Source organism: Anabrus simplex, chromosome 11 (genome assembly GCF_040414725.1).
Source record: "Anabrus simplex isolate iqAnaSimp1 chromosome 11, ASM4041472v1, whole genome shotgun sequence".
NCBI classification, from domain to species: Eukaryota; Metazoa; Arthropoda; class Insecta; order Orthoptera; family Tettigoniidae; genus Anabrus; species Anabrus simplex.
In genome coordinates this window covers 66,015,752-66,076,617 of record NC_090275.1, presented here as the reverse complement: position 1 = coordinate 66,076,617, position 60,866 = coordinate 66,015,752, and the positions used below count along the sequence as shown (strand labels likewise).

The following is a 60,866-nucleotide window of genomic DNA, read 5'->3' as shown; positions in this document are numbered from 1 at the left end:
TTTCTTTTGATATTCTAAGTAAACTTCTTTTAGCACTACGTTGAAAGTGAGCCCATTTGATGTTTTTGGTCTTATTTTATGGTTAAATAATGAGAGGCGTTCACTACAGGTGAACTGGCCATATACTTCATACTTATTATAATTAGAGAATGGTCGGAGAAAGTTGGCAAGTAACTTACTTTCCAGTCGCATATAAAAGGAATGAGTGAGAAGTTACACACACTAATTTCTAAAAATCTCTGAGAATTTCTGCGCATATATGTAGGCATATCGCCTGTATTTAACAAAATTAAGTAGCCGGCACAGCAGAAATCATGAAATAGTTTGCCTCGTGCGACGTCGAAAAAGCTGCCCCAGGACCCGTGTTTCGCATTAATAAATCCTGTTATAAGTAATGGCTTCCCTTTTAGATCGTCGAATATTCGTTGGAGAGCATTTATATCCTCAGAAATATCGCGTTTAGAGTCAAAGTATACATTAGATATGTAAAGCTCCAGTTGGCCAATGGTTGTACATACAACCACTCTATCAGCTGAGCAGAACTATGACAACACCAAGACATTCTGAGATTTTGTAACAATTGCCGCCCGGATTTTTTCCGAAGATGTAGAGTTTCTTGATATAAGAATAAGAAAGCCTTGTCCAAATCCCGTAACTTTATTGTGCCTGACGTTTGTTTCTTGTATGCATAAGATTGTTCTGTCATTTAGCTCGAAATTGGATGTAAGTTCCTGCGTTGGAACGAGAGACTTGTGCAGATTTTGTTGGTATATTATAAGTTCAGCTATAATTCGATTTGATTATATTAAATACCTTCTAGTAGATAGGACACTCTACAGATGTTGCTGGGTGTTGAATGTTAAGGCATTCATATTGACGTCTTGTGCGGTTTCTCTCGTTTTGAGACTTGCAATTTATGCATTCGGTATTCATTTTTGAACATTCGTGGACATTATGTGCCTCAGAACAGTGCGAACAGATGGCGGTGAATATGAATAACGGTGAATTATATCGCTCGGCTGAAAGTCAAGTGAAATTAATCAATGATATTTTTAAAAGCGACAAACGTACAAATAAAAACTGCCGTGATGAAGTATTAGGTTCTGTTAATGTGATCAAGCAGACTCTTGACGTCTTCAAGTTAATGATCTTGACGAACGTATCTCTTAATCCAGGTAAGCAACCTGTTCTTTATTCGGATGCAGTACAGTCTAAGAAGCTTCCAATTATATACCTCAACCGTTGCTTACGAGATACACACGGCCGGGAAATACAGCACACTAGACTCGTCCTCGGGATACTTCCGACAAGTGCCGCTAGAGATCTCTTTACTGTTCTGTCTCGCCCGCTCATTGCAACACGTTCGAATATGAAAAACTATAAAAATTAATTAAAACTAGTAATTTCAGAAGGCAGCAAACAGATATGAGATTAAAGATAGACCAAAGGCAGCAAACAGATATGAGATTAAAGATAGACCAAGAGCAATTTACAAACCACAACAAATACCAGGTCCATGAAAGTTGGAGCAAATAGAGTTAAGAAAGTACGCAATAAAAGTGTGATCGTTGAACTACGGAGTGAAGATGAATGCAAGACTATGGTAACTACAATAGAAGCCAGCCCTTATCTAAAAGCTACAATTCCACACAAGAAAAATCCTAGAATAATAATTCATGGAATAGAGGTTAGCTTTCCCGAGAACGAGTTAGTAGAATCAATCATAGAGCAAAATCCAGCTGTGAAACTAGCTTTGACAGATGCGAGTACTGAAATGCAAAAATGTTTCGCGAAGATATCTCGAGATCGCAGCACAAAGTTCGCAGTTATAGAAGTTAGCCCCGCCATTTTTCGGGCTTTATACAATTGTGACAAGTTGTATGTAGGATACACTAGGTGTAGCTTTAATGAATACATCTCCGTCATTCGTTGCTATAAGTGCTTAGAATTTGGTCATTTCTCCTCGAATTGTGATAAACTGTCACACTTATAAGTTTGGTTATGCTCCAAGATCCAGCCAAACATGTCCGCAGGCAAAGCACAGATTATTGTAAAATAAACTTGCATCTAAATCACTCGACACTTTGAAGCACATAGACACTGACGGAATGACACAATATCAATTATATTCTATCTAAATTAATATTTTTCGAGGAACACGAAAAGTTTGGAAGTAGAGACATAACTTCCCTAACCTCAGACTTATTCTCAAAATGATATATACACGCTACAGTTTTGTCATGGACTTCAAAATCATCACGATGTATATTCCTAATCCATTTCTATCTCGATGTTCTATTCCGTAGGAACCATGTACTAGAACCTCTCCTACCCTGCCGGCCAACATTCTGAAAATTATTTTGTCCAAAGGAAAGGGACAATGAACCAGCTAACTACGGTGTCAGACTTGAGCCCTTAATGATTGTGGCCACCAGGCAGGCTTATTATTTCCCATACTAACATTAGATTGTCACTCACTACTAATTTTCTTGTGCCTGACCCCTCTTGTTCTTGACACAATATTAAGCTACCGAGTTTAACAGAAGATGGCATGCTTCACCTTTGTATATTATGTCTCATTTTCTGAAATTCCATCTAACTGTAAATCTACTATCTTTACTGGGATTATTGGACCTTAGGGATCAGTACCCACAAGTGAATTTAAATGATTATATATTCACAAAAATAAACTGCCAAGTTATACACACATTATAGGTACAGGCTATAGATATTGCGCCGTTTCCGCGTCCAGGTCGAGACACCAAAAGCTCCAGACTAGCTCAATATTATTTTACCGGGTGGTACACCTCTACGCCGCACATTTAAATTTTCCGCCTTAAAGTACTCCTCTACAGGAGAAACAGTGAACTTAACCTACCTTTCTGTAATGTAAATTTCTGCCTGCTTATGTAAATATCTTTAATTGTAAATCGGGGATAGAGAGTGCTTTACCCTTTCGAGCTCCTCTTCAGTTTGGTTTGAGGTGACTACGTTTTGGTAACTGATTTTCTTCTTTTCCGTAATGTTTTAAGTTTCTTTCTTATACGGGTCACCTCCATAGTTTCATCGGCCTAGTGCCTTTTAGGTTTTAAGAAGTTACATGTAGGAGTGAAAATTCTCGCCTCCATCCCTTTGTGTTTCGGGCCATTTACTTAATAAGTTCTTTTCTGCTAAGGCCCAATAGGTTGAGTACAAGATACCCCCGTTTCATTTTTTAAGTTGTGCCTTGATGGCAATTAATTGTAAAGTCGGGTATTGTCTTTAATAGGCTTGAAAAATTGAGAGCGGGTCACCTCTTTTATGCATTGTAAAAGGGCCTCTAGGAGGCTGGACATTTGTTAATTACGGAGCTGGTGCTCCTGGTACTAGGGGATTTCTGCCCCTTCGTAAATTTATGCTTCTCTGTAAATTTTGCTCTGGAAACGCATAAATGGTAAAAATGATGACTTATAGCCGATGTGTGTTACAGAATTTGAAATCTTGGATCTCTTTCTAAGTCTTGATTTTAAATTGCGTGGTCATTGTTATCTCAGTCAGTGAGAAATTGTTGTTGTTTGAAAATATAACCTTCCATTTCAATTTAATTTTTTTCTTGGCATTTGTAGTTTGACCCATTCACCCCAGCACCTTCTTTCACCTCTGCTAATCCACCAAACCACGGTAACAATTATCATAAACCATCAATTTAATATCGATTTGGGCTCGTAAGTTCTGAGAGAAAAGTCATCGGATGAGACAAACGGATAATTTGTATCATGTCAGCGCGATGGACGTCTCCATCTCGCGAATTATTTCATATCATCATAAATTTCCATCATTCTTAACCTATGGATACTTATAAGTACCTACGTATCTAACCTAAGATACTATTAGAAAGAATAAATGCATTCATTTAACATCTCTTTATTACATTAAAAGATCTTGAAAATAGTGTGAAAATTGAATATCTTAAAGAAAATCTACTTATCTTATCACGTATTAACCTAATTAATATTTGTATAGAATATTTAAAGTCCTTTGATATCAAAGAAAAATATAAATCTTTGCTATATACATTATTTCTGTTGAGTATAGGAAATGATTCATATATGCTCATCATTTATGATAAAATATTAAATTAAAATCACATTATTACTCTTTCTTTGCTTATACACACCATAATTCCTTACTTCTTCCCCCCAAATTTCTATACAGTACATTGCAAATCTTTCCACAAGTTTTCAGTTTGTTTTGCCTGCATCTATCCGTCAACATTTCATAATTGCAATCATATCACGTTTATTAACCTTTCGTATAAGGAAAGCAATCGTTTTCTCATTCATTGTTTTATCGAGTATTTTAAATTATATATTTTCTTTTTTTATATTCATGTACACAAGGAAGAAAATATAAAGATAAGTCATTGAAACATTACTTCACTCTCAAATAATCAAAAATTATCATTACTGATCATTATTTTATTCGTCAAAAATAAAATATAGGTTTCCAAAATTAATTTAAGTGCCAATTATATTTACCATATGTGATCTGGCATCATGTCATCAATAAAACCTGATATCTTATTTAATGTTATTTCTGGAAATTCTGTGGTCTGCCATCTAAGAAGACTGTAATAACCAATGTCATTATCATGCAATTACGGAGAACCTCTTCAATTGAAAGAAGCATTATTCTCAACAAGCCTCCTAACTCTTTTCAAGACATCGGTGGTTAAGAATTCAGGATAATATGGGCTAATTTCACTTTCATTTCCTTATATCGATTCGTTTGTTGATGATCTACAGGTATCTAATCGACATATGCAAGTTACATGGATAATATTTAGTGCTATATATGGAATGCTGAAGTATTAACATACGTTATGGAATCTTAACCTTAAATCGCATCAACTAAATATCATCAATAAAATATATCCACCTCTTCCATCTCGACGAAAAATAATCATCACCATCAATATTCTTCCTATTACACGACTTCACGTATATATCATCTGCTTCACATTTCTCATATCATATCTCACCCTTCATTACAATAACCGCAATAATCTATCTTGACTTGACGCATATGACTTCATAATTATTATTCATCCACTTATATATTCCATTTCCTTCTCAATTTTTTCAGATTCCTCTCATATTCTTCATATGTCTTCCTATGATCTCGACATAACCTGTATATGGCATTACATTATCTCTATTTCGTGCTATAACATCCTAATATAATCATAACACTAACCGCAATGTCGTATCATATTAGCAACTGAAGTAAGTTAACCTCTCTACTCAATATAGACAGCATTACGAACGCATAACCTGGTTATCACTGATTAAATACATCCTAACCCAAAGAATATGTCATCCTGCTTAGATGACTACCTATCATCCTCCTATGTTGTTAAATCAATTGCCTTTCCACATGTAACACCACTTCTCTTGAATATAAATTCATGACAGCACTGCTCATACATATTACATACAAATAGAAAATGGCACTTTTCAAAAACATGTTATTTAAATTACTTACGGTAATGCTATTTCAATAAACTTATCTTTTCTTCCCTGTATTCCCTAGCTTGTGTGCGTCCAAGTACTTAGGACATCTCGTCAATACGACTGTAACATCGTGCTAGTCTTTGGGAAACATCTGGGTAGGTCTCTCCTCTTCTCCGTCATCTGGGGATAGGTTTGCCGGCTTCAGGTCCCCATCTCAAGACAGCTTTGCCTCGGTCTTCTTAGTGCATGTTGCTGGCCATTTCTTGCGCAGTTAGAACAGAAATATAGATTAACACGGTCAGTTTCGTCATCTTAGTATTCAGAACCTTTTTTGTATAGGTATATTGAGAATAATGCTTCTTTCAATTGAATTGTGCTTATGTCTTGCAGACAGGAATTCGTAAAACTGTCAAACGAATCTACAAAACTGCAAACTTGTAAGCTTTTATAAAACACAATGTTGTCAATACTATGTAAACTTATCTGACAATTTCTTGTCACTAGTACAACTGTCACTTTTATGAAAATAGTGCCCTGAAGGTCATTCATTGATGCTCAACTCCCACCCTTAAGGCTCCCACACACCAGAGCGATTGCGGTGGCGGTCACAGTGGCAATACGGTCTTTTTCACACCAAACTATTGTACCGGGAAATGATTGTGAGGTTTGAGCATGGGAAGGATCTCAGGTAGTGTCCGGTGTTTTTTGGAGCAGGTACAGAGACGGATAATATCGCAGGGCGAATAATAGATGGCAGTTCTTTTTTCTATACAATTTATCAATAATAGCCACAGATATATTGAACCATTGACTTACCATTCCATCGTTGGTCGGCCACGGCTGCTACAGTAGAGCAATATTGTACTCTTAAATCTTGGGGTTGTTGCGGGAAGATTTTGGTCACGATCTTAACCAAACGATGGGGTTCATAAGAGAGCCTAACTACTTGAAATGAGGAGCAAATATGTGTTTACTAACTTTTATTGAATCATTAATTGCACAAAAAATTATTTATATAAATCCTTGACCAAAAATTAATGATTAATTATTAAATGTTTCAAACGCAGTCACATTGCATAGCGTTAATTTATTTATTACAATATCGAAGAGTTTTCTTCGGAGAAAATAGGAATCTCATAAATTAGTGGACAGCGAAACCGACAAAGTGAAAAGAAAGCCTGAAAAATCGGGCACCTATTAATCCAAACGATAACTGAGAATTAATCCACACAATCCGTGGAAAATCTGACCTTCAACAAGTAGAACGCCTGATTTACTCTTAATTAAGGTTATCCACCAGTCGAATACCCTTTCGGATACGGAACACCTGCCGAATGGACCCTTAATCGAACCAAATTGACTATCAGTTGCTTTGGATATGTTGCAAAATATTATTGGAAAGCATGGTGTTCACTGCAAGTTAACAGCAGCATTCACAATTGAAAACGAAATTCCACCATGTATTGTCATTTCATGACACCCTTAAGTTATAAAATAATCCCGATGCTAAACGTGCATCACCCCAAACAGCTGTTCAGAAGGAACCAACAACAACACGATCCGCTAGGATCTTACGTTGCGTCGTTCCGAAGGAACAAAACTGCGAAATGCAGGAAACACTTATTCATCACGCATTTAGAGGAAATGCCAAACACTGAAGTTAAATAAAAAGTGGTAAATCACTTGAAAAATATTATTATAAAACCGAATTTCAGGTTATGAATGGTTACATTACACTTAATAAAATTACAAGTCCACATGGTAAAATAAAACAAAATACAGAATTCTTTCCTATTTAACAATGACTATCATCACAGATTCATCTACTTATTGTTTGCCCCAACACACTACCTAGAAAGTTATCAATTGACCAAACTCAAATAGGTATAAAAATGAAAGAACGACAAGAATTGAAAATAAAATATATTACCGGCTGACGAATGGAACTCGCATTCGTAACTCAAATCTCACACTAATACGCTGAGTGTCAGCACGCACACTGCCAGAGCAAAAACGGACGTCAGAACGACAGAACAATTAAGTCCGTACAATAAAATAAAATACTGAAGTTGATTGAACTCAAACACGCATGGCGAATTGCAGTAAATATTCAATCACCGCTAGCTCAGTACCCAATATTGGACAACCCTCATGTTCCGTTAGTGGTTCCACAATCGTAGGTAAACACCTTCCAGCTGTTGAGGGCTGCACGCAACTTGGCCTCATTTTTACTGAGCTAACCCTCTTCGCATTGCATACACTACTGCAGACACTACCATCGCTCAAGTCACTTCGCAAAAGCATCTAATCTAAGACTTGAGTATGAGAAGCTGACATCCTAGACCTATCGTCGGGCCAACCTAATGTCTACACACCCTAACACTAACCTCTATGTACACATACCTTCCTAACCCTATCGTTGAGGGTGAACTAGGACGTCTCTTCATCAGCATACTCCTAGGATACCATGTGACGTCCCAAATCTATTGTCGAGCGGAAATTGGGTCGTATACGCTTCCTTTAGCATATCAGGCGAAATCGTAACTTCATACACACTCTTAGATATTTCGGCTGTAAACCTGGTCGAAACTAATAACACGCAACGAAACAAATCTTGCCACAGAATGAACGCAAGTCGGGAAATGCAACTAAGTCCCTATCTTGTTACTAAACAAATTGAAAATAAATATCGCGTGGCGAACAATCCACAACTCAAACACGATCCAGCATGCTCAATGAAGTTTAGAAAAATAATAGTGACTTCCAACAAGTCTAACATTAAGTGGATGTCGTCAAAAACAATAATCATCACCACCGCAAAAATCCACACTGTAATTTTAGGGTGAAGCCCTCAAATCACCTACCGTCATTTTCTAAATATTCATATCCATGACTATCCAGTGAAACGAAACCTAATGAATTTACACAGCCAAACATATCGCTTTAATAACGTTCAATATCTCATCCCACAAGGTTTCCGATTTAACGATCAATTACCGCCTCGTAATTTATGAACTTTACTGATTGGAAACTCGTCATTACAGTCAAACCACACCAACCGTGTATTCAGAATGCTCTCCTATCCTTGAGGTCATATTATTGTAATATTCATTATACTGACTTACCGTACCTAGTCACTTGATTTTTACTGCCAAGATTTACAATCTTCACCTGAAATCGTTTTTCACTTGGGATCTTAACTTGAATTTTTTTTACTGTGCCTCACACAATAATCATCTCGAACCAACCTTCTCCAGGTCTCAGTTTTCGGATTGTTAGCGGAATATACTACAGCCTGCCACATAAATCTCACATTTAATATACAGCCTATCTCAAACATTCTTTTCCATCAGCAAATATAGCCTGTCTCAAAAATTCATTCTCATCGCCTTCTCATGGCGGTATTATATAAAATATACAGGCTTCCTCAGCCTTCAACATCTCTACAACTCTTATCTCCACATATATAAATTCTTCGCCCTCAATCCATTTTCTTATATTTCAAGACTTTTCAAACCTCAATCCTCTCGTGACAAACAACTTTAATAAAAATATACCTTTTTTATTTTATTGTTACTACAACTTTCGGACCTCAAGAATACAACAACACACCGTGATTTTCCATATCATCGAAATACACGATGTCACAAAATTTTACTTCCCATGAACAAAACATAACTTTATCAGATTTCACTGGAATTTTCTAGAGACCCGCAAACCTTGTAGAACATACCTGTTAAATCCACTTTTAACATAAAAAACTTTATCCCGCGATAAACATTATTATTATTATTATTATTATTATTATTATTATTTTGACAAAAAATTTCTGAATTCAAACTATATTCGAAATTTAAGACATTCACCACGACTACGTTATCGTTATCACCTTCCTAATTTTTCTCAATTCGGACCATATCTCAAAGAATATTAACACAATATTTAAACTTCGCATTTTAGAGTTTCTTAACGTAAATTTTACAGCACTGAAGAGTTTCACACGGTGACCAGGAATATAATACCTTCGCCTGATCATTACTAAATATCAACTCGACATACGCAATGACAATTGGTTGGGACAAACAATAATCTAACTACAACATTAATACAAAATATTCACAGACCTGAAATGGTAGCCACCATCCTAGATTCTGGCTGCATCTAGCCAGCAGACCTCGCGTGTAGCCTTCCATGGCTACATTTACCATCATCTTCTCATACATATAACTTAAATTACACAACACTTTACAACGCACTTTCAAAACGTTTAACAGGCGACGAGCACTCTGCTCAAATGACCACTGCGTTCGCAAAGACCTCTGCTTCCTCTCACCCTACTAAAGGTCCAGGTGTTCCAACAGATAAGAAACCAGACCCTGCAGCTAAGTTCCAGACTCTTCTTCAACAAACACACACTGAATACCGAGAGAAATTCAATTACTTTTCACCCACATATCTAAACCTTCAAAGTTCCCCATTAGCGGCAGCTCAGAAAATTTCTATCATCTTCCACTTTAACAGTATATTTGAACCATAGACACGAACGTGTAATAAGTTATTAGGAGACCAAATTTTCGCACTTTCTTGCTGACGAGTGACGCGGGCTTCGCTGCTCCAACAACCAGACAGAGAATGTGAAATATTCGGAGGGAGATTTCTTTTATACCCTATGGGGTGACGCTACTCACACCATGAAGCTTGATTGCACAATCTGCTAATTCCGCATCCAATAGACCAATTTTCCCGAAATTTGTTCCATAACTCCGGACAGACTTACGATTTATTACGGCGTTAATTTCATATTTTTCCCATACTCGCAACAGGCGAAATAAATTATTTCTGCCCGGGCGTTTCGCGGGTTTTCTTCATCCATCGGCCTTGGCACGTGTCGCTAGTTCGGGAGCCGGGCGCAAATTCTTCTCTAGGCTTAACTGCATTTATTTTCGCCCTGGGAGTTCTGTCTTCACATAGGGTTTAAGAATAATTTAGAATCATTTTTTCTGGATTTACTATGTCGCTAAAATCTCTCGTTACGAAGAATTCCTTGAATTTGGCAAATTGTTCAATATTCGAAGTCCACCTAAGTGTCCCGGTATTTCACGAGCTTGCGGCTGGCTCGACACGGGGAGCTCGTTCCCACGAGACAGCCAGACCCTTGAAATAGAAACATGGCTGCTCTCAAAATGTAGTTTGTAGCTGAAATAAATATTTGAAATTAAAATATAATTTTCTCATCGTAGAATTATGGGTTCAATATCACCCTGCACTTGCAACTCAACTTGGTATTTAATATTTGCCGAAATGAAAAAGAAAAGATTTATGTTATGATTTTCTTGACGTCTGTTCGCTTGAGAATTTCAAAAATAATTATTGTTCTTCTATAGATCATGAATAGCCTGCAGTCTTTCTAATTTTAAATGCAAACTCACACAAATATTGCTTAGCACCTTGGAAATTGTCAGTTCATCATTTATGGTGCTAACCTACAGTCTTTCTAAATTTTGAAACACAAAATAAACACACACTTGTCATGGAAAGTTTGATAAATTAAATATTTGAACTCTTGCAGTATGTCTTTCAGTTTGTTTAAATTGAAAAAATGAAACGAATAAAGCACTTCAATTAATTAATGACTTAGAAAAGAATTTACAGCAAAATATGAATTTTAACTGACGATGAAATTATGAATTAATATCCACCCGCAGCACTTGTAAGAACACTGTACTGAACAAAGTGCTTAGTAAAAAGTCAGTCAGTTGTGATTACTCACTCAGATTACTAGAAGATCTGCTTACTAATGTTGGAGTTGAGCTGTACGGTGTCTGGAACATTCCGCGGAGTGCGGACGAAGACTCGAACTCAGCGCCGGCGATGTTCAGTGAAGATACCACGTCAATCTCCCTCGTCGACGTCCCTCGATTGGTACCATAACTGAAGAAACCATGTAAATCCCTCGTTGAAAGCGACTTTTAATGTAGCAGGATCTCGTAGCACTTTTGCTAAGATTTGCGTCGTTCTTGGAAGTAATGTGGGAGCACGGAAATTTCAATTGGCACTATTGAAAATATTACGGATGTTAATATCACACACCGTCGTAATGCACAGTTCTATATTTACACTGATTTTACGGCGTTAAATTAACATTCACAGTCCATGCTGTAGAAAACACAGTTTTTATATACACAGTTCATCAGCACTTGAAAACGTGATCTATCACAGTCTCTGAACAAATATTATTAACAGATTAAGGCGGTTTTATGGTTGTATTAACACCACACTAGCCCGTACTATTTAATATTATTAAAAATGTCCATATGTTCACTGGATTTCTCACCGTAGTGATCGAAAGATCGAGACAGCGCACAATGAAAATAGTTAATTTTTACCCTGTTATGGGACGAATGTTGAGTAAATACAGTCTCGCACAGTTCACTGTAAGGGAAATATGTCTTAGAAGTCGTTTTAAATTACGATTTCAGTATACCACACGCACTTATTTATTATATTAGCACAGTTTAGAATTATGTGGAACTAGTACAGTTCATGGGGTCGTATTTTTAGTCAGTGAATTATTAGACACTTCAATTATCACTTCCTATTATAGCTTCAACTTTATAATAAATTTGCAAGTATTATATCACGCTAATTCACCTTGAAAAACGTCTAGAATCTTACAGTCGTCGCGGCGCGGCGGAAACTTCACGTACGGTACGACGTCCTTTTACTATTACAACAGCGTTTGAGTACGGCCACTATTATGTCCTCGCGAATCGCGACGGAGCATACTTTCTACACACACTGTGCACACATGACTCTGTATACGGGACTGCACTGGCTATGGCCTTGGCCCAGTGGCCTATATATACACATCAGGCGGGCAGTGTTTGGAATCAGGTGATAAGGGGCGAGTATTTCTCCCAAATTTTAAATTGTCATATTTCGGAAACCACTGGATGGATTGATTTCAAATTTGCAGGGTTTTGTTTCCAGACCATTAGCTATAATTCAGCGTTGGTCTCGTGTTAATCGGCTCAGGCATTAAAAAGTTCATGAAAATAGCCGTAAACTTCTGTAGGGGAAGTAAGCTGCATGCGGCGGTGACGTCACTTGACCTTGCTTGACTTGCGTTCTCGCTCGTGTCGTGCAGTAGGTACGAGATCATTCTCTCACACAGCTGTTCACGTATCGGAACTGAATTGTATGCTAGAAAATAAAATGTGTAATTTATATGTGCCAGGGCCTATGCCTTCCTGGTACACTATGCAGTTACATAGATACCGGTAATTAAGAGAGTTTAACAGTTCTACCTTTTCAATACAAAATTTTTGCAATGCAGTTTACATCTAGTGAACAGTATGAAAAATTATGTAAGGACAACATTTGGAAGAAGCATTACTTTTGGCAGTAGTTAAAGATGAGGAGGATTTTTCTTAGGCCAATCCTGGTAAAAGTGGATTAAAAAAATATTAGTTCCTAATTAGTGTCGACTTTTAAGATCTTTTGCTACCAAAAGTGGATATAACTACATTTATTGCAAAAGTCGCATGCATTCTACATAATTATTTGAGTTCAACAAGGCTTGAGTATTTACTAGAACCTGAAGAAGCAGCACTAAAGGCTCTTGGAAACCTACAACTAGAAGGAAGGAGGGCAACGAGTTTATTTGCTCAGATACATGATAGATTTGTTACATATTTCAGTATTATTATAATTACAATATTCTATCTTACTTTCATAGTATATTCAGCTATTACCTATTTAATGAGAGTTATAATATGATACAAGTAGGTTTTCAATATTTTCTGGCCAAAGGCTGCATCTTCTGCCGGTAAATAGGATTTGTACAATAAAAAAAAGATCGATTCACATCACATGATGTAATGGGAGCATACTTGTATCGTGCTATATTTGGTAGCTTAATATTTGCCGGTATTTCACTGCTCTTACTTTCAAGCACCTTACTAATTTGAAGGATAACACTGTATAATGGACTATTTTCCTGCAGTAAAGAAAATTTTGTAGAAACTGATTTTCCAGGTGCTACTGAAACTTGAGCCAATTCTTCCGTCAGGCCTTGTACATACGGGATTAATGTCAGCAGTGGCAACTTCTTTGTTTCCAACTTTTCCATCACAGAAAGATCTCTGGCAAAATGTGCCTATACAGTAGGTCTCCTTACATACTTTTTACTACAAAATTTATCCTGTGCAAGTTGCACCCAATTACTTGATAGAGAGTTAAAACAAACAATAATAAAAATTTCACAACAAATATAACAAAATATTCCATGTTTCCATAATTTAGTTCTCTATCAATGTAGGAAAAGTGCCAATAAAGACAATTTCAATTGTTAATGGAAGTATTAGCAGAGGGAAATTTTGTACATACAAAATATGAACAATTTTGTAAAATATGAACTTTTCTGGCATGCATTGCCATCTAAACTTCACAATTCATAAATATCCTACTTTCCAGAATGCTAGCAGTCATGGTTTGTGCCTGTCCCTACTCATTACCCTGCCTTGAATTGTTCTCTTCTTTTACGTGATATCATCGTTCAAGGAGAATGAGATCATGTTTTTCTTCCATAATAAAACTGATCCCTTAAAAATATCTGCCAATGTGAAATACTAAGTGCAATTTTCTACACTTGGTCATCCAGGGGTAAATTACAGGCAAATGGAGTCTAGGACGGAGGACATCTTGGCTAGGGAATCTCCAGCACTGGTTCCAGCTCAATACAGTTTTCCTGTTCCAGATGACTATTGATAAAGTGCGTTATGCTATTGATTGCCAACAGTCTTGGAGGACACAGCAGTTGAAAGAGACGAGTATAATGGTCTACTTACTTTATCAGACTTTTTGGGCCAATATAGAAGGCAGGCTTGAAGTTTATTAATTAATGTTATTTGCTTTACATTCCACTAACTACTTTTACAGTTTTTGGATGCCAAGGTGTCAGAATTTAGTCCTGCAGGAGTTCTTTAATGTGCCAGTGAATCTACTGACACGAAGCTGATGTATTTGAGCACCTTCAAATACCTCCAGACTGAGCCAAGATTGAATCTGCTAAGTTGGGATCAGAAGACCAGCACCTCAACCGTCTGAGCCACTCATCCCGGTTTGAAGTTCATTAATGACAATTCTGGATGTCAGAGGTAAACTATCGTAAGAGAAATTTCACTATCTAGCAGAGAGAAGCTGCTCAGGTGCACATTTTGCTACATTTAAGGCAGCTTGAATCAACAGTTTTGACCATAGTAAACATATTTGAAAAAATGAGTAGGTAGAATGACGTTTAAATTCATATTGTTCGATCTTCACCATTTTTTGTTCTTCTTTAGGAACATACAGCTGGAGTGAAGGTTCATTTTGTCGTTCTGTCTGCAAATATAATCTTTATCTCCAGGTATGTTATTCACCACGTATCTCCTCCATGTCTTGGTTGGTCTTCCAAGTTACCAAGTTCCTGTGGATCCTAATCTAATGCTGCTTTATCAGTAAAATCCTTTAGATCGTCCACTTCCTAAATTTTTTATAATTTCAACTGCAATTGGTTTGCAGCCCCCTTGCCCCCCAAATTAAGACCTCTTTCTACCTCCTCTGCTTTTCCAAAACCACAGTGGGGTTGTAGGTGCAGTCTGTGTTGCAAATGTGGTCTTAGCCCAGTTTTATGCCCAGAGCCAAGGCCACACTAGATATACAGAACGTGCTGTAGTGATGGGCAACGCTCTCGCTCGAGAATCTCGAGACTGACGTCGCAGGTCTAGAGACCGATCCTCCTGTAGTGCAAGCTGTGCGACGTACCAATAACTGCGACTGTAAACTTGATAGTATATCATTGGCAGTTATTGCGTGAAATAACGTTCTCATATGAAAACGTGTAAGCCAATTCATTTTGTCAAAATCCTGGAAAAGTACTGCATGTTCAACTATGAACCTCTTAATACCATTAACGAAAGTGAAAACAGAATGTCAGTCTTAAACTGTTCACGACTAATTTGTGGTGGACATCTTAGCTGAATAACCTTGCATAATTTGTGAATAACTGTAGATAGGATGTACGCCTACTTGGATACTAGAAGCGTGCATTATTCGAACTTGAGACGGGGAAGATGTGCCTTGCTGCATATGCAACCACCATTACACATGAGTGGAACGTGTAATCTAAAATGCTCGACTTTGCTGCAATTCTTTCAGCAGGGGTGATGGGCAACGATCTCGAGACCGATTCTCGTGTGCTGCGAGCTGTGCGACGTCCCAGTAACTATGAGTGTAAGCTTGGTAGTTATCATCAGCAGTTCTCATATGGAAACGCGTGTGACGATAATTTTTGTCAACTGCATGTTGAACTATGAGCTTCTTAATACCATTAACGGAAGTGAAGACAGAATGCCAGCATCTTAAACTGTTCACGAGTTATTTCAGGTGGACTTCTTAGCTGAATAACCAGTATAAATTGTTAATAACTGTTATTAGGACGTAAACCTATCTGGATGCCTCACAATCGTTGTCAGCAGGGTAGCTTATTGTGATTCAGACCGGGCCGGAGGTCTTCTGTGACGATTCCTCTTCATTGATATTGTGCGTTTGTAAGTGCCGGATCATCCCAGAAGTATTTCTGCCGACGTATTTTACTTCTTTTGAACAAGCAACACAGTGGGCTCTGCTATGTGACATCTCTTCAAAATAACCGACATCCACGACTTACGTTGCGTTTCGGACATCGTCTTCACGTTGTCGCGTACAACTAGACACAATTTCACATTGCACCGTCATATATCGAAGTACCTAATTATGTCGTGAACACTCTAGAACATTGTAATGAATGATTTCCTTCGTCACCAAAATATCGGTAAACACAAGCAGTGGTCATATTATTGAATGTGGGGTCTGGTAATGATGTAGGCTACATCTACCTGTCTAAAGAACGGGAACAAACTGAAATATTTTAGATTACACATTCCACTAATGCGTAATGGTGGTTGCATATGCAGCAAGGCGCATCTTACCTCTTCTCGAGTTCGAATAATGCACGCCTCTAGTATCCAGGTACGTGTACCTACAGTAGCCGTGAATTTCTGTACTTAAACCACTCACTCGTGTACCTACCAGTGAATACAGTGCCAGAATGCGTATCCTTTAAAATTACGTTATACTGCATCAAAATAGACCTCGGTAGAAATGAACGCCCTAGTCGCTTGTTGAAGCGTATTCACGAAATGGAGAAGGCTCGTGGTTGGCTATTCGCATACTCGGCACAAACAACATTAAGCTCAGGCTACCTGTAGGCCTACGACACGCTGCTCGCCGCACAATGCGGGGACAACGCTCTCGAGATCTCCCGAAATTTCTCGCGAGAAATAGTGCCTGCGCTAGTCTCGAGAAATCCCGAGAAATCTCGAGACCTCGTCTCAGACTGCTCATCACTACCGTGCTGCTCTACCACCTCAGATGCCACGTCACCATAGAAGACGGTGTGAACGAGCGTCTTCTTCTTAGCCCTGCCATTTCCAGTTATTATAAAGTTACTAATTCATCAAAGGTATGCAACAAACATTTCAATGAAAGCTGTATAGTGTGGAAAGTCTCTACAAAGAACAAATTAGCTCATCCATGTCAAAAACTACTGTTCTACACCTTGGATTTGATTTGAAACAATATTTTTCCCCCTTCCCTACTGCATAATTAGACCAAAATTGCTAACTATGCCACATCCTTAATATTTGAAAACATTTACTTCTGTGGATGCTCTGAAATATACTTATTTCACGTAAATCATTTAAAGAAGAAAGTATCTGCAGTAAATGAACATGAAGACATTGATTTTGCTTTTGGACGAAATTTATATTAGGCCTGAAGTAACATATAAAGAGGCCAAGCTTGAAGGTTTAGTTTACAACCCTCCAACGAACATTCACTAAATCTAACTACAACTGTACACACTTTCATGGTATCCTCTTTACTGAAAATGAAAACCTACAACCTGTTTTCCAGTCAATGACCGGGTCAGGGATGTAATGAACGAAGCATACATAGGCTATTAGTATGATGGGGTTGCCACTCCCAAAGTGATTTATTAATGACTGACAGATGCTATGAAATGAGAATGGAGAGTTTTGCTGGAATGAAAGATGACAGGGAAAACTGGAGTACCCGGAGAAAAACCTGTCCTGCCTCCGCATTGTCCAGCACAAATCTCACATGGAGTAACCAGGATTTGAACCACGGTATCCAGCGGTGAGAGGCCGCCTGAGCCACGGAGGCTCTATCCTCTTTACTATCAAACAATAACGATGTTGTAGGCTTATTTCCTTGCCAAGTTTTAACAGATCATTTATGTGAACAAGTCATGAATGGTTTTGACCGAACTGGGATATAAGGTATTTAGCATTACTTCAGATAACAACCACATTAATATGTTTAATGTTTATGAATTTATATGGCAGAAATTTATCTTCTAAGTTTGATAATTCCTTACAACAATACAATATTTTTTATCCTGTTTTACTCAGTACACATTTTTAAATGTATTAGAAATAAAAGATTAAATCAGACTGATAGTAAATTGACAATTTGTTTCTCATATTTTACAAATCAGTATGCCACTCTGACTGCCAGTGTCTGATTTTAAAATGCCGAAGAAAGTGAACAACATAGTGTAATTAAATTAGCATCTGCTCTTGATAAGAAAGTCCTGTTCCCAACTTCCTTGAGGAAAAAAAAAAGTGGCTGTTCTCAAACATTATCAGCTAGAGAGTAGATTACAATGTTCAGGGTACTAATTATTTTTAGAAGTTATAATTAAATGGTGGAAAATAATATGAATCATGAACTTAAAGGGGATGGATTTAATGGTAATTACTGTTGGCTGGTGACAACTGTGGATTATGAGAATTTTTTTTTTGAGAAACTTTTTGTTATGACTAGAGAAATGGACTGATGACGTACTTCCAAGAGAAGGTGAAAAGTTGAGGAAAAGAAACTAAACTCACATCAGATACTCAGTTAGCTTTGATCCTTACTATTAGTACTGTACTCAATATAGTTGAGTATTTATTAACTGCATTAAATTTCAAACGTTCAGACATATAATTTGGGGGACCAGATTCGGGCAGTATAGTGAGATGAGGGGAGCTTGTTATAATGTTTCAGCTGCGCAAGTGGTACCGGTAAGTCAGGGAAAAAGCTCAAAACAATTATTAGTATTATTAAGGTATATTCTGCTAAACATTCTGGCATAGAAATGAGAGATTTTGGAGTAAATGAAGATATTGACTGTGATGAAAATGTTGACATTTGTGATATGTCAGAGTCTGGAGTTAGTTATGACCTTGGTAACATATAAGTAATTAATTTCGTGTGGCTATTTCTAGCCGGGTGCAGCCCTTGTAAGGCAGACCCTCCGATAAGGGTGGGTGGCATCTGCTATGTGTAGGTAACTGCGTGTTATTGTGGTGGAGCATAGTGTTATGTGTGAATTGCAGGGATGTTGGGGACAGCACAAACACCCAACCCCTGAGCCGCTGGAATTAACCAATGAAGGTTAAAATCCCCAACCCAGCCAGGAATCAAACCCGGGATCCTCTGAACCGAAGGCCAGTACACTGATCATTCAGGCAACGAGTCAGACAACATATAAGTGAAAATGATATTGTCGGCATTACATACATAGTTGGCTATGCGTCAAATTAAGTTCTATTTCATTTCTTATATTACTTGACAATACACAGTTCTTAGCTCTGAGGCTCTTCCCTGTTAATTTAAGAAAGAAAGAGCCTGAAATATCCATCAGATGATGTGATAAATACTTAAGTTTCTGGTTTAAAGGTGTTAAAAGTCATGATGAGCGGTTTGAATATTTATTCTCAAATTGTAAATGGCCGATACAGATGGGAACTGAACCTAGGACCCTCTCTGAAGATTATATGCTAACTATTCAGCCAAGGAGTTGGATACAAATTTTTATTTACCACCTCTTTAAATTAAAGCATAAACTGCAGTTCACAATGATTTTTATTTATTTGCAGATTAGCTTTATTAGTATTAGACTATTTTACAATACAATAATACCTATTCAATACACACAAATGAAAACAAGATTGCAGTTTGTTTTTTATATTTTATTTTCTTTAGAAGACAGTATTATGTATCCCACAGAAACATTCACACTTCACAGTACACATTTATTATACGGATACCATGCCAAAATCAATAAAGATATCCACAATACTGTAGGCAAAACTTCCAAAAACATTTCAAAGAATAGTAGCAGAATTTCCTAATTGTACTAAATAAAATATAATTATGATGATTCAAGAATTTAAACAAATTCAGTGTTGCAACTCAACCAGAAGACAGTTCCATCAACTGTACAGAATACATTAATTTATTATTTTACCAATATGTACAGTAAGTGCCCCTGACTGAGATGGAGAACAATATCTTCAACATCCCCTTTACAATTAATGATTTCTTAAAAGACCAATGAATTTGAAACTTTGTTCTGAAAATGCTCATTTCCCTGGAAGTAATCTATAGATTTACAAGAAATAAGTAGGAGAATACTATGGGATAGCAGACTGAAAGGAAGTTCGAGAAATGAGATAAGGACTGGACCGAAGAGATGACTAGGAAGTGGTAGGGAAGACAGTGAGATGGACAGGCTAACATTCCAAATAAACCTGGCCAGTGGCTGCATGGAAATGACATACTTTCATAACAAAATATTTTCCTTCTGTATGTTTTTACATATATCCATATACATCTATTTTCTTTCAATTTTAAACAAGATGTTGACATTCATTCAGAAAATATATTTTAAAAAGGTAAAAAAAGGAAGATATTGATTAAAAGATAATAAATTCAATCTATACTAAATCTTTAGTAATGTTAGAGGTATATGAGAATAAAAGGTAGATACAATACCACACAGAAAAAAACATCATAAACTGAGTCTACAACAGAAGGATTTAAAAATAATAACACTAAATGTGATGTGGAGTCTACCCCAGCATTAATTCTACCTTTTGCATTTGATTAGCTGATCTGATAAAATAAACGGTATAAGCTAAAACAAAATATAAGCTATTATTAGTGGAAATGGATATGAATTATCAAAAGAATAGGTCAGCGACAGTGGTGTTGGGTGCTTAAAATCTTTGGGTGTTCACATCACACAGAGCTGACAGTAGATAAAAAATCCAATCTATAGGCCGAAGTTGCTCCCCAGTCTGTCAAAACGTTAACAGGAGCTCAGCCTCTTTGGTTCATTGAGCAATATTATGTTACACGTCCGACCGTCAACAGCATCATGCGGTTAGTCAATTAAACACTCCGGGGTAACAGCCCTGTGCATTAACCACTGCCACAGACTATGTGAAATGTGCTGCAATCTTTGGGACTTGAAAATAATTTTTAAAGAAGGCACTGGAAGCGGGTCAGCGGTCCGTAATCCACTGCCTGCTTGATATGCATCTCATGGCTGCTTCATATCGAGCAGGCGGTGCTGTCATCACGAGTTCAAAACGGTGTTGTGATCAGCTAACATTGCGTGTGAATCAAATGGAAACAGAAAGTGAATTAGCACTTACAACTTCGTAAATATGTTCTCAACAAATAGAAATCCTGTTATAATATCGTGTAAATTTCAAGGGTTATGGGATTACTAGGATGTTCACCGTGCTCTTGTTAACCATAAGAAGAGATGCCCCTGGTCAGTGACAACCATGATAATCATGATGATTACTGGTATTGAAAGAAACTGTATTGCAATGAGCTGGACTTTTTAAAACCTATGTAATATACTATTGTGTTTAGTAACTTGTTATATACTCTTTAAGGTCTGGTTGTTAACTATACTTTATGTGAGAACTTGCAAGCATGTGAGTTGTGGGCATATCAACAGATGCTGAAGAGACCTTGCACAGCCAAGGTCAAAATTTTGTATTGTATGAACAAATAGCACTATCAAGAGAGAGAGAGAGAAAAAAAAGAATATTTTGATATGATGTATACAAGAAATACCACCTGCTTCAAGAAATATTCTAAGGAAAAGTTGATTGAAATAGGCTATCCAAGATCACATCATGAAGAGAATTTCAGAATTTATTTATGAACAAAATAAAATAAATACTGGCAACCCTCTCACAAATTTCCTGCAATACGCGTATCTTCAGTTCAGCCCATGGGTAACATGTTACTGAAAGTTCAAAATTCATGAATAAAGGAAGTTTTGTGAATTCAATAATGAGGTACTAACGGTCAGTGTCCTGCAAGGATAAGGCACCTAAAGAAGATAACAAGAGTATAAACGCAATGCAGCAACAATAAAATACTAACCCTCCTTTTCAATAATATAACAATGTCATGTAGTAACTGACAATGTCTCCTATGCAAAGACTGAAACTGAATTGTTCTCATGATGGGCAGCTTGCTTTCCATACTGAACATTAATTTTCTAATGATTCCACAGGAAAACTCATGAGATTTCATGGTTACTAATAGAATAATTCTTCTTAGAACATCATTTCCCTACGAAGGTTGGCGATCCAATTGATTATGAATACTCTCAAAACAGCGGCTCAAAAGTCTTCAATACCAGCAGAGCAAGTTTTTATGCCAGGAATTTCTCTGTCTCTTCACGGATTGTTGTCCACCAATTTTCCCCTCAATGACGAGCTGGAGAAGTTCATATTGTTCACCTCTCATGATGTGTCCGATGTACCCAAGCTTTCGCTCCTTAATGGTCGTTACGAGCTAATTTTTTCTTATTTAACAAGTTGAAGACTTCCTCACAGGTCTTCCTTTGTACCCAGGGTATTTGAAGCATTCTTCTGTACAAGTATATTTCAAAAGCTTTAATCCACCTCTGAGCGTTCAGCCTTCAAAATCATACAGAAGAGCAGGGAAAACATAGGGTAAACAATACGGGTTTAAAAAAAGCATTTACATTTTTCATCAGTTCCTGAAGAGAATGACAGGGAAGACACGGAGAGACAAAGTAAGGCTTCGGCCACAGTACAGGCGGCGAGCGGAGCGTTGCCGCTATCGAAAAGTTGAAGAGTGGGGAGGAGAGAGCACCTGTGTGGACATCTAGCGAGAGTCAGTAAGCGGCGCGGCATCTCCCCTGAACGAGGTAATTAGATAATGGCAGTTTCAACGGTTTCTCGTTTTTCTCTGCTTGTAGATTTAAAAAAATCTAAACTGAAGAATTCGACGCAGGACTATGAGAGAATTTCGTAATCATCCAGTAAATAAATAACGTGAAATGCATGGGGAGTTTCACAATTTATATGGAGAACTGAATTGATTTCCTGGTAAGATTTTTCAAATATACTTTTATGTCCATTCAAACTTTTGACTTTTTTCTGAAACTTAAGGCGCGACTGGAGAAGCAAGTCACGAACTTCCAGAGACCATAAAAGTCAGATGTAATGACGAACACAAGTTTTCATATCGCCAATATATTATAAAGGACAATAATACTAATTAAACAATAATAATAGGGCGTACAATAATAATAATAATAATAATAATATGATGCACTAAAGACAATCATGTTTATGTCCATAACCGTGATTGATTTTTAACTGTATTTATCGGGTATATGTACGATCCTTCCAATCTCTTTCCAGGCTTCCCTGTTCACTATTAGGTTTTCGACGTTCTTATCTCTGTCGTTCCATAGGAAAGTTCAGGTTTGAACTTCAGAAATTAGCACTTTCATCTCCTCTCTTGTTAACTCACGAACAGTCATTGCGAGCGGCGCAGCTGAAATCTCAAACAGGAGTGAGCGGCTAGCGGCAGGCAGCGTTGTCCTTGAGCCAACTTCCCCTCCAAAACGACGCGCCGCTGGCACTATGGCCACATACATTTGCTAACGCAGGTTTGAGTCTCATCTTTGCTGCCACACAACGCAACGCTCCGCTCGCCGCCTGCACTGTGGCCAAAGCCTAAGAAATGTTGAGGTTGAAAAAGAAACAGGGAAAGAAAAACTGAGTGATATGGAGATGGTTTGGACATTTTATTAGGATGGAGGAGGGAAGATACCAAAACAAGTGTTGGAGACTAAGATAGCGGGAAAGAGGGCAGGAGGGAGAACCAGAGCAAGATGGATAGACTGTCGAGAACAATATAAGAAAAAGAAGACCGGAATTTAATAAAATTACTAAAGAGGAGTGGTGGAAGGTGAGGCAATGTTGTAGAAGTACCATCAAAACCCTGACCTGGCAGGAGCTGGACAAGGGGAGATGAAAATAATTTACATTTTTCATCATTACTTACTAGCAAATTAAGGACAAAAATGGCTCAATTTTTGTAGTTAGCCGATGAAAATTCAAACTCTGTGCACATTACCCACACTTCGAAAGTAATTTAAATAGGAATTAAATAACAAACATGTTACAAATATAATGCCATTAAAGGGTTATTGATATTACCAATTCTTTTTCCGTGTATTAATATTACGAACATATATAATGCATTAAAGGGGTACTGTTTGTAATTTATTTTTCGTACCTCAACAGGCCTCATGATGGAATTAAAAATAGATTGTTTACTATTCCTTCAGTACTATTTCCTGTGGCTTTGAGCAACATGAAATCAAAAGTATTATCATATGAATTACAAATAAAAAGATCATGAGCAGGATCACAGCATCATTCACAAATGCTTATGAAACTCCAGAAACTCTTAAAATAACTTTTCTAAAAAATAAGGACCAAGCAGACATATGTTTTTTTTTTCATTTTGTAAACAGTATACTATAACCCTCCACCAACTTTAACTCCAAGACTCAAGAATAGCAGCTCCCACAAACAATGAGTTCCTGTGGCTATTTGATTTTCTGAGGGCTTGTTTTTCATGAAGCAAAATTTACATTATTTTTGTAAGCATATTCATGCAGGTAATTCATAACTTCCCTTTGCAGTTCATTTCTCCACATCAGTAATCAAATTAATTACACAGAAACCAAAAGGAGAGAATTTTCATATGTAAGTTTACTATTCACATGATACACTAAATTTCCAGAGTCTTTCTTTGTAAGACATCTCTACTGAAAAAGGGGGCTGAAATTCTCAGGGAATATAACAGTTATTTACACACTAACTACAACTCAAAAAATACTTCCACAGAAATGGAATAGAAGACTTCTGAAACATGCTATCACTTTCTTATAATGTGACTGTTAGTATATTTGTTTTCTCTTTGCTTTATTACTAATTGGAATAACTACACCATTTAAATGATTTAAAATCAGTTATTTGGACTTTGACAATACATAATATAGCCAGTACCAAAGCGTGAGCATAAACAGGGTAAACAAGTTTTTCCAAATATATTCTAAGAAAAACGAGAAAAACCTAACATCTCATTTAAATTTAATATACAGTACTACAGAATGGCACAGGCAGTGAAACTGTGTAGCAAGCGAACAGTGTTTTGTTCCTGCCAAAGCCAAGGGAAAACTGAGTGCACTCTGCCTTTTGTGGTCACCTAACCATGGTAAGCGAGGAGTGGGATTGCTCTTTGACACATGAATCTATACCTTCTCAGTGCATGCCCAGCTACAGCACTTTTTTAGGCTAGCTTTTCCTAGTGAGTTATCGTTCACCAGTGTGAAGAACAGAATCTTATGGCTATTTCACAAAAGGTACATCTGCTCAATGTTAGGCAAAACTTCAAATTGGTATCTAACATTTTAAATATTCCTTCTATAGACATAAATATGACCATTTATTTTCTACAACAAAAAAACAATGGGAGATAATTTATACATCAACAGCAAACTATTCGACGCAGTGAGTGAAATTCTGTTGAGTGTTTGTCTTTCACACAACAAGTTTATTTAAAAGCAAGAATGGCTGCTCCTAAGCTAAACAATGCTCAGAAAAATGGAAAATATTCTCAGACATTTCAAAAAATGCAGTACAAGAAATACTGGTGGTTGGCAGGGAATAAAACAACATATCATCGTTACTATTTTTTATTAATAATATTTTATGAAAGTTTGGGTTCCGTTCAGCAAACCCAAAGAAAATTCCCATGCTTTGCCACCGGATATAGTCATTAACAAACATTAACTAGAAAATTATTTAATACAGTATTGCATGTTTTCATTATTGTTAGCACATCTTTTTTTTATGATGATGATGATAATAATAATAATAATAATAATAATAACAGTAATGGCATTGTTTTTTCCGTCCCACTACCTACTTTTGAAGGTTTTTGGAGACACCGAGGTGCCAGAATTTTGTTCCGCAGGAGTTCTTTTACGTGCCAGTAAATCCACTTACACAAGGCTGATGTATTTGAGCACCTTCAAATACCACCGGACTGAGCCAGGATCAAACCTACCAAGTTGGAGTCAGAAGGTGAGGGCCTCAACCGTCTGAGCCATTCAGCCTGGCACCAGTGTTTCTACCATCTAACCTGCTCAGCCTAGCTCTTAAGTTACTACATTCAATAGTTTAATTTACTAAACAATTCACAAATAATATCAATAGACTTATATGGCTAATTTTGAAATATGCTGTTAACATATTAGGCTGTTAAATATTTGAATCAATATCTGGCATCACATTACTTAAACAATGATCTAGATATAAGGTAATTCTTGAATGAATGAAATCCGAAGATATAACACCTGTGTTCTGTACATCTTTTGTCTCCAACGAGATTCATCCTCACATGATCACTAAGATAACCTTCTGCCATTTTTCCTCTCCAAAAACGCATGTATCATAGTGTTTGTTACATTGAACCAGTCCACACTGTGTATTCTAGACATGATACCTTTCGATTTTTGTTGCGTAAAAGAAGCAGTCGTAGTCATTGGTCAAGTTTCTCTTCTGAGGACACAGAGCAAAGTCTTTGCAAAACGTAAAGATTTCCTACAATTCACCTCTGTTTTGCCACTTTTATCAGTGGAATCAATAAATTTGCATGGCACGTAACTTCTGTGCCTTTGGAATATGTGTTTCTTATTTCACTTCAGCATTTCTATAAGTTCTCTTTGTTTGGTCTCATAATATCTGTGATAAGCTAGCATTAACCTTGAGGTATTAGTACTAAACTAAAATAAACAACAATGTTTATACAGCTCAGGTGCTAGGAAATTAACAGGATGTTTACAAAAATAAGCTACATTTGCAATAGAGGCCTTATAAAAGAAGCCAGAAATATTTAGAGTATTCATTTAACCTAAATTCATTAACAAATAAATAAAAAGCTCATCAGTTTAACAGAAATACAACATCTAGTATCAAATATGAGAGGTAATTTACAGAACATATCTCTTTGTTCATGTGCATTTAGCACTTCAGTTCGATATGATGTTACACAAACGGCTCGGTGCAATGAGAACCAAAACCATTCATATTTAATTCCAGTGATCTTCTACTCTTCCAAACTTGTACACCAATGATCCAACAAAGATGAACACATTCTGGAGGAAAAGTCCTACACCTGGCCAACTAGGCAGGGTTGCTGCAAAAAACATACATACATTTGAAAATGACTAGGTAACATTCAGAAGATTTTATGCACAAGCTCACACTTATTGTGTGCTATGGTATCTCTTATACAAGGCAATTCTACAAATCATGCTTCCTCTCATTATTTCTACATGGTTAAAATGTGTGTATGCAAAGATACGTGGAAACATTTTTGTACTTATTTACTTCTGAGCTATGGCACTTAACAACATATAAGGGGCAGTCAAATGAAAACCGAACACCTGCCATAACACACATTCCTCGCGAAAGGTGGCAAAACTGTTGTTACGTATTGATACTGCCACTGCTGTGGTAGGAGAACTGCATAGTGACAACTCACAGGTGATGCAGTTGTTGGGTTATGAATTTGTTGGTACGCGGACTGGTCTAGTGTGGTTCGTTTTCTGGTGGCACATCGCTCTGAAGATACTTTGGAGAAACCGCGATGTGCCATACAAACAAAATGCCCTGGAATGCTGTCAGATGGAGTCATCCTGTTGCATGATAATATTCGCCCCAGCACTTCAAATCTGGTGAAGGCTAAGCTTCAGCGATTTGGTTGGGAAAAACTTCAACATCCTCTGTACAGCCTGGATCTTTCAACTTGTGATTTACACATTTTTGGCAATCTGAAGAAAGACATTTGTGGAAATAGGTTTCATTCAGATGAGGGAATGCAAAATGTGGCTGTGTGTGGATCCATCAGCGATCTACCTCTGTCTACAAAACTGGAATTAATAGTCTCGTCTCCCAGTGTGATAAAAGTATTAACACTTTTGGTAATTTTGAATAAAACCATTCCATGGTCACGTTGTAGCAAATGTTTGGTTTTCATTTGACTGCTCCTTATATTTTATACGGAATGCGAAGATACTTTGAACATTTTTGTATTTATGGCATCCAACAACGTTATTTTATAAGAAACATACAGCTTAATTTGTCGTCATCATCTTCATTTCCCGTTTCCAGCTTCCCGGGTCAGGTTGTGAATCAAGAACCTCCATCGCTGCCTGTCTCTTCACCACTCTTCTCCTTTTTAAAGTACATACTCATTTTTTAGGCTGTTTGTATGATGGGTTCGCCACTCCCACAGGCATTTTATTACCTTCTGCCAGGTTCAAATTAGGCCGCCCCTAACATGGAGTCAGACGCTACGGGTTTGCCCCTTCTGCCATCTCCACTGTACCGAAGTCCACCTTCTCCGCCGTAGATGCCGTTGAGGTCTTCACTCGTAAACCTGAGCTGGGACCCATACCAGATGTTATACACGGGGTCAGTATTAAATTTACTCATCATGTAATATACAATTCAATATGAGTCACTCATTTACCATTATTTTTATGGTTGCCATGAGGTACTGAAGCTTTAGGAGCAGATACAACTGGTTTTGCACAAGAGCTGTATACCCATATGTAAATATAAAAGTGAGCAACTTAGTCTCGCTCTTCTAAGGTATGCAATGAAGTACTGAAATTCTGAAGTTGAGACGGAAGGGTGTAACATTAAGGCAGGACTCTTACACTTAATGGTAGTGATAGTGGTAGCATATGAGAAATTTCACACTTGTCTATTTCATAAACTAACAAGGATAGAAGTCTCATTTCAAAGAGCAATGTATTTCTTTAGAAAATATATTTCTAATTAAGTATAGAAAAATTGCAGTATACAAAGTGTCATAACACTGAGGTAAATAAATACAAAAATGATCCAAGTACCTTTGCTTAAAGACACTTTAACCCTTTACACATATGCACAATCCAGTTCATGCTAACTTCCATAATTTACATTCAATGAGCCAAAAAATAATCCATGAAGCATTCTGTATGTAAAAACTCAAGAACACATGCATATTTTGTATTGAATCCTATATGCTAGTTAACTCACACCTGCCCATTATCGATCTTGTATCAGTAAATAGGACGAACATTTCGAGAGTCGTACAGGAGAGTGACATAAACCCATATTTGGCCAAATTCAGATTATTTTCTGTTTCAATAATTGAACCAATTATTGGTTTAGGTCATATCTTGCTGTGAGAATAGTGATAAGTGAAATATTCATGGGAGATTATGAGTAATTTTGTTGTCACTTTTTCCTGGAGCTCACGATTTTTGAGGTGCACTGTCCATTGTTTGACATTTATCGCACAATATGAAAACATGAAACGCTCCGTTTCAGGCGTTATTGAGTGACTGGGTGTGAAATACTGTTCTGTATACAGCCAAGAGGATGATGCTTCTGTCATGGTGAGTTATTTTGTTATATTATTACTGTTATTTGTAAAATCAAACTGTTGTGTTAAATGTAATAACCAAACGTGCATACAACAGATTTTAAATTAACTTATGGTATATTTTTCTCTATCAGAGCACGAAAGTTACACATTGACACATGTCGACAGTGGATACAAATAGCATTTCATCAGTACCCAGAGTTCTCCCTCGGACCGCCCTGCCGTTTTTACAAACCGCCCGGCTAACATAACCTTAGATATGTGCTAGTTACATAATATTAATACTGTACCAGGAAGGCCTAGGTCCTGGTCCATATTAATTGAAAGAAATGTTATTTCCAGCATTAAAGATCCGACCGACGTACGAACATCCATGTAAAGAATGTTCCAGTATGTGCCAGACCCTACGAGTACGCTAGGCGGAGTCAAGTGACGTCACCTGTCGCTCGAAGCTCACCTCCCCTAGAGATATTTCTCGAAAGAATTTTTCTTTTAACAGCTTTTTAACACCTTAACCAATTTCAACGGGACAAACGCTGAATTATAGCAAACATCATAAAAGTTAATCCCTGTAAATTTCAAATTAATTCATCAAACGGTTGTTGAGTTATAACAATTTAAAGTCTCAACGAAATTACGTAATTACGGTCACATGGCCGAGAGAGAGCTGCCACCCCTCCCTGCGCTGGTATCTATATATGTCAAGGCCAGATAGCCCGCAAACGAGTGCAGTACAGTACAGTACCGTACAAGGACAAGCAGACAACTGTGTGAGTGAGATAGTGAAGAGACCGACCTGCGTACAGTATGTTCGCGCAGTCACGGTAGAAGTACTTTCGTCGTATCCCCAGAACGCGAAATTCTATCGCCGATAAAGGACGTCGCACTGCAGTTAGTATGTCGCGTCGCGATTACAATATAATCCTAAAAAGACATTTAAGACTGTAACACGAGTGAACTTATTGGAGTACAAATATTCACTATTTCATTACGTGTGGACTTAGGCAACGTCAAGTAACATTAAACTTCTACAGAGCCTAATACTTAAGAATCACCAGAACTTTTTTTTTTTTTCTCGAGTATTGCATTATATTTCTTTATTCACGTCACATCAATATTTTGAATGAAAAAGTAAGAACTTTTCTGAGTTAATATAACAGGATTAGCAGAAAATCTAACTTAATGACTGTGTTCACAGACTGTGCTTATCGACTTGCTTTCTTTTTTTTTCTTTCTTCAAGTGTGAACTGTGTGATTAAGAACGTTTCAATAACGACTGTAAATAGTATTTAGTACAGAAAGGACTGTGATTCTTCATACGCCATAAATAGTGTTCAACAGTGTAAGTGATAACCAGTCGCACTAAATGAATTTTCGTGTGCGAAACTCAACAGTTCCAGCTGTCATCACCTCATCGGGAACGTCAACATCGCCGATCCTGATTCTACATGGAACATTCCAGATGTCCATCTTTCGACATTTGGTAACAACAGTTCTTGTCATAAGTGAGTAACAAACTGACTAAACTTTTTCATTTATTTTGAACAGTGAAACTTCAGTGTCGCGTATGCACAATTTCCATAATTTCTCAAAAGTGATAAATTTAATTTCAATTTCATTTCTCGTAGAAAGACTGTAGGATTTCAAGTGTGTTGTATAACGAGATTGACGAACTGAGAACTGAAAACTTTTAATAATTTCTCATTTACCATTATAAAAGTGTGCTTAGGTTTAAAAAGACTTTAGGTGGAAATTCACACATATGAAAGACTTTGAAACCTATTATATTTATGCCATTTTTTTTCAAGAAGATTATTTTCAACATTTAATTTCAATATAAATTTTGAGTCAACAATCATACCGCAGGGTGAGAAATTAATAAATTGTTTTGAAAAAAAATTATTTACCATCTATTATTCGCTCTGCGAGACTATCCTTCTCTGTATCGGCTACAAAACCCAGTTCCACTCCCTGAGGTCCTACTCATGCCCTTTGCCCACAATTTTTCCTGGTACAGAGAGGATAGTATAATAATAGATGGCGCCGCAACTTCAAGGGCTCGATTTTGGAGCCGTACTATAATAATAGATGACATCGCAATTTCAAGGACTCGATTTTGAAGCCGTGCTATAATAATAAATGATGCACTTGTAATAATCGTAACATTCAGGGTTCGATTCAAGTCATTATATCTCGAGCACAGGATTTGACTGCAAAGAATTTGTTGTATTTGACTTATTCGAAGATTCCGGAAACATGGATAACTTACTTGCAGCAATCGAAGCTCTTAGGCTTAGCATTAACGATCAGAATGCCAAGATTGATCGAATTAATACGCAAATGGTAGAGTCTAATAACCAATTGCAGACTCAAATGATCGAATCTAATTCCCAACTACAGGCTCAAAATACTCAACTTCAACAACAAATGCAGACTCAAATAATCGAGTCTAATTCCCAATTACAGGCTCAACTTCAACAACAAATACAGGCACAAAATACTCAACTTCAAGCGCAGTTAACTGAGTCAAATAGTAAGGTTGACAAGACCTTGGATACTAAGTTTGCTGAAGCGGATAAAGTCATTAACAAAAGACTCACTGAATCTAGTGCCCTTATCGAGCAACGATTCCGTGAAGCTGGAACTCGCCTCGAAAAGAAACTTACTGATTCTAGTGCACAAGTCGAAGCTACATTGAAAAACATGCGGGATCAGTTTGTTGAAAACTTAGAGTCTATTAAGGAAGAAATAAAGACAGAGGTCGTCAAGTCTTTAGACAAAGATCTTAGAAATGTTCTTCCTTCCGTTCAAGCATTTTCTACTGAACTCAAAGATTTACGAACTGAATTTCAAGAATCCCATGGTAACATCTCACAAACTCAAGCAAAGTTAGCTCAGGTGCAGGAAACCTTGCGAGATGCATTAAAGAGCGACGTGGGTAAATTACGAAGCGAGATAGGACTAATTAAGAGCACGCAAGGAGAACTCGACAAGCGTATTACAGGACAGCTAGATAGCACGCATACCCAGATAGCTGCTTTCTGTAAAGACGTACAAGTCATTAAAACTGACTTGAGAAATGAAATAAAAAGTTTAGACACCTCAATTAATTCTAAAATTAAAAATTTGTCCGAAGAAATGAATCAAATTAAACTTAAAGAACATACAACTGACGTCACAATTCCTGGTTCGTCGAGGGAAATACACAATACAACAACCCTTATTAAAGTACCAGATGACAAACCAGTCAAATTTTCAGGACGTGATGAATACACTGCTCGAGAATTTTTGTTAAATGTCGACGATTACCTGGAGGAAAATAGGGTAGAGGACGATAGGAAACTTCGAGTAGTATCCAAACTTCTAGAAGGACGAGCCTTATCATGGTTCATAGCTTTTAAGAGCAACTTTAAAAACTATGACGACTTTAAACAGGCACTTCTTAAACGCTTTTGGGATTCAGAAAGACAGCACCTTGTAAAGATGCAACTCTATTCTAGCAAATACAATACTTCAGTCAATACTTCCCGATATTCAGACTACTGCCTAATGCAATTAAAGAAGCTCCAGTTTTTAGATCCACCTTTGCCAGATATTGAACTTATTCAGATCCTGACACTTCAATATCCGCCTCATGTGCAAGAAATACTAGTCGCTGCCAACATTAGAACATTGGAGCATTTTGACGCTACTTTGCGTAGGTTAGATACGGCTAACACCCAATCTAGTCCGAAAACTAACAGGAGTCGAGAAGTAAATACGAATTCTGCGGAAATAAAACCGCCGGAGAGAGAGGAACCCAGGACACGTGAAGAAGGCAGATTAAGCCCTACTAACCCAACCAGATTCCGGAATTTTAGACGTCAGAGGAATCAGGATAGACACCCTTACCAACCTAGGAATACATGGAGACAGCGCGAAAGCACTCCTGAAGGAAACCGTGAGGCCAGACGACGAGAACTCGAAAGTAGATGGAAGGACACACGGGAATACATCAGGGAGAGAAACCGTAATCCTGATGAGCCTGGAGCTACATCCCTGGAATATCAACGTCAATTCGGACCAAGAGAACAAAGATCACCTGATCCTGACCCAACAGGCGCTATAAAAAAAAAAAAACGCCGATCTCGCAATAGGGAGATTGACTACCGAACACGGTGAGGTCGAAACGTCAAATTATTGTACTGCTGTTATCAATTACTGGCATATTGACGATTCCGAATTACTATTCGAAGACGCACGAACACTAAGGCCAATCATTACACGTTCATTACCTGTCATAACAGTACGCACAGGCAACCTACAGGTGATTACGCTCATCGATTCTGGAGCGCAAGCTTCTTTAATTTCTGATAAGCTTGTAGACTCGCTTAAAGATCACAACAATGTTTTGTTATTACCTGCAGCTCAAATTAAAGTAAGAGGGATAGTTCCTGATAAGATTGTTAAATGTAAATCCCAGGCATTTTTAGAGTTTGAAATTAACAGTCAGATGTTCGAACACATATTTTTGGTAGTATCACGTCTTAACTTCAACTTAATACTTGGATCAGATTTTATGATCAAATACAAAGGAACCATTGACTATGATGGCAACCTCGTAAGATTACAGAATAATTCCGTAGAACTACAGCTGGTAGGACGAGGTGACCTGGAAGTTCAAGAGAAGGGAGCCCGTTTTGAAGCAGCCGGTGGTGACATTATTAAGCCCGCTGTGAGCGAGGTTGCGCCAGCCGTAGCAGAAAGTAGAAAGGGTGACCAAAGTGAGGACGATGCAGAGTCCATATTCAATGAGAACTCCATTATAGGTCCGGATTATATAATGTCAATAGCCAGTGTGGTTGAAGACCCGGAAATTAAATTAAAATTGGAGGAGGCTAAAAATGACGTTCTACAGAAATTTGCATGTGTATTCGATGATAAGCCTGGAGAGATAGCTGACTATGAATATCATCTTGATGTAAATGACTTGTCTCCTTATCAGAAGAAACCATATCCCGTACCCGAGAAGTATCGAGAAGAAGTTCGTAACTTAATTCATAAAATGACAGATGATGGGATAATTTCGCCTTGCGTAACTAAGTACTTGAATCCATTGGCCATAGTACGTAAGCCTAACGGCAATATTAGAATTGGACGACACTTTCGAGGGTATTTATAACTCAGCCAATTTAAAACAATATGTACCACAGGAAGAGTAAAGCCTGGAAAAGAAAATCCTGCGTATTTTCTTTTCGTCCAACCAAGGGGAAGATGTACCAGGAAGGCCTAGGTCCTGGTCCATATTAATTGAAAGAAATGTTATTTCCAGCATTAAAGATCCGACCGACGTACGAACATCCATGTAAAGAATGTTCCAGTATGTGCCAGACCCTACGAGTACGCTAGGCGGAGTCAAGTGACGTCACCTGTCGCTCGAAGCTCACCTCCCCTAGAGATATTTCTCGAAAGAATTTTTCTTTTAACAGCTTTTTAACACCTTAACCAATTTCAACGGGACAAACGCTGAATTATAGCAAACATCATAAAAGTTAATCCCTGTAAATTTCAAATTAATTCATCAAACGGTTGTTGAGTTATAACAATTTAAAGTCTCAACGAAATTACGTAATTACGGTCACATGGCCGAGAGAGAGCTGCCACCCCTCCCTGCGCTGGTATCTATATATGTCAAGGCCAGATAGCCCGCAAACGAGTGCAGTACAGTACAGTACCGTACAAGGACAAGCAGACAACTGTGTGAGTGAGATAGTGAAGAGACCGACCCGCGTACAGTATGTTCGCGCAGTCACGGTAGAAGTACTTTCGTCGTATCCCCAGAACGCGAAATTCTATCGCCGATAAAGGACGTCGCACTGCAGTTAGTATGTCGCGTCGCGATTACAATATAATCCTAAAAAGACATTTAAGACTGTAACACGAGTGAACTTATTGGAGTACAAATATTCACTATTTCATTACGTGTGGACTTAGGCAACGTCAAGTAACATTAAACTTCTACAGAGCCTAATACTTAAGAATCACCAGAACTTTTTTTTTTTTTCTCGAGTATTGCATTATATTTCTTTATTCACGTCACATCAATATTTTGAATGAAAAAGTAAGAACTTTTCTGAGTTAATATAACAGGATTAGCAGAAAATCTAACTTAATGACTGTGTTCACAGACTGTGCTTATCGACTTGCTTTCTTTTTTTTTTTCTTTCTTCAAGTGTGAACTGTGTGATTAAGAACGTTTCAATAACGACTGTAAATAGTATTTAGTACAGAAAGGACTGTGATTCTTCATACGCCATAAATAGTGTTCAACAGTGTAAGTGATAACCAGTCGCACTAAATGAATTTTCGTGTGCGAAACTCAACAGTTCCAGCTGTCATCACCTCATCGGGAACGTCAACATCGCCGATCCTGATTCTACATGGAACATTCCAGATGTCCATCTTTCGACATTTGGTAACAACAGTTCTTGTCATAAGTGAGTAACAAACTGACTAAACTTTTTCATTTATTTTGAACAGTGAAACTTCAGTGTCGTGTGTGCACAATTTCCATAATTTCTCAAAAGTGATAAATTTAATTTCAATTTCATTTCTCGTAGAAAGACTGTAGGATTTCAAGTGTGTTGTATAACGAGATTGACGAACTGAGAACTGAAAACTTTTAATAATTTCTCATTTACCATTATAAAAGTGTGCTTAGGTTTAAAAAGACTTTAGGTGGAAATTCACACATATGAAAGACTTTGAAACCTATTATATTTATGCCATTTTTTTTCAAGAAGATTATTTTCAACATTTAATTTCAATATAAATTTTGAGTCAACAATCATACCGCAGGGTGAGAAATTAATAAATTGTTTTGAAAAAAAATTATTTACCATCTATTATTCGCTCTGCGAGACTATCCTTCTCTGTATCGGCTCCAAAACCCAGTTCCACTCCCTGAGGTCCTACTCATGCCCTTTGCCCACAATTTTTCCTGGTACAATACATATGCAAGTCATTTGGTGCTCTAAATTAAAATGTAAATACTGTAAAGCTGTTTATTTAAATTATAAATCTTCATTACTGTCAGCATAATTGTGTCTAATACATCGGAGTTTAAATATTTAGCTTGACTATCATGTAGTGTCGTGCACGAGCATTCGATTCCGCATGACATCACAAACCCCTATAAAACTCCTCAGCAACTGAATGTTTCTTGGTGTTACATGATTACGAATGAGCAGTGGAACGCTAGAAGTTCAAATTACTCTTATGTCTTGTTCGTGATAACATTAAAATAGTTCAATTTTGCGGTTAATGTATACTTGTCTGATACTGTTAATTGTCAATTTATCATATTCCATTTTTACGTAGTATTCTCCGCCCGCCTACTTATTCCTGCCACCCAGCTGACGAAACTTTCTGGGGAGAACACTTGAGTACTAATATAGAGTATTCATTTATTCTTCTCAGACTGACTGTCGAGCAGATCGTTAGTATCCAGGACGAATCAGAAGACATCCTAGATGATAATCCATACATAGAACCTCGTGAAAACGCTTTCCATAGTGAGGGGGTTAGCAATAGTGATAAGTCCTGTGGAAATGTGGAACTAACTCCAAATGGCACAATCCGTGTGCAATATGGTGTACTGAGTGAAAACGAAGTCAATAACATTAATAGAGAAGCAGCTAGTCCAACATCATGTACATCTTCCAGTTATTCCGATGATGGGCAACCCAAATGAATGAATTAAAATGTATTTTGTTATCGTGTCAGCATCAAAACTAAGAAATGGCACTGGCCTCTAACTGCGTTCCTTCTGAACGCCTTCATGAATGATGCATAGCAATTTTACCATTTGACCCTAAAGGGCAAAGAAGAGAATATGCCAAAAGAGAAACTAACTAAATGAATCTCCAGCAAGAAAATAGAAGGAAAGAGACCCAGAGGCATGCCCAGAAAGCTATGGGAAACTTCAATTGTGGAAGAATATTGCAGACTGGTGCAGAGATGCAGACAGAGCCTTCAGAGAAGAATGGTGAAGAGAGAAACAGAAAGGGAGAACCTGAAACATCAACCCACGGGAAAACAGGGAAGAAGAAGAAAACGAGGAAGTGTATAATATAAATGCAAAGAGAATGTAATTGCAACTGTCATTTCAGTAAACCAGAAAAGAGCAAGGGATGGCAGTAAAGTGACTGACAATTATTTTTAATACACTAGCATGCACTCTGGCAACTAACCAGTCTCCTAGAGTATTTTATATATTCTTAACTACACGATACAAAGCTGAAAAATAATTTTAACTATAAACGATTAGAAATTCAGGAGGCTCGGAGCGACGAAGTGGAGCAGCACAGTAGGCGTAATTGTCTCCTTCTGCATGGAGTGAGCGAAATGCCTAATGAGGACATCTATGGAAAGGTTATTGAAACTTTCTGTGATAAGCTGAAAGTCGAACTGTCCATGGACTGCATCGATCGTTGTCATTGACTGGGATGCCAACGCAGATCGACTGCGGACGTAGTGACAGAGTAATCGGCCTATCATAATAAAATTCCTCTGCTACCACCAGCGGGATCAAGTTTGGCGTGCTAAGCGACAGCTGAAAGACTCCAAACTACTCCGAATCCCTCACAGGGATGTTTTGAACACGGCACGAGACACTTTTGGACTGCGCAACACATACAGCCAAGATGGAAGGATAATCATTCACGTATCCGGCAAGAAATTCCAAGTGAACTCACTCGTGGAATTACAATCATTAATTAGGCAATATGGTGAAAGCAACATATGAACAATGTGCATTATATGTAGTTTATTTATTTTTAATTTAGTGTATACTTGTGAATGTGTATGTTTGTGTGAATCAGCTGGTCACTGTATGTACGAGGAAATTAAGGTAAGCTGCATGTTTTGCATTCCTTTAGCATGCTTGAGTTGAGAAGTGCTATTGAAAGTCTGCCTCCTTGCTACCTCCCTCACCCTTCAGCACTCCTCTGTAGGACGACCGCCCTCACTCTCCCTTCTCAACCCTTTCACCGGAACATACCTCTGGAAGGACATGGATTGCCTCTGACCGTTCCTCAGCACTTTCTCCCTCCTATTCTACCCATACCACTTTAGAGAAGGAACTAATGTCATTTAATCGTGCCCTGTTGTGTGCGATGTCAACAGCCAAGCCAATCCATCATTGCTCACCTCGACGAACTGAAGGCTATATTTGAAGACAGTCCAATTCATATCGCTGCTGTAAACGAGAGTTGGCTCTGTAGTTCGATCCCCTGAAGCATGGTTGACATATCGGGCTATGATATTCACAGGCATGATCGGACGAATAGACGAGGTGGTGGGGTTGCCCTATATTGTAAATCAATGCTCAAGAGTAGACTTGTTCACACGTCTACTCCTACTGTAAAAAAAAGCCCCTGAATATATGTTTGTAGAGGTGCTTGTCAATTCTGTAAAAGTACTTGTAGGTGTAGTATATAGGCCTCCTGACGCAGTGCGAGACTTCCGGGACTTAGAAGACAGCTTACTGAGACTGCTACCATCATACGAGCACGTGATACTTTTTGGAGACTTTAACACAAATTTATTAACCCAGAACAACGACGCCTTACGACTACAAAATATTTTTAAATCCTGTGACATGACTATATTGCCCCTTAAACCCACCCACCACGTCCATACTTCCACTATTTCCGCTGATACATTCATAGACCTAGTAATAACAAATAACCCCAAAAAATCCTTCACCACGGTCAAGAATCTGTTCCTGACATATCTAAACATGATCTCATATACTTTGCATACTCTCTTCGTGTGCATAAGTACCGACCAAAATATGTGATGTTTCGGGACTTTAAAAGGATGAATTTAATACAACTGAGACAAGATGCACAACTCTGCCCCTGGCATGACATAATGATGAAGAGTGACATTGACGAGAAAGTGGAAATATTTAATTCCCATTTACATGAATTGTACAACAAACACGCCCCAAAGCGTAATGTGAGAGTAACACATCCACCCTGCCCTTGGCTGACTACTGATGTTAAGACTATGATAAAAGAACGAGACGCACTACACCGACACTATAAGCAGACTCAACTAGCTGACGTACATGAGCAGTACCGTGCTCTTCGAAACCGAATTAAGCTTGTAATTCGTAATAAGAAATTTAATTATTTCCAGCATTTAAACAAAAACATTAACACTGGTTCTACATGGCGACAACTTCAGTCACTGGGTATTGGCAAAACACTTGCGAAGTATACTGATCCCGAGGTGTCCCTTGATGAATTAAATACATATTTCTCCATGGAACGCCTCACTCCTGACACAACGACAGTACAAAACACCATTGACAATATACTAAGGCAACAATCCGCAGTCCGTCCTTTATTTGAATTTGATACCGTTACAGAGCATGAAGTAAGAAGGGAAGTTATTTCAATTAAATCTCACGCAACAGGAGCTGATGAAATTCCCATTTAATTTGCGATTTACATAATCGACATAATATTGCCCATTATTACGCATTTACTTAATACCTGCCTTACTTCAGGCAATATCCCAATTAAATGGAAAGAAGCACTCATTGTGCCTGTCCCAAAAAACTCTCCTGCAAGCAATACATCTGACTACCGACCTGTTTACATCCTCACAGCATTTTCTAAGGTTCTGGAGAAGATAATGCATAAACAAATAGTTAAATACTTAGAAGAAAAACATTCTGTACTTGATCCCTTACAGTCTGGTTTTAAGAAAGGACACAGTACTGCAACAACACTAATCAAAATCATGGATGACATTAGAAGGGCTATGGACGAACGAAAACTGACTATACTTATCCTTCTGGACTTCAGCAGTGCATTTGACACTGTAAATATAGACATATTGTTAGCTAAGTTACAAAAACTTCACATGGCTCATTCTGCTATTCAGCTCTTGGGCTCATACCTCAAAAATAGACGACAACAAGTTGTATCAAGACATGAAGACTACACAATGGAGGACTAAGCTATCTGGCGTTCCCCAAGGGTCCATTCTTGGACCTCTTTTATTCTTAATCTATATTAACGACATTTCTTCTGATCTGAATGACTGCAATTATCATCTTTATGCTGACGATCTTCAGATATACTCACACTTTAAAGTCCCTGACATTGACAAAGCAATCCACCATATGAACTCTATTTTAAATTCAATTAGCTCGTATGCTAAAGAGAACTGCCTATTAATTAACCCGAAGAAAACGCAAGCAATCATAATAGGACAATCTAGGCTTTTAAATATGCTAAACATCACACAACAGCCTAATCTCATGCTCTGTGGTGAAGCTATACCTTTTCAGAAGTCTGTAAAAAACGTAGGCACTGTCATGAATAACACAAACTGGAATGACCATATAACAAGTGTCTGCAGAAAGGTATATGCATCTCTTCACCCCCTAAAAATGAAACAATCCATTCTTCCACGCAGCATGAAAATAAAACTTATTCAAACTCTCATTTTTCCAATAATTTATTACTGTGATGTCGTATTAACCGATGCAACTGCAGAACAAACTATGAAACTTCAAAGGGCAGTGAACTCTTGCATACGATTTATGTATTCTTTGAACTTTAGGACACACATTTCCCCGTATTATGAGAAGCTATCCTGGCTGAAAATCGATCAACTAAGAAATTTACATACTGCTACACTAATTTTTTGACTTCTGAACGAATCTACACTTGAATACCTATCCTCACATTTTAACTTCCTCTCATCTATCCATGGACATATTACCAGATCGACTTCTACCCTTATGATACCGGTTAATCACTCAACTGTATACAGCCACTCTTTCCTAGTGTCTGGGGCAAGGCTATGGAACACACTCCCTGTCAATACAGTAATAGCACTTCAATAGTCTCATTTAAACGGTCTTGTCGAAATTTCCTCTTAAATACGCGATCATCTTGTATGAATGTTAGTGTGTATGAGTGCACGTATGATTTAGAGCTATTGTTAGGTGATGTAGATAGGCTAGGTAATATTTATAATTAAAAATAACAATTATAATCTGTTATAATCTCCATTAATTTAGGTAGTTCCTAGAGACTGTTAATGTTACTTTTCCAAGTTATGTGACTATGTACTGTATGTTGTGGTTAAGTGTAAGAGAGGGCTGTGTGCCCGAACTTCCCCACATACATACATACATACATACATACATACAAAGAAAGAAAGAAAGAAAGAAAGAAAGAAAGAAAGAAAGAAAGAAAGAAAGAAAGAAAGAAAAAATAAATAAATAAAATTAGCATGTGAACTATTTCTATAAAGAGCTGAAGCTTAAATCAGTTACCAATGTTACTCAGATAAGTGCATCAGATAACTCCTTAACATGTAGGCCTGGTTACCGGCAAAAGGACTACTTACAGTGACTGGCAACATACTCTGCGAACAAAATCCAACACGAGGCAATAACAGCTCCAAAGCCCATCACAAATCCTAAGAAAAGCCACGCCCTTGCTCCGCGAGGACCAAAGCAACCTCCAGTGTATCCATCACCTCGTACCAGAGCATTTGATACAGAGTTGATCCTGAGTGAAAAGAACAGAACATAAGATTTTCATCATATAACCAAGACATCCACTACTAGTTTAACTAAACATCATGCAGAAGAACTATTGATTCAAGAGTTTGGTATATCTAGAGTAATAATTGCTAGTGGTTCAATGTCACACATGGTCGATGATGGGAAAAGAAAGGGCTGGGACTGGGAAGGAAGTATCCATGGGTTTATTAAAGTGAAAATGGAAAACTGCATAAAACCATCTTCGGGGCTGTCACGGGTGGGATTCTAGCTTACAGTTACATGGTTCGTTCCACACAGCTAAATTACTCAGTGGTGTAAAAACTCTATTAACTGATGTAATTATGGTGTCAGAGGTAGTAATTGTTTGGAGTATTGTGATAGGTGCCCCATGGACTGAAAGAAGATACTAACCATCTAGTATTTATCTAAGTCTGAAAATCCACAAATGAGGAAACACAGTCAGGATAACCACTGTCAGTGTTGGGATTCAACCTTCTTATCATCAAATGGTTCACTTTTTCATCGTAGCACTGAGTAGAGTGAGACGGCCCCTCAGTGCGTGTTGATGCCCGCCCTCGTGATGAAGCTGGGAAGCAGAAATGAGCTTGTTGGGGGCTGAGAAGAGATGGATGTGGAAGAACTGGGATTGATGAGCAGAGAGCCTATTTGAAGACGGCAATGTATGAAGATGTGGAGTTTGTCCTTGTCTCCTATTTCTGTTGCTCCCTCTTTCCACAAAGACCTGCCATTATGTTTGTCCTATTATGTGTATCCCTTTCTTATTTTCTCAGACTTGAATGTGGAATTTGTTTCCATTCTTCCTGAAGCATAGTAAATAGATGTTGCTGGGTTGTTGGGAAAATTTATCGGGCATGCAACTGATGTCTCATGGGGAACAATGTTAGTCCGTAGGTGTTAATATAAGAAAGGATCTTCATTGGGGTTACCATATTAACAAGGTAGTTAAGAAAGGTTACAGATCTCTTCATATGGTTATGGAGTATTTAAGGTTGTAGTAAGGATGTAAAGGAGAGGGGGCATATAAGTCTCTGGTAAGACCGCAGTTAGAGTACGGATCCAGTGTACGGGACCCTCACCAGGACTACTTGATACAAGACAAAAAAAAAAATTCAAAGGAAAGCAGCACGACTTGTTTTGGGTGATTTCCGACAAAGGAGTAGTGTTACTAAAATGTTGCAAACTTTGGGCTGGGAAGACTTGGGAGTAAGGAGACGAGATGCTCGACTTTGCGGTATGTCTCAGTTTACAAAAGGAGTATATTTATTACCCCACCTATTCAATACAATTAGTGCCACGTTATGTGGTTAAATAAACATAGAAAATCTAAATTTTATGGGGACATGTTTTGACCTCCTTTTATTGGGCATTATCAGCCATATTAATTTAATCTTAAACTAAACACTGTTTAGAGGACATTGACATTAATAATTTGTAAAAATTTAACTGTGATTTCTTATGATATTAACACTACGGAATAGTAGTTATAAAATATGATGTTGGGACATGGCATATACAACACATGTTAAAATCATTGTACATATAGCCTAATGTCCCAACATCATATTTTATAACAATCAATCACTACTGATCTGTATTTAGGGCAGTCGCCCAGGTGGCAGATTTCCTATCTGTTGTTTTCCTAGCCTTTTCTTAAATGATTGCAAAGAAATTGGAAATTTATTGAACATCTCCTTTGGTAAGTTATTCCAATCCCTAACTCCCCTTCCTATAAACGAATATTTGCCCCAATTTGTCCTCTTGAATTCCAACTTTCTTTCCTACTTGTAGAGACACCATCCAAACTTATTCGTCTACTGATGTCCTCCCACGCCATCTCTCCACTGACAGCTTGGAACATACCACTTAGTCGAGCAGCTCGTCTCCTTTCTTCCAAGCCCAAACTTTGCAACATTATTGTAATGCTACTCTTTTGTCGGAAATTGCCCAGAACAAATCAAGCTGCTTTTCTTTGGATTTTTTCCAGTTCCTGAATCAAGTAATCCTGGTGGGGGTCCCATACACTGGAACCATACTCTAGTTGGGGTCTCATCAGAGACAAATATGCTCTCTTCTTTACATCCTTACTACAACCGCTAAATACTCTCATAACCATGTGCAGAGATCTGTACCCTTTATTTACAATCATATTTATGTGATTACCCCAATGAAGATCTTTCCTTATATTAATACCTAGGTATTTACAATGATCCCCAAAGGGAACTTTCAACCCATCAACGCAGTAATTAAAACTGAGAGGACTTTTCCTATTTGTGAAACTCACAACCTGACTTTTATGCCAGTTTATTATCATACCATTGCCTACTGTACATCTCACAACATTATCAAGGTCATTTTGCAGTTGCTCACTATTCCGTAGTGTTAATATCATAAGAAATCTCAGTTCAATTTTTACAAATTATAAATGTCGATGTCCTCTAAACAATGTTTGTTTTAAGATTAAATTAATATAGCTGATGATGCCCAATAAAAGTAGGGCGAAACATATCCCCATATGGCTGATGATGCCCAATAAAAGTAGGGCGAAACATATCCCCATAAAATTTAAATTTTCTATGTTTATTTAACCACATAACGTGGTACTATTTGTATTGAATAGGTGGGGTAATAAATATAATCCTTTTGTAAACTAAGTGAGATCGCTGTTTTCAATACGGAACAAAAATGAGAGTGATGGTTTGTAATGCGGTATGTTTCGAGTTGTCAGTGGCGAGTTGGCTTGGGATGACGTAAGTATAAGAATAAGCTTGAGTGGAGATTTTATAAGTAGGAAATCATAATATGAAGATAAAGTTGGAATGCAAGAGGATGGATTGAGGCAAATATTTATTTATAGGATGAGGAGTAAGGGACTGGAATAATTTATCAAGAAAATGTTCGATTCATTTCAAAGTTCATTGAAAATATTTTTAAAAAAGCTAGGTAAACAATTATAAATAAATGTAAATATGAAGTAAACAAATGATAGGGAATCTGCCACCTGGACAACCACTCTAAATGCAGATCACTGACTGATTGATGTTCCAGTTCAACCCAAAGGTGTGTGATGGAGTTCAGGTTGAGTGTTTGAGTAGGCCAGTCCAGCACATCGATCCAATTTTCTTTGAACCACAATACAATGATCCATGCTTTGTTGTTGGGAGAATTATCATGGTGATACAGAAAAGATCAGATTTTAAACTGCTGCCTCAATGTGGGGAGCCAGTTTTCAATCAATCAGCATTTACGTTACACCAACATGTCCCATGGCGATGATGGAATACGAAAGGGCTAGGAGTGGGAAGGAAGTGGTCATGGCCTTAATTAAGGTACAGTCCCAGCATTTGCCTGGTGTAAAAAATGGGAAACCATGGAAAACCATCTTCAGACTACTGACACAGTGAGGTTTGAACCCACGATATCCCGAATGCAAGCTCACAGCTGCGCGACCCTAACAGCACAGCCAAGCATAGTTTCACAAACACCTATGTTCATTGTGCCATGGATCAGAACTAAGGGTCTGAGTCCAAACCTCCAGGCATCTGCCAGGTCCACACATGCCCACCTGAGTGCCACAATATATACAGTGACTCATGAATTCCATGAAACCTTTTTCCACTGCTCCACAAACCAATGACAATGTCTGTACCATTCTGAACAATGTTGTGTATATGTTGGTGTGATTTGTGGCTTTCGGGCTGCAGCATGATGCTGAACAATGAGTTATACCATCTCTCAAAAGATCGTCCTTCTGTCCCTTACCTGCAAAGGAAGGCCTCAGCGATAGTTGAAAAGTATGCCTGACGACTGGTTCATACAGCACGCTTTAGAGTTTGGCAGTCCGTATCAGTTAATTTGGTAGGCCTACCAAAATGACGACTGGATTCAGTGCTTTCCTGAAGTTTCCACTTCATAATAATATCACTAAGAGTGGACCTGGGCACAAGTAACTAACGTGAACTGACAAAATGCCCATACTTGCGAGCTCCTAAAATCACACCGTTTGAACTCGTTCAATTCTCTACGTTGACTCATTCCGATAGAAAACATTCATGATGTTGACGCATTGTGCCTCTACTTATATAACCTTGGATGAGTAGCTGGATGTCAGTCACACAGAGCCAGTTCAGTGGGTTGTCCACAAATGTATGGTTACATAAAATTTCAATGAGTAAAGAACTCAAATCACAGATAAGGCTTTTCACAGATGGTGTTATACTGTATAGAGTAATAAACAAGTAACACGATTGTGAACGAGTGCAAAAAGACATTGAAAAAATTGCGAGATGGACAGCAGACAATGATATGATAAAGGGGGTAAAAAGTTATAAGTTTCACCAAGAGGAAAAGTCCCATTTCAATTACTGTGTTGAAGGAATGAAAATATGTCATAAGGACCACTGTAAATATATAGGTGCTAATATAAGGAAAGAACTTCATTGGGATTATTACATTAATAAGGATGTAAATAAAGGTTCATAAAACCTGCAGGAGATACTGTGGATTTATTCTACAATCGCCACTCACAGGGGAAGAATATAAAATTTACAAACCTGATCCCTCCATTCTCGCCTGTTCTTTGTCTTGCAAGAGTCTTTCAGTCCATAGTGTGTGTGTGTACCATGAAACCAATCATCACTTTTCTGTGATTAAATCTCAACCATGCAACCCAGCAAAGAAAGCATGGACAGGTTATTTGCAATAATATAGTAGAGATGATTGATGACTAGATTCTTGTTTTAAAGGGCTCAACCCCATGGAGGTCGTCTTGGAGAGGATTGCTGTTTTAAGGGACAGGATTATCAGCTCCTCTTTACACTAATTATAAGAGAAAGAGGAAGTGTTTTGATACTTGAAAAACTGGAAGTATCAGCTAAAGAAAGGGACAGGAGGGGTGATACGAGAGGAACAGAAATTAAGCTTCCCTAGTTCTCACTAACCCAATAACTTAGGAGTTGGCACAGAACATAAGTGAAGATGGTTAAAAAAAAGAAAGGAAAGGAGAATGGTTCAAATACATGGAAGCAATACAGTATCGGCTGGACCCGATAGTTACCTACCATTATTCATCAGGTGCAAGGCCATGGAGGAATGTATCTGAGGATCAGATACAGAAAAGAGGAAAACCAAGGCATATATTAAGTATCTGCAGCCTTTTTTCAGCGCTGATATCTAGGCACAATTGCACTGTCCTTTATTTTTTTCTTGTGGACTTCTTGCGGTTGATATTGTGCGGTGCACACGGCCACCAACGTTTGAACTTAAGAACTAGTGGTACATTGTTAGGTGCAGCAGCACAACTTTTGAACTTATGAACCAGTTGTACAAGGGGGGCGGGGGTGTCTGAGGGTGTAAGCACCCAGATTAGGCAAAAGAGGATTGGTTAAGTCCAGTTAGTGACAAAATCATTCAATTGTGATCAAGCAAAGGGGGTTAGGACTACGAAGTGTCTGTTAGGCCTCTAGAATTCCTTAGGGTAATAGCAGCGCATTGAATGTTGGACAGTGGTGAAAAGCTGAATTAATTTGTCATGCCGGCTAGTGACAAAGCCATTGGTCTCAATTGGTTAGGTCTGATTAGTGAAAAATTATTGGACTGTGATCAAGCGAAGAGGGTCTGGGGTGCACATATTTTTCAATGCTGCATGTGTGCTATGTCCTCCGCTTCATTAAGGTAAGAATGGAATCTTAAGGAAGAACAAGGTGTAGTATGGCTTACTGACTTCTTCAATGAGATTATTAGGGAGGACACAGTACCCGAGGCCTGGAAGACCAGTATCACAATACCAATTTGGAAAGGAAAAGGAGATATACGGACTGATCAAATTATACGCCAATCCGCATCTTGTGACATACTATGAAATTTTTTGAACGTGTTCTCAATGCGAGATTACGAAACATCACCGTCTCATCTTACTGGTATGGCTTTGTTAAAAACAGCGGAACAACAGACACCCTTCATGCACTTCGTCTACTGAAGGAAAGGCACATGAGAAAAGAAAGACGGTTCACTTGGCCTTTCCTGTTTAGAAAAAGATGTTCAACGAGGTACATTTGGCTGGCAATGAGACAGCACAGAGTACCTGAAGCCTATGTCAACTGGATGAAACTTATATCCATCAAGGATCAGCCTTGTCCCCACTGCTCTTCATACTCTGCATGAACACCATCACAAATGGCATCCAGACCAGGCATCCGAGGACGTTATAATATGCGGACGATGTCATGCTAGTTAACGAGACATATGAGGGCCTCAAACAGCAAGTACAAGAGTGGAAGATGCGTCTTCAAGAATTTGGGATGAAATTAAATCTTAAGAAGACGGAGTACCTGGAATGCAGTGACCAAACTTGATGGCACAATCGCTGTGGGTGGGGTTCAACTTAATAAAGTGACCCTGTTCAAATACCTAGGGTCACTTATCTTGGACTGTAGTACGATTGCTGATGTCAGAACAAGAGTCAGTGCTACATGGATGAAATGGCGCCAAGTTACTGGAGTCCTGTGCGATAAGAAAATTCCATTGCATCTAAAATCTACCACACAGTGATTAGACCAGCGACCCTTTGTGGATCTGAACGCTGGCCTACAACACTGAAGCATGAACACGCACTTCATACAATGGAAATGAAGGTGCTGTGGTGATCCAATGGCTCGACTCGATTATATCAGGAACGATGCTGTGTGAAAGAAGTTCATTCTTGTCCCAATCACAGAAAAAATGTGTGAATCACGCCTGCAATAGTATGGACATGTACTCCGTAGTAGGGAAACCTCAGTTGCGAAGACTGCCCTTCAAATTAATGTGGAGGGTCGCCGTCCTCGAGGGCAACCTCAAACATGCTGGCTGGATAGGGTGAGAGATGATGTGGGGCTCACCAAACTCAGCCCTTGGGACACTATGGATTAAATGAAGTGGAGGAAACACTGCAAGAAGGCAGACCTCACATAAATGAGAAAATAATGATGATTAAGGTTAAGTTTAACAGAAAATCACTGTTGTTCTGTATTGTACATTGTTTCGTTACAGATGACATTTAGTTGTGCTTTTTTGTAGGCGGGTCGGTATCGGAATGCATTTGACTTGATTGTTGGGAATGATGACATATATAATTGTATCTCAGCCAATGGAAATGTTACTGTTTGCTTGAGTAATGCAGAATGACAAGTGCTAGATTACAATTATATCAGGTTATAAAAGTAAATGTACTTCTGGGAGCAGGCAGGTGGTTCCTTGGCTGCCGCAGCGAACACATCTCTCCTCTACAAGGTATTCCACGTAAGATTTGTACTATTTCGAATCCATTGTAATGCTAGAAAACTTAGGCAGCTGTCACTGAGTTTCTACCAAAAATCAAATTCCTTGGCCAAATACTAAGTCAGAATTACAATGTAGTAACATTATGTATACTTTCAATTTAATTTATTCTTATAAAATATGCTATTAGGATGTGATCGGTTGGATGTACTGCCGTTACTGAATCCTATGAAAAGCTGGATGTAGATAGCAAGAATAATATTCTAGAAGATTTTTCCTCAGCAAAATTAGGAAAAGTACCACTGAGAATGCCCTGCTTTTTGTCTCTAAATAAAATTTGAGAGGTCTTGAACAGCAAGTCAGAAGAACGTCTAGGACTATAGGAGAAATGGGAGATAAGGTAGGCTGGTATAGTACCAGTATATCTCTAAATGGCCTTTAATGTTCCTGGTTTTACAGCCCACTAACTACTTTTATGCTTTCCAGACACGCTGAGGTGTCAGAAATTTTGTTCAGCATAATTTTTAGTGTGCTGGCAAATCCAATTCTTCTCCTTCCTTGGTATTATCTCTGTCAAAATAAGGGGTCCACATTTCTGTATCTTGTCCATTTTATTTGGCCTGTGGTACTGGGAAGGCACTGATTTACACTTCTCATATCATTGTGCAGGCAATCTAACTACCACTTCAATGGTCTTCCTCTTGGTTACCAACCATCGGAGCTCAGCAAGAATGCATGTTGCGCAATAGAGTAAGTATCAGCTCTAGCCACGAGCCCATACCAGTGCAGCCTCGCTTCCCTCATCTCGCCTGGTATGGGGATAATTTTAAGATTCTTCTGGATGTCTACATTTGTTAAAGTCTAGTCTTGAGACTCCCAGAGATCATTGCAGCATCCTCATTTTCATGGTATGAAGCATCTGCTCATGCCATTTTAGTGTACATTAATATTCTACTTTACTTCCTCACATTATTGGTCTGCGCACATCCTGGATAGTGACGAAACCCATTGACTTAAGTCATGGGTGCATAGAGTACAGCCTCTCAAAGGGTATTTGTGTTGAATTCTGGGAGTGATGTATTATTTAATACATTTCCACCTATGGAAGTGGCTCTTCTCTCACAATGTACAGATTTCTAATATTTTGCTATTAAAATAAAATACTTCTGTGATGGGTTGGTGGGTCCCTAGCATTGGCAATTAACACACCTCTCTGTACATGTTACTATATGAGGTAACATTTCTAAGATTCACATTCTTCAACTGTGTACTTCATGCTAAGGGGGAACAGTATTCCTTTACCAGAACAAAATAGCATCAAACTATGGGAGTCTGTAGTGGTTCTTTTGGAGTGCAGTCTGCACCAGAAACACATTTTGCCAACGTGATCATAAATGTCGTAAGACTTCAATACTCTTGCTCTTGGTAAAACAGGTCTAACATCTGAACTTGAATTCTCTCTTTTGTTTGCTAAGTTATTTGTCTTGTGCCACACTAACTTATGGTGACGATGGGGTAGGAAAGGGTTAGGACTGGGAAGGAAGCGATTGTGGCTTTCATTAAAGTACAGCCCCTATATTCACCTGGTGAAAATGGGAAACCATGGAAAACCATCTTCAGGGCTGCCCACAGTGGAATTTGAACCCACTATCTCCTGAAAGGAAATTCACAGATATGTGACCCAAACCGCATAGCCAACTCACTCAGTTTGAATTCTCGATCATTTGAATTGAAATTAACATTTATACAAAGATTTTTTAAATTCTTTTATATACTCACGGGCAAAGAAAGCGAAACATTACATATTTCAAACAAAATTTAATGTTAATCCATTTGAAACATAAAATAAAATATTATGTCATTACAACAACATGGCAATGTACCGTAAATTAATTAGCCAGTTTGAGAAGTTTCAGCACAATAATTGATAAAGATTGTTGATCGTGACAATCACAACAGTCCACAAACACGAATTTGGAAATGTCAAAACCTGGAGCTCTGCACAGTTTCGTATGCAGTCCAATTATCCAGGAAGCAATCTTGAATGTTCTCTTGTGGTATAAGCTCCCATTTTGCCTGGAACACAGCCCGGTTGAGCCAGTGTGTCAGGGGAAAGACTCCTAGCACATCTCCCAAGCATATAAAACAATTGGGTTTAGATGGGGACTACGAATAGGCCACACCATGCACTCAATTCCGACTTCATCCAGGTGCTCACATACACAACTGGCAACATGTAGGCAAACATTGTTATGCATCAGGATAAAGTACATGCCAATGACAGGTGCAAAAAGGCAACACGTGCAACAATACGGGCTTTATAATGAAGTTCATTTTATGCAATGTTGTAGACAAGTCGTAATGTCCACAAAAATAAACGGCAAAAGAATTCACAGCAATAAAACTTAACACAACTGTTTGTGATTATTCTTGTCAAAAGGTAAGAAACAACAGTATTGGTGTTTTGATTGTCATGATCAGTAAAGTTTATTATTACACAGACTTTTCAAATGGGCTAATTAACTTATGATACAGTGCCATATTCACAACTAAGTATTTTTTATTTTCCACCTTGTCAAAAACATTAGTTGCTTAAGGCAACTTATTGGTTAAAACTGGTACATGTTTCATATATTAACATCTTCAGCCACATAACACTGTTTAGATGCAAAATTCATATATTGACAAAGTATCAATGCTCTGAGAGAAAGTGTCCTTAAAATTAGCATAAGAAGATTAAATGACAACTGTCATTTTTATTGTAATTTTGGCAGCAATTATTTCTTTTATAAGAAAACAGATTTTCAGTCTTGTATAACATTAACTTGGTAGCACCTTACTAATGGGGATGCATGCTTAGGAATGAGAAAATCATACAAAACTTATGTGAACTGATACCTGAAGTAGCAGAGAGAAGAGATCCATCATTTAAGCTTGCCAGAGAGCCATCAACCTGTCCCTAGAAGTATTCTCACTTATAAACAAAAATTAAAAATGATACTATGTCAACATGGAAAATATGACAATTTCTTTTGTCCCTATTAGCTGGAGCAGTTTGCTATTGCCTCCAATAGTCTTTGCGGAAAGTGTCATGACGTGTTAGGTGCACAAGTGATGTGAATATATTAAGTTCATAAGGAGTGAAATTCACCTATTTTTCAGCAAGATTAATGGTCCTGTCGGTAGAACTATAGTAACGGGGCCTCAAGGATTATTACATAAAATGTTACTTTAAATGCTGCTATTCTCACCTTAAAATCATCGTGGAAGAGAGATGCGTTCAATACGCTTGCCAGGGACCAACCAACCTGTCCCTAGAAGTACATTTACTTTTATAACCAAAAATACTGTTTTAGACGCCATACTCCATTGCTTATAATGGTGATTGGTTCACATATGGAAGAGGACGACGTCATTGACACCTAGGATGAGCCCGAGATTTTGTTTCCAACCACTGCAGAAGAATAAAAAATATGAAGCGGCCAGGGAAGTTTAAAAGGCCGTGGCGCATACTGTCCGCCTGGCAAGAAAAAAAAAGTTGTTTAGTAGTTCTAACCTATCTTTGCTCATCCAGGCCAATCTGTGTCATAAAAACAATGGCCCCTTTGGGGCCACACTCCCTTCGAGAGGCTCTTTTCTATCGCCACAGCGCATACTGTCCGCATGGCAAGAAAAAAATGTATAGCCATATCAAATCAACAACCAACAGTTGGCAGCATTGTTGTTACCTCGGTGCTCCCTCTCAGAGCTACTAGTGCGACAGTCAACACGTGTGCGCCACCTAGTGGTGGCTCATGTTACGAAACCTTGAGGCCCCTTTCCTATAATTTTGCCGTCCTGTCACTAGCCAATGTTGTTGCCACAGGTGATAATAGAGGCCTGTGGGCTGCTTTGCAGCACTAACCTGGGAGCTTACACCCCAACACCAATGATCTAACCAATCCAGATTAATGCTCTTGTTACTAGCCAATGATCAAACTAGACCAATAGTCTTGTCACTGGCTGCACCTAAGTTTGATTCTTAACCTCTATCCTGCATCCCAGTTAGTAAAATTTCACCATTAACCTAAGGTCACCTCTGAAGCATCATAGTTGGTTAGTCGTTTTCCTATTACAGTACTGAATTCTGGCAGAGTTGACTGGCATCTGAGAGTTTAAATGCAAGGGCTTTGCTTCAGTAGATTTACTGACATATTTAAGAACTGCCTTTTACGTTAAATTCTGGCACTCTGGCATCTATTTCGATTTATAGCAGTTAATGTCTTTGAACTCGCAATATTATTATTACCAACATTAGCAAGACAGAGTCTGAGCCAATTGAACAATGCGCTTTTGATAAAGAAAGAGCAGGAAAATAAACAACTCCCTGGAGCTCCCAAGTCCAATACTACTGGACAAGTTGCACAGGAGAAACAGGGCAGGAAATATCAATCAATCAATACTGATCTGCATTTAAGGCAGTCGACCAGGTGGCAGATTACCTATCTGTTGTTTTCCTAGCCTTTTCCTAAATGATTTCAAAGAAATTGGAAATTTATTGAACGTCTCCCTTGGTAAGTTATTCCAATCCCTAACTCCCCTTCCTATAAATGAATATTTGCCCCAGTTTGTCCTCTTGAATTCCAACTTTATCTTCATATTGTGACCTTTCCTACTTTTATAAACGCCACTCAAACTTATTCGTCTACTAATGTCATTCCACACCATCTCTCCGCTGACAGCTCAGAACATACCACTTATTGCAGGTTATAAATTTCATTTTCTTTGTCCGTATTGAAGATCTACTTGTGATACAAATTCTTATAATTTTATTAATTACCACCTATTCAATACAATAAAAATGTAATATAAACACATTAAGATGTTGATATGGTACATGTTTTGCTCCTTTTTCATGAGCATCATCAGCCAATTATTATTTACTTAAGGTTATATAAGATCATGAAACAATTCTTTTGGATTAAGATTATGCCTATAAACCTGACTGACAAATCTTATAATATTTTACAAGTCATATAACAATAAAATTATGTCTTTAAGTTAAAACATATTTGTCTAAAATCTATCTAACATTTTATTGACGAAACTCATCTGGTGAACATCCTTTAAAATTATTTAAAAAAATAAAAAACTTTTGAGATCTGGCTAATTGTATTGATTCAATGTTGCTTAACTCGTATGATTGTCATTAAAATGTCATTAAAACAAGGAGTGCAAACAGAACAACAAGTAGTTCTCAAGAGGCTAGGAGTAACACTAGACAATTACACAGCAGAAAGAAAAATATACCAAGCCCATTTTGGAACATACAAGAACATTTTAAATTCTATATCACATTAGAAAGTGTTTCATCAACAAGTTTGTTCATGAACAATATTCTCATATTGACAATATAAAATTAATGCCAATACATTTGTATAAATGTTACTCCAGCAACAATGAGAACAAGTTAAATGTCCATAACATAGACAATTATCAACTGCAGAAAATTATCAATATAGTTAACAAAGTTTTAACGACTTACATGCCCTCTCCTTTACATCCTTACTACAACCCCTAAATACCCTCATAACCACGTGCAGAGATCTGTACCCTTTATTTACAATCTCATTTATGTGATTACCCCAATGAAGGTCTTTCATTATATAACACCTCGATACTTACAATGATCCCCAACAAGAACTTTTCCCCCATCAATGCAGTAATTAAAACTGAGAGGACTTTTTCTATTTGTGAAACTCACAACCTGACTTTTAACCCCGTTTATCAACATACCATTGCCTCACAACATTATCGAGGTCACGTTGCAGTTGCTCAGAATCTTGTAAATTATTTATTACTCTATACAGAATAACATCATCCGCAAAAAGCCTTACCTCCGATTCCACTCCTTTACTCATATCATTTATAAATACAAGAAAACATAAAGGTCCGATAATACTGCCTTGAGGAATTCCCCTCTTAATTATTACAGGGTCAGATAAAGCTTCACCTATTCTAATTCTCTGAGATCTATTTTCTAGAAATATAGCAAGCCATTCAGTCACTCTTTTGTCTAGTCCAATTGCACTCATTTTTGCCAGTAGTCTCCCATGATCCACCCTATCAAATGCTTTAGACAGTCCATTTGACCTCCAGAATCCGTGATATCTGCTATAGGCCTATCTTGCTGGAATCCTACAAGTTGAGCTTCAGTGGAATAACCTTTCCTAAAACCGAACTGCCTTCTATCGAACCAGTTATTAATTTCACAAACATGTCTAATACAATTAGAAAGAGGCTGTAGGTCACCAAACTTATTGCCTTGCTTTCTTTCCTTGTCATCAGTACACTTCATTAAAATATTTCTTTAGTAGCTTTCACCAGGGATCATGTATTTGAATACTGAACAAGGTGCTTTAGCAGTAAAGTTTTTTTATATTCCATTATGAAGTGACTAATTAATGATATGTTTAAGAGGATCCTTGCATCCAAGCATATGACCCTGAAAGATAGTTAAAATAACACTCTAAAACCTTGGAACACTGAGAAGACAGAATAACGAGGAAGTTGGCAGGTAGCAAAATGTGACTCCTTAGGTTTCATAAACCTGGGAAAGACGATAGGATCTGTTCAGCAAAAGCAGAAAGTGTAAGTCAGATTTTAGGTAAGTTTGCACATCTTAAACAACTTAAGATCTTTTGAGTTAGTTTTGGCTAGAATTAACTGAGAAAAACTCATCATGATTAAAAATAATATATATTACTTACATGAATAATGATAATGTTCCAAACACTCCACAAACATGGTAAGCTTTATTGAAGTCAGCTGGTGATGGGTATGCAGCTGCCACATCAATAATGAACCACCATCCCATAAAAAACTGTAAAAGATCGCTGTATTACATATAAAAGGAACATAACAGAACCTACTGAATATCTAAAATATGTCTCCAGAACAGAAGGACACTTCCTCAATCTTGCATCTGTCTCTTTCAATCAATATCACAAGACAAAAAAAGTATATTAAAACTGTCCATACAGAGAAATATCTCCTAAGATTATAAGCTATTTATATGGACAAAGATGTTTAGAAAACCAAAAGTAAAAGTAATTGACATACTAAACATAACCTACCAATGTTCCAGCAACTATAGAAGCGAGCGCATTTCTTTTATTATCATTTTCGAACCAAATACACGGTGGTACATTTACGTTTTCGAAGCAACCTGCCATTCTTCTCACTAAATTACAATGGTGCAGAAGGAGGAAGAAACAATAATACTACTCATACAAAACACTAGTAAATGACATTTGGGCACTATCACAAATCTTTCTCATGGAATAACAGCGACTTGTGAATCACCCGTGGTTCCAAAGAGAATAACTAGCGTGGTTCTTCTTCTTCTACTTCTACGTGAAATGAGAATGGGCTACCATTATTACCCAGTTCCAATACTTGTAATAAATCCAACTGATAACACTCATATAAAACAAAATATACAACTGTGCGGAGAATTGTAGTTTAACACATCCTTAATGTCAACGATTGTCTAAAGATGGATAGATAGAGTATAAGTTATCAACCATTACATTGTTCACGTGGAACACACGGGAGGAGTTTACTTTGTAGCCTGTATCTCTAAGACTGTAACTGAGAACAACAAATTATCACATGTTCTGAATACAAATGAAAAACACACAGGGACACAAGGTACTATTTAATCTTCACGCCTGTGTGATCCACCACAGCGTCTTATTACTAGACGAGCAAGCCTGGATCAACATTTAAGGTGTAGAGGATTAATTGACATATAACGACGTGTGAAGGATATATAAAGGGATGGGAGAATAATATAGATATGAGAAAACAAGAAGGTCTGACTGGGGTAATGGCCGTAGGTACTTAAATAGTTTGGTAAGAGCGTGTGGACGAAAACCTAACCCCAAAACACTGGAATGAATGGAATTAAAACAGTGGAAGTACGCACCGAAACTTTATGGGATAAAATGATAAAAGACAGTGGCAATGCAAAAAAGGGGAAGTTGAATCAGTAGTTAAGAAAAACAAGTCAGAAACAATGCATGAAACATGAGGTATACCTCATTGAACTATAGGTAATACCTACAGTTCAATGGTGTACCTACTGTGTAGCCGAGAATGTTAGAAGACAATGATTCATTATGGGAGAATTGTATCGAAAAGAGTTTATAGATGTATATTAGCGTCATCGAGAAACCGGTTTAATATGTTGACTAACTCTGCAGAGGGGTTTAAACAACCCTTGGTTCATTTCAAGCTAAATGTTCCGAAGTTAGAAGCAAGCACTATAGCCACCACCTTACGTAACAATGTAACTAACCATGCAGCGTAACCTTGCCGTCACCAAATACAGTAGAGACAATACGCGACACTCTGCGAGATATCGAGGGACAGCGATTAGAACTCTATTTAGCGGAGTTACTCAGAGAGTAACTGAGAGTTACTCATTCTGTCATAAGAGCACGTGTATTTGTTTGTGAAGTTTTTGGCGTTATTTATGCGTTTGCATTAAAATAAGTAAATGGTAGCGCGTGTCATTCCTTTATATCTCCTCTCAGTATGAGTGGAAAGATATACGCTGTGTTTGGCTGCAATGACTATGAAATGCAGAAGGATTCGCGGTCTTTCTTCCGTTTCCCTTGTGACAAGAAAATATAAGTAAATATTGTGTTTGCATAGATATTCTTCCAGTTACAATTTGTATAGTACTTCCAACATTTCTGACCTGCGCGATCCATATTTTAACTGATTTAAAATATAATTTTATTTTATTGTATAGTGCAGCAGTTAACCTTCAATACCGGTGTGTTGTTGTAAGTGTGATCTGTGGAATTTGATTTAATTCAAGAAAATGCATATTCATATGTGTGTGGCTGATTGTATTCCAAGTTACCCCATTTGGAATACCGTAATGCGTTGTCAAGTACTGAAGGAAATATGGGTGATTAAAGAAATGTAAATATTTTGTTGAAACAATATGACTATGCAAATTTGCTTTAACCTACTGTAATGGCAAGTATTGTTTATAGGGAAATTTTGAATGTTCTTGAGGGTAAATTTTTAGATTTTCTTTCGGTTAGTAGGCTTCAGATTAAAAGGAAAACTGTCCAGCTTTTAAATATAAATACATTGAATCATGTGTGTAAGGAATGTGCCGATATTTTTATTGACAAGTGTCTTAATGTGATGATACAATGCTTTTAAATGAGAAAAAAGACAAATCTAGCCGTGAAAGTTCAGGTAGCAATACTAAAGCTAAAAAAGTAATGCATAAATGAAAGATGAAGCCATTTCACAGCAGTCCATTTCACATCTTGGTTATATGTCTAATTTCAATCTTTAAATAATAACCTGTTAAATACATTTTCATTTATTTATCCAGAATTGCTTTAGCAACTTTGAAGTTAATATTTTAGTAACACTTTCTTTCTAGATGTAATTTATTCATCCATTTTCGTATATGCATTTAAATTGATATTTGAATTTAGCGCTAATTTTCAGGTCACGCCACTAGAAGCGCCACTTGCGAATTGTCTCCCATTTTAACAAGGCTAAATCCGGAAGTGTCCGTATTGTCTCCACTGTATTTGCCGTCACTACTGGCTCTTTACATTAACCAAATTCCGATTACATCCTTCCACGGCTATTTTAAGAAGAAATATTCATTTCCGTAAAATATCTATGTCCATTTTGAAAATAACTAATTGAAAAATAAATAGAAGGAAACAGAGTCAAATTTTAAAATACCAACGGCAAATCTCTCAAATTATATTATAGGATAACCTTGAATTCAAGTATCTACAGACTAGAATATCTATATCTGGATATATTAAGATCGATCTCGATTTAATTAAGGAAATAAATAATTTCCCCATGAACCTTAAAATACAGTTCATGACAATCACGCTTGAGAATGCTCCTAACTGGATTCCCTCAAGGTTTTTTAATATATATAGGGTGGACATTCTAAATGGGCTAAATGCCAAATAGGTCGTTTTGAGATAATCAAGAAAAACGTCATAGCTGTCAGCATAATGACAGAATATGTTTCACAAAGACCACTTGGATACACACTGAGGTTATGAATACAATGCCAGTAGCTTATCTCAACAAACGCACTGCACGTATTAACAAAAATATAATATCGTGAAAAAGCAGAAAAGGACTAAGTGACACATTGATTTCCCTTCTTAAAGAGCTGTGTTTGACGTTCTGTCAGCATACAGATCTGAATACAAAGCTTATATAGTACCTGTCATAACTCCATTGGTCAACTGTTGTTCTATTCCAACCCCGACGGTATTAGAGCACTCGAGGCCTAGGGAGTCCGTAATTTTTAACCCCTTGTCTTCCTTTGGCCGATATCTTCATTTCTCGAAGTGTCGGATATCTTCCATTTTTCTCTCTGATTAGTGTTATATAGAGGATGGTTACTCAGTTGCACTCCCTCTTTTAAGAATAATCACCACCACTACCTATAAATCGTATATTATTGACATGATTAAACAAAAACGTTTGGATAGACACTGAAGTTGTCAAAGGAATATTACAAGGTTATCTCAGTAATCACATACTATAAGGCATTTAAACAACAATACTCAGTTTATAACACAGAAAATTGTCAGTTCCTTAAGAACTACATGTAAATGTCCCTAACCACGGAGATCAGCATAAAAGGCCCTGTTCTCTTCATGAATTTTAGCATTGTGAGTAAGTCTTTCTTTTTAGCGGTAGTAGTTCATGACCATCAGAGAGCAATTCCAATTCGACAATCATTGACACTACGGCCCTTGCATAGAACATTACAAACTGACTAATTTTCCAGTTCACTGAATGTTTTCTTGTATTTTACAACACCAGGATTGTCAGCTTCTACACGCATCCACACCACATCTGAAATCTTCTGTTTTTGCGTTAATAACAAGTGAAGATGCTTAATAAAAATTAAAGAACTTTCCTTCCATTTGCAGTGGCGAAGCTATTAGTTAATAAATGGGTAGGCAGTAAATCTTACCTTAAATTTTCTTGTTGAGTAGTTCCAAACGCTGTGTTTTCTTACTTGCAGAATGGTCTATCACAAGGTCCTCCTCGATAGAAATGGTACTAAGACAGCTGAGTCTTTCATTATTCATTGTGTTATGCAAGTACGTTTTTATCCTCTTCAGAGTGCTCATATTCCTTTCATGGGAAGTCGTGGTCACAGGAAATGTTAATATTAAAAACATCAATTTTGACACTTCCACATACACTGGTTCGAGGTCATTGAGGACAATATAATGTAAACGTTTTTGAGGGAACAAATGTTTTTCTACATCGAAATACATATTAATCAATTCATTTTCCAATCTTTTTCTATTAAGAAGGGGTAAATGTTCATAAGACAGTTCAGTTTAATTGCAGGGAAGCTCTGTTGGTAAACTATGAAGTGAGTTGGATCCAACAACTCAACAAACTGGATGCTTTCAAAATCGCCAAACCGTATTTCCCTTTGCATAATTAAGGTATCAAGAACTTCATAGGTTAATATTTTGCGACATTTTTCAACGCAAGAGGATACTGTGCTTTCTGATCGCATGTCCTTGAGGATACCAGAGGTTTTCCTAATTTCAGTATTGCACAGAATTACATCAGATGTGCTTTTATGTTGCAGTGGAGCAAGGAGATGGTCTGTATAAATAAAAATGTCTCTAAAGAGACAGAGCAGATAAATCAATTGGGCCTTCTTTAGTATCGTAAGCAAATCAAAAGCTGAATTTTATACTCACTGT

The 60,866-nt window shown here is 37.6% G+C and overlaps 1 protein-coding gene across 1 annotated transcript; it reads right to left on the bottom strand.

Annotated features, from left to right (window-relative positions):
* Positions 1-26,407: 26,407 nt before the first annotated feature.
* On the bottom strand, positions 26,408-56,417 carry LOC136883365 (transmembrane protein 50B). The gene is made up of 4 exons (XM_068229700.1): positions 56,193-56,417; positions 55,827-55,939; positions 41,643-41,806; positions 26,408-26,984 (listed from the first exon to the last, which is right to left on the bottom strand). Exons 1-4 carry the CDS (start codon positions 56,289-56,291, stop codon positions 26,878-26,880), a joined length of 483 nt encoding a protein of 160 aa, XP_068085801.1. The 5' UTR covers positions 56,292-56,417; the 3' UTR covers positions 26,408-26,877.
* Between the last annotated feature and the right edge of the window lie 4,449 nt (positions 56,418-60,866).

Excerpts from the sequence above, each read along its gene's own strand:
- LOC136883365 (XM_068229700.1), bottom strand. The coding sequence starts at position 56,291 with ATGGCAGGTTGCTTCGAAAACGTAAATGTACCACCGTGTATTTGGTTC. Across the intron at positions 55,940-56,192 it reads CTATAGTTGCTGGAACATTG|TTTTTTATGGGATGGTGGTT; the intron begins GTAGGTTATGTT and ends GATCTTTTACAG. Across the intron at positions 26,985-41,642 it reads AGAGTATGTTGCCAGTCACT|CAACCCTGCCTAGTTGGCCA; the intron begins GTAAGTAGTCCT and ends TGTTTTTTGCAG.